Source organism: Sturnus vulgaris, chromosome 3 (genome assembly GCF_052056855.1).
Source record: "Sturnus vulgaris isolate bStuVul1 chromosome 3, bStuVul1.hap1, whole genome shotgun sequence".
NCBI lineage: Eukaryota > Metazoa > Chordata > Aves > Passeriformes > Sturnidae > Sturnus > Sturnus vulgaris.
This window is the reverse complement of record NC_142245.1, coordinates 107,175,571-107,247,659: the sequence shown is the minus strand read 5'-3', so window position 1 is coordinate 107,247,659 and position 72,089 is coordinate 107,175,571.

Here is a 72,089-nt window from a genome sequence, read left to right as displayed (position 1 = left end):
ACTGATACTACAATATATATTTATGTGAAAATTTATTGTCATATTAGAACCTCATGCTCTGTGGTATGATATTCTGCTGCAGTGATGCCAGTGGCCAACACACAGTAAAAGTGACTTCTATCTGAGCACAAACTGCATACGGTTTTACATAATTTTGTCAAAGTTTCTACAAAAATTAAAGCAAGTGCCCAGACTTCAAGTACTTGAAAACTGGCAGCAAAGACAGAGGATTCTGCTAAGTCTGAAGCCAGCTGTGGCTTCTAGTTCTGGGCCAGGTTGCCTTCATGGGCACAAGGAGACATTGCTCTGAGTAGCACTTGCTTTTTCTACTCTGAAAAGGTTGGTGGTCTGCTGAGTTTTTGCATATTGTTCTCTGACTAGGGTAACTTTAGTGGTGCATATACCTCTCCTTTATAGCATATATACACTCAAAGAGATGGGAAAATATGTCCTGTAGTCTAGCCCATTATTAATATGTCTGCTTCTTTGAAAGGTCAACCTGTTTTAACAATCAATTCTGTGCAAGAGATGTTTTTTGAAATCTTCTGATTTTGATTCTCTTAACCCCCCTGAAAAGTAATAGAGGTATAAATATTAAACATTCCATTTCCTTTACAGCTTGGATTGATTGGGGGTGGAATTCTGAGGGCCAATGTGATTCATTCCACAAAACCAAAGAAAATCACTCTGTGATAGAATAATAGAGTACAACAGGACAGATTAGAACACATTTCATCACAGGTACCAGTCCAAAACCTAAATTGCTATGGTGTTAGGATTCAGACACTGGCTCTGCCTGCCTAGGGAAGAGCTGTGGATTTGTCCTCAGAGATCACGATTTCTTCTCCTTACTTTAACCTTTTTCTGTTAGACTTTCAACTGGTATCTTATACTTGACCTTGGTTTTGCATCTGAGCTCCACATAAACAAAATTCCTCAGTGGAGGTCTTTTAGGCTCAAAAATGTGTTGTGTGGGTTTGATTGTGAACCAGGAGCTAATACTGAAAAGAGTGCTTCCTAGAGTGATTGCAAACCTGAATGCTGAGTTGATTCATTCTTTGATAAATTTTTTCCTTTTCTTTTTGGTCAAAAAAAGGGAACAGTGCATTTTTCAGCAAGTACTAATACTTTTTGATCTTTTTTGTGCTTGTTTGCTGCAAAAAAAAAAAAAAATAAAAAGGCTTTGATGGCTTAGAGGCTTTGAGTGGAGAGTAATTTAACAGTATTTGTCCTATCAAGTTATGAGAGCCTCAGGATCAGGTTGCATGCCAGGGCAGCAGTGAAATTGCTCTAATGAATACACTTATTCATCTGTGGGCTTTATTGCACAACCAAATGGTAATTGTCTGACTTCTAGAAATTGTCTGACAGAGTTGTTTGAAAATGTGCTCTTCCCTCTTTTATTTCCAAATTCCTTGTCATGAACACTTTTTATTTTCAACTGTTTGTGTGACAAAGGCTGGGGAAAAGGCTGAGGTGCTTAATGCCTTCTTTACTTCAGTCTTTAACAGTAAGACCAGGTGTTCTTCAGGTACCCAGCCCTTGAGCTGGAAGACAGGGACAGGGAGCAGAATAAAGCTCCGTAATCCAAGGGGGAAGTGGTCAGCAGCCATCACCTAGACACAAACAAGTCTATTTATGGTCCCAGATGGGATTGACTCGATGGGAGCTGGTGGAAGAGCTCTCCAGGCTGCTCTCATTCATTTGCCATCAGTGCTGGTCAACTGGGCAGGGCCCACCTGCCTGGAGTTTAGCCAGTGGGATGCCCATCTACAAAAAGGGACACAGGCCTGTCAGCCTGACCTTGGTGCTGGGGAAGGTCAAGGAACACATCACATCTGAGCACGAGCCAGCATGTGCTGGTGGCCAGGTGGCCAAGAAACCCAATGGCATAGTGGCTTGTATTAGACAGAGTATAACCAATGGGGTTGGGGCAGTGATTGTCCTCTGTGTGACAGGGAAGATGTTATCACTCTCTACAACTGCTTGAAAAGAGATCTCAGCAAGGTAAGCATGTTCTCTTTTCCCAAGTAACATGATATAGGGTGAGAGGAAATAGCCTCAAGTGGTGCCAGGGGAGGTTTAAATTGGATATTAAAAAATATTTCTTAATGGAAAAGTTGTCAGACATTGGAAGACTCTGCCCAGGGAAATGGTTGTCACCATCCTTGGAGGTGTTTAAAGGATGTGTCAATGTGGGCATGGTTTAGTGGTAGACTTGGCAGTGTTGGGTTAATTGTTGAGCTCAGTGATCTTAAAGGTCTTTTCCAAAATAAACAAATCTATGATATCTTCCTAAATCTCTGTGGCCTAGAAATCTTTTCTTACTTTATGTGAGTACATTTTAAGTATTTATTTACTTGAGACATCTGACAGTAATGTACAATGATAAACAGATATTCTTTATATTGCAATTTGTTGTACCAAAGGAAAAAACAACCTTTGTAAATCTTGAATGGTTTCACATAATACAACTTATCTGTTAAAAAAAAATAAAAGATGTGACTAATAGTAGGCTGGGAAGAATTGAAAAGGACAGTTACACACAGAGCATTTTTCACTATTGCTCATTATGTGTGTTTATGTGACAAGGACATGTTTAAAACAAACAAAAGATGCTTCAAGGTGTTATTCTGCCAAGCTATATTCTTGTTAAAATTCATGAATGGTCACCTTCATCTAAACTAATGGGAAATACGAAATCACTCCAAATTTAGAGTACTTCTAAGGTTTATATATGTCTATATACATGAATGAAACAAAATATATAGTATCTCTGTCTCACATGCCCATAAAACACTCACAAATATTTATATGTACTTATGTAGATATACATGCATGCACAGGTTCATACAGAAGGTAATTTATCATCGTGAAAATCTTTTCAGTGTAGCCAAATCACTTTTTCTACAGAAGAATATGGTAAAATATGGCTATAAATGGTATGATACAACATTTCAAGGTTGGTGGCCCTTGACAGTTCTTCTCTCCAATTATTCTTATATCTGGAGAATAGTTTCCTCTTTTTAAAGACTTAGTGTCCCTGGCCAGCTTGTGAGGGAGGAAATTACATGTCGATAATGTGGTTTTGGGGCTGTGAGATGACTTGCTTAAAATTTGGATTAAAGTCACCTTTTTTTTCATGTTATTGCCCTATTGTTATTGTGAGGTGTTGCAATAATACTTTTAAATCACATGAAAATAAATGCTAAGATGGAAATGAAAGATTTCATATGTGTCTCTACCATTCTTTACCCTTCATTGCACCTACACAGTAATTAAAAGTATTTAAAGCTTATTAAAATGAGGATTGAACACAGTGATCTGAGAAAAGAAAGAAAGAGCTTCAGTCAGATTCTTTTTTGTGATTTCTCAGTGAATGTCTATAAGGTCTGTCCTTCCTAGAAATATAATGGAGAGGTACCTGGATTGCTCTGGGATTGGAAATATGATGTAGAGTCTTTTATTTCTGCATTGTCAGTACAATGCCAGTCTAAGTCTGTGACTAAAAGTTGTTACCATCTGATGGCTCTTCAATGGGCTATTGGAAATGAGTTTCATGGTTCCAGTTTCCAGCAGTGAGGCATCCACATCAGAAAAGCCATCATTGCACTTGGCAGTACTAATTGGCACCCTTGTCACCAGCCAAGGACTATAATGGGCTGATGGTAGTCCCTTCAGATCAGAGCTTAGGAACATTGCTGTTAAAGCTTTTATTCCTGCTCCCTGTGCAGCACATTTTTTGTGGACAGACAGAGACATTTCCAGAACTATCAGTCTGATATTTTTTCCCCACAAGTTCCTATACTCTAATAAAAAACATTTTGTCAGAAAATTTTTGCAGAGATTTACCTTGTTTTTGTGTTTTATTTTTAAATAATGCTTTTCAACAAAAATGTTAAGAGCGTATTAGGACTCCCTACATTATAAACTTGCATGTTAAGAGTTTTAGAGACTATAATTAAAATCATTCAACATCTTGGGTACCCATGTTAATTCCACAGTGTCACAGAATTTTGTCTTCTTAATGTATTCTTGCTGTATCCTTTTGAGATGAGAACACCTAGTCTCGTCTATTTAGAAAAGTGAAATAAGGGACGTGGACAGATCTTCTTCCAATTTCAAATGTGCTGGTTTGTAGAAATCTCTGTCCTCAGCTGCCCTCCTCCTAGAAGTTACTGACTCCTCTGCTGCTCTGGCAGAGCAGTTTGTATGAATGTCCCCATGTTGCTCCAGGGAAAATCAGACTAACTGTTTCAGACCACACGATTATTGTCCTAGAAGTAGCCTTGCAAATTTTGCCTGAAGGCGCTTGGAGAAATTTCATACAAGCTTTCACCAGTGTTTATATGAGCTCAGTAAATTCTTGTAGTGTGTAACAATGAGGTCCTAATTTCCTGTTTTGACAAAGATATGACCAAAAAAAAAAGTTTTTCCAGACTGGAGGCACAAGAAATCTTACTAGATCTTTAGGGCTAAAAAGTAACTTAGGTAAGTACTAGGCTAGCCAAATGACAGTAGCACTTAGCTGGGATATTTACCAGACCGATGGTTATAAAGGATTAATGCTGTTAACAGAATTCATTGCAGAACCAAAGTAAGGCCCAGTTCAGTAGGGCACATGTTTTCTTTAAGGATTTTAATATTTCTTTAAAGGCAATGAAATAGTTTACATATTAAATCTCAGGTTCTTGCTTTCACACTTTGATGAACACATCTTTATGGTAACAGCAACATTTAAAAAACTTTGAAAAGGGTTGAAGGAACTTGGGACATGGAGAGACAGAGAGCAAGAGAAAAGACAGGAAAGAAAGATGGAGATTAGAAAGAATGGAAAAAGAAAGACAAAGCCTTAAATTTCTGTTCTTTTAGTAGAGCCAAATGTTATTTAAGATTTTGCAACTTGTTTCAAAAATTACTTTTAACTTTTAGTATTTTGCCTGTGGTCAGATCTAGAAGCGCCAAAATACCACGAGAAAAGCTGTTTTAATGTTAATTTTATGGACAGAAGCAGAAGTGTGAAAAATCTCACCACAAGCAATCTTTCACATTACATTTCCTTCCGGTTTGAAGTTTCAAGCAGTTAGGATTAACATTTGATTTTGGATCCTAATCTCAATTGAACCTGAACCTTTTCAGGTACTGTCATCACTAATTAGGAGGCTTGAATCTATGTTTACATAATAATAAATAGCTTTTGAAAGCTGCCTCTAAGAGGATACGAGATCCAATGAACTTCCATTATATCAGTCCTTCAGGAAAGTATGATAAATTAAATGGTGGAAGTCAACACCGTGGACTCTGCTCAGGGTGAAAATTTTGTGGTTATAATTCTTTTATAAATCTTTTGAGTCTTGAGAGTTCTACACTCAAACTGCTCAGGTCTTTTTTCAGTGCTTATAACTGTAATAGGTGAACAATACCATGATCTTTGCAAATCTTCTTTTCCAGTAAATGACATTCATGAAGAATGAACCTGACAGTTTGTATTCTAATAATTATGATGCAGTAAAGACTAATTGTAGATTTTTCTTATTAAGCAGTCTATGTTATTAATGTGAATAGCAGCTGTGACAAAAATTTTGATTTATCTGCAAATTTATTTGAATAAAAGAAAGAAAGGGTAGCAAGTAACTTCTTGAAAGAGGAGGAGCTTTCTTGTATCCATGGTTTTACAAAATTGAGATGCTAGATATGTGCTTGAAAGTATTGTTTGTAAAGAAAACAAAATGTGTAATAATAGAAAGTACCTCAGTAAATCAAGAAGTCCCCTCTTGTACTTAACAAGGCTAAAGGAAAAAAATTAAAAAGAGGGGCTCTCTTTTTCCAAAAGAGAATAATTAAGATTATAATCTCTTTTCGTAACTAGTGATAATGTCTGAATTAGAAAATGCTAGAAATTGGTGTCTCCCTTTTAATAAGTAATATACAGCACAAATTACATGCCAGAATAACTATCTGTGTATCTAGACCTGTTTTTCCTCTAAGTTCATCAGTTGAAAGACTGATGATGATCAATCAAAAGATGATCACTCATCTTTTGTCATTTTGAATCAGGTTCACTGCTGTTGCTGCTCTGGGTGGGCAGTTGTGTCTATATGTGTATATATTTTGAATAAGTGTAATGTATGTATGGTGTAACTAGTAGTAGATTCTGAACTGTGGAACCAGTTTGACCTTGGGGTCAAACTTGGGCTGAGACAACCAGATAAATACCAGAGAAGAGAATGGCTATTGTTAGAGAAGACCTTAAACAGAGGCATAAAGGTGAATGTGGCTTGGAAATCTGCCTTTAGATTTTGGTCATTATTGGTGTTTGTTTTTCTGTTATGTTATTCTGACACTGACAGCAACGTGTGGGGTTTTTTTGTAAACCAGGCAGTCTGGCTTTAATTTTTGGTTATGATCTCTAGCTGAGTAGAGTTACTGCAAGATGATTGAAATGCCACAGATGTGAATAGACAGACTTATAGGAAAATAATAAAGCCAGATATATGGACTTCATGTTCTTTGAGGCATTTATTTTCTGAATGCTGTGTGCTTGCTCAGTCTTTATGTCTTTATGGAACAAGTATTTTACTGCAGAATGTGCTACCGAATTGTTGTGTATCTCTTCTCACATGAAAATCTCTGAAAACCACAGGACTTGTGTTTTTGATGAGATTCTGGAGAATGTGATAGGACTGGAGGATCTGGATGGATGACTCATTTCAGAGCCAAGGCATTGCCCTGTTACAGCCATAGCTACTGCATGTTCTCTTACTCTGTGGTTAATGCAAGACAATTCAGGACAGCTTAACTCTCAAGATTATTTACCTTGAGTGCTTCATTTTCACATTATTGCTAGAACAGCTTTTGTAAGAAGTGGATACTCTCAGCAAATTTCTGGTGAGTATTCACCAGAAAGACTTGACAAGATCTCCAGTAATGACACCCTTTGAGGCTCTTTCTTGAAATAAAATCAGATGTTGAAAGTCATGATCTACATGTTTAATATATATATGTGTCTCATATAGTGACTGACACAGAATGATGCAAATCCATCCATGATTAGTAAAAAATCTTGTAAGCAATGGCATGGAATAGATTTGGCTCCAGAAGGTGGAAACCCCTTCGACGTCTTCAGCCAAAATGATCCCCTTCCTTTGGATACTGCTCTGGTTGTGAGGGTAGATGCAGCACATGTTCAGCAAAAATGAGTTATTTTTTCAGCAAAGGAATAAGTGTCATGATGTGATTTCCTTTTGTCCCAGATGAGCTGAAGATATGAAGGCACTAAACAGCTCTTCTGAGTGTTGAGCATCTGAAAATTGTAAAAGAGAAATTCAGAGCAGTATCTTTTCCCCTTATTTCTGGAACTCATGAAATTGCTCTGAAAAAGAAAAATATACTTTTATAGTAGACTAGATAGTGATAAGCAGAAAGTTTTTCAAGAAAATAGCCTATTGGGAAGAAAGACTTAGATAACTCCAAAAGGTATTTGTGGACCATCTTCTCTTTGCCAGGCAAACAGAATACTGCATCAAGGATGAAACACATTTTCAAAATAAAATATAACCACTTCTAGAGAATTCACTTCCTATCTCTCCATTTACCAAGGATTGTCGTCCTCCTTTATTTCACTTATAACTACCTCACCTCTTTTCTCCTTGTATTTGAACAGAAACATAAGCTGATAGATTTCCTTGAAGTATGTTCTGCAAGCACATCCTCTGGGGATACTGCATGGACCTGTCACATGCTGATGAGGTGACCCAGGTAGAAGGTGACTTTTTCTACTTTCTTAGCACAGTTCTGATGGGAGTAGTCACCTGTTCTGTCTCATCTGACACTGCTATGACACTGCAGCCCAAGTCAGGCACTGACCGTGCTTGCTATTGGACACTTGCCATCTCTTAGGACATCTTTTATTATTACAAGATACCACAAGTTTTCCTCCCCGTGTTCCAAGCTACATACACATAAAATTATTTCCTGAGTCCTTTCTGTATTTTATTAATATATATAATAATATATAATTTATCAGTGTTTCTCAACGTGTGCTCTGTGCACTACCATCTGTTTGTAAGACCTGAGTCTTTGTGGAGTCTTTGTGGAGACTTTGTTGAGTCTGAAAAATGGCTGTAGAACCTTACATTTTTGTCCCATATAAAAGTATTCCTACACAGGTGAGTGAGCAAGCAAACAAAACCACTAAATAATAATAATAATAATAATAATAATAATAATAATAATAGTGGTAGTAGTAGTAGTAGTAGTAAAAGAAGCTCAACAGGAAATACAAACAAGGATTCAGAAACTAGTCAACTAAAAATTAGACAAAAAAAACTATAAAAGAGGATGTATGAGTAGTTTTTTAAGTAATAAATGATGATTTAGTTTAGAAAGAAAAAGAGAAGCACTGATCTAGATGATACAGAGTGTAGTAAGCCATGTGATATAGATTCATGCAAGAAGAAATAATGATTTTTCTACACGTGATCTGTGGGTTCATGTGTCTATGGCTTTTCTCAGAGGTCTTAAAAGGTAGCTACTTAAAGGAAATATTCGGTAAACTTTCCACAGCCCAGGGTTTGACCAGTGCTGGAATTTGTTTAGAGATCTATACATTGAGCTATGCCTATTTGTGTGATGGCTCCAAAGCCATAAATTGACCTTTCTTCTCTCTTTTTCTTTTTTCTTTTTTTTTTTTTTTTTTTTCTTAATCATGTCCTACTGAGAAAGATAACTGTGACAGAAAGTGACTGTGGACTTGGGAAAACAAGGAAAGCATAAAATGCCAAACATTGACCCCAACTCTTGTGTACTGCTGAAAGATTGTGGTCAGTTGAAAAAAATTCCTCTGTTCTATCATTGTGTTTGTAGTTGCCTTTTGTTGCAGTTTTTGTTTTAATTTCATAGTGATTGCTGCTACCTTCCAAAAGCCTGGCACGGCTTCCTTGCCATTGGTACAGAATATCTGCTATTGTGCTTCATGTCCCACTAAAATATGAGCTTTTCCTGCAAGGATATTGGGAGTTTTGTTTATTTCAATAACTATCTCACAAGTTTTCCTTCCACCCAGTAAGAACAGTTCTGTCCCATGGGCTGTTCTCTCCTTTAAGCTGGTAACACCACATGTGTGCTCCATCTGCAGTGCTGCTGCCACACACAACTGGCTTGACTAAGGACAGGGACAGGAGGGCCTCCCAGCAACAGAATTAAGACACAACATGTTTATTTTTCTCCTCATTGCTCTGATTTTTATCTTCTCTTCCTTGGTGAACAGTTTCTTTACCTTCCTGTTAGCTGAAATTTCCCCCTCCATTTCTCTTGTAATACCACCCCAGGTTCGTGGAGGTCATTCAATCTGGAGAGCTAATTTTCTTTTTTTTTACTTTGGGAGCTTGCTTGCCAAGTTCTCAGAGCTCTGCAGGCAACTAAAGTACTTACAGGATTAAACACATTTATATAATAGATAGAAAAAATCACTCTTCTTACAGAGGGAGCTCTGGAAAAGGGAGAGGTATTTAAATGTTCCTGATGTAAATTTCTGTGTATATCTCTGTGTGTATGTAGACATTACTAAAACAGGTTTCCTGGAGAAGCTGTGGCTGCCCCATTCCTGGAAGGCCAGGCTGGATGGGGCTGGGAGCAAGCTGGGATAGTGGAAGGTGTCCCTGCCCATGGCAGGGGGTTGGAATGAGATGGTCTTTAAGGTTTTTTCCAAGTCAAGCCCTTCTATGACTCAATGATTCAACGATTTATAATATTTGTGTGCACTTTTATCTGTGTATGTCTGTCTACATACACTCTTGTAGCTGCTATTACAGTGTTGTTTCAGATGAAGCACTACTGATAACAACTCTAAACCTCACTTCATATACAGTAAATTATTTTAACACCCTGTGCTTACCTAGTACAGCAGATTGTACATTCATTACCTGATGACACATGAAACAAGACACTGATAACAAGACAATTGTCTCTACATTCACCTTTTTAAAATTTTTTTTAACCTTCTTTTGTTTTTCCTGGGGATTTACTGAGTTGTTGTGAGATTTGTATAAGATACATGATCCTTACTCTATCCAGGATAAACAGTGAGGAACTTCAAATAATCTCAAAAGCAAGAAGGAGTGGGAAGCAAAAACTAATAGTTACACAGGGCTGTAACAGGCAGGGACAAGCAGTAGGACTCCGCAATGTGTGTCGAAAATTGTATATAACTTGGGGCATGCATGGGTGCATATACACAGACAACACTATTATTGATGGGGCCATAATAATCATTACAAAGAATTTTCATAATAAAGTAAAAATTAGACGTTTGCTGCCATAATAGCCTTAAATGCAACAAAATCAAGCCAGCAAGACTGGATTTTAGTTATTCACCTGCTCTGTTGATAATATACCACTGCATAGAGTGATACTTCAAAAAGGGTTTTGTGTCATAAGTCTATTTTGGTCTGTTCTCACCATGGTGTCTCGTGTTGCCTTCTTATTAAGTCAATTTTTTTCTTTTTTAATCTCAGACTAAGTGTGATTTAAATATTCTTTACAGGTGTTATCTGAATTAAAAGAGATGACTATTGCTAGTAGCATGCTTTCTTCTTAATAGCATAATGCACACAGCTTCTTCTGCTCTCCATCCTTATGCTGCATGCTGTTTAACTGTGGCTTTTAAGGTTTCATCAGTTCCTACTGACATTTTACTGATAAATAGGTCATTCAGAAATTCAACTGCATCTTAGTTGGAAGGCTTATGAGGCTGAGAGGGTACTGAATCCTTTCCTTGCTTTTTCTTTCACCTCCCACAGCTGGTCTTAACAGCAGACAAACCCCACCCAGTAAGCTTTGATGAAGGGATTATAATTATTAAGGAATTCATAGAAGTAGCTTAAATTTCCCATGAATAAGGGAAAGCTGGATGTTCTCCCTATTTGAACTCAGAGTGAGCAATGGGCTGGGGTAACTATTCATCATCCCTGAAATTCAAGGCATTGCAAATGAAAGAACCTCACTTTCCTTAGCCATGTAGGCTGCAGCTGACCCTACACTTTCTGGAACTGCTCCACAAACAGTGGAAGCCAAACAAACTCGTGGTCAATGCATATACTGAAACTGCTGCCTTGAGCATGTGAGCTGAGGGAGGGATGATATTTCTCAAGGCATGATCTGATGTCCAAGTGGGTGGGAAGAGAGGTCACAGGAGGATTGTCACAACCTTGGTGCAATGCCTGCCTCACATCTTGCTCCTCTCTGTTATCTTCATTTTTGGAGCAGCAGTAATTATACCCCTTTGGAAGTCTCTCCTATAACAGCTGAGAGAGAATGTACAAGTCCACAGTGCCAGGGTGCCAATACCTCCTCCTTCTCAGAAAAGATGACAGTCCACAACTGGGCAAAACCACTACCAGAAGAATAGTTTACATTTGTGCAGATCACAGAATTGTTAAGGCTGGAAAAGACTTTGAGATCATCAAGCCCAACTGTTAACCTAACAATGCCATCTTCACCACTAAACCATGACCCCGGGGCCCCATCTGCATGTTTCCTGAACACTTCCAGGGATGATGATTGCACCACTTCCCTGGGCAGCCTGTTCCCCTGCCTGAATACACATTTAATGAAGAAATTTTTCCCAGTAACTAATCTAACCCTTCACTGGTGCAACTTGAGGCCATTTCCTCTTGTCCTGTCACTTGTTACCTGGGAAAAGGGATCATCTACTGATAAAACTTGGATCAGAGTAACAACACACAGAATTGAAGCTTATCTCTTGTCTCACTGGTCAAGAAAGTCCAATTTCTTTTGTTTTCTATTTCTTCCCATGATGTTACGAGATGTTTCTTGCCACTAAATAGTTCTTGTGGGATTGTCTAGACTACACTTTGGCAGTGTGCCACATTTTTTTGCCAACTGGGCCATAAATTGTATTGAAACCTTCTAACTTCTGATTTTTAATGACATTTAAAACTAGTTATTGGACTTCTGCTTTTTTGGGGAATCTATAAGTGTCTTTTTATGTGCAGACCTAAACTGATATGTACTCACTTGGATAAACATATGTATAGTCCAGCATATTGTAACTTTTAATCAACTACATTGATTGATTGCCCTTATTTATTCACTGATGTACATTGAATGATCTGATTTCTTAGATTTCTTTGTGGGGTGGTAGAGAGGGGAGGAAACAGGGGCTTTTTATTAGTATCAATTTTTCTGTGAAGCTATAAATGGTAAAATGCCAGGATTCAATGTGTTCTGGTGATATATTGGACACAATTAAATTGAACAATGACTTGCTTATAAATCAAAGCAAAGGAGGAATCATAAACCATTCCTAAGCAAGTGACCATAGAGATTTTGAGATGAAAGGAGGAGCACAGTTGTTTTTCCCACAATTGATACTCAATTATTTGTGCTCTGTCATGCATGGAAAACAAACAAATCTTTAAATCATTTCACTTTAATGTTTTCTTCCTTTAACAGCTTTAAAATTGATTTTTTAAAAAATTATTTTATTAAGTAGTGGTGTATATTTAGAAGGTAAAGCATACATTAAAAAAAAAACAATAGCAGCTTGAATTTTTTTAAAATACCCTAAGATAAAACCATAAAAAGTAAGGTGGGTTGTTTTCTTTTTTCTTTTCTTTCAGTTCCCTATCAAATAACAGGCAGAATAAGAGAAAATCACATTTATAACTTATTCAGCAGATTTGGTTCTCAGGGACAATATGTTCTAATGCATTTTAAAATCAGTTCTTTCCTCCCTCTCCTATAAGTGGGGCATTGTGCTGTGATATAGCACAATAAACTGGTAAAATAACTGAAGGACTCTTTCCTAGAAATAGTCTGTTTTAAAGGCAGGATATTATTGAATTGTGTCTTTTGCTACTACATAGACTTTGTAAACGTTAATGTGGATAATGTTCACAAAGTAACACATCTGCTTGTTTTATCAATTCCCTGCTTTATTAATTCAAGTCTTTTTAACATAGTTGAAAAGAACAAGCACAGATTTGCGATAAAAGCGTCAAAAATGTCAGTCAGAGGACCTGGGCTCTATTCCTGATCCTACTGAAGATTTACTGCAGAAATATTACCCAAGCCACTATCTTCAAAGTTCACAGACATTAAGTTTGGATCACTTTTATGATCATCTCATCCAATTCTTCTATACAACATAGGCAAATAACTTTTTCAGGATTTCTACTTCAAGTCTATATTGTACTTGAGATGGATAAAATTAGACACTTAAATCTCAGGCAGAAGGGGCCAAGGATTTGAATCCTCTTTGCCAAAGTGATGAACATCTTCCATTTTCTTCTTGAAGTTAAAGACAGCTGTGCATGCTCAATACCTCTAAAAATAAGGCCACCTTGAACAACCTTTACCATCTTTCAGTAAGTTTATTTATATTTCTCTACCTCTCATCAGTGTTATGAATTGACTGCTATTTGTAAGGCACTTGAAGGGAGGTGTTATAGAAATTGAAAATACAGCCATACCTCCTTTGCATTGACTTGAATGTGCTCTGAGAGAGAGACGGAGAGAGATACAAATAGAAAAGAGAAAGAGAAAGAGAAAGAGAAAGAGAAAGAGAAAGAAAGAGAAAGAGAAAGAGAAAGAGAAAGAGAAAGAGAAAGAGAAAGAGAAAGAGAAAGAGAAAGAGAAAGAGAAAGAAAGAGAAAGAGAAAGAGAAAGAGAAAGAGAAAGAGAAAGAGAAAGAGAAAGAGAAAGAGAAAGAGAAAGAGAAAGAGAAAGAGAAAGAGAAAGAGAAAGAGAAAGAGAAAGAGAAAGAGAAAGAGAAAGAGAAAGATCTTCCTAGAAATGGAGGCAGTGCATGTATAAGGCTCCTGGTCATGTACTTATCTGTAAGAACAAAATATTTAGAGGTATCAATGTCATATACAGAGGAAACCAAGATTTTCTGGGGAGCAGAAAGATAATAGGTTAATAAGAAATCAGAAAGGTAAAATAAACTAAATAAACTTGAAAATGGGAAGGCCACTGCTGAAATGGCTTCATGGTGGGCACATTTTTTTCTTTTGAGCAGAAGCAAAGCAAAAGAAAATACTTGGATGATTTAAAATGCAGTGTTGAAACAGTCTTGCTTCTTGCATAGGTCTTCTGAATGGGATTTGGTTCTGTGTGAAATTAAATGCATTGCATTTCTAACACCCGGGACATATTAGAAAGTGATCTGCATTGCCTTGGGAATTTTTAGCCCACGCACAATTTGAGTGTGTTATCATAACAATTAAAATGCAAGCATACTTTCTCAAATAAATACTTAATTTAATCTTCCTTCAGGACGAAAGCATTTATATATATATATAACATATATGTATATATGTATATAAATATTAAGGGTTTTTTTTTTCTTTGTTTCGAGGAGATCATATGAAAAATATCTTTCCTTAACGATGCACTACAAGTAAATCCCCACAGAAAACATGCCAGAATTGTCAGGCATTGCTTGGCATATCTTTAGTACAGAGCAGGACACATAACAAGATTTACCCACTGCCTTGGAGACAGAGAAGGGGTTGTCACGAGGACAGTTCTTCAGAGTTTTTACAAAAATGCATGGCTCCATCTGTCTTCCCTCTTTTCCTTGGCTACGAGAACAGCCTAGCAATTTCAATAACCCAACAAGGGACCTCATGCACCAGGAGAAGTGAGGAACAGATTTTTCAATTTGGCACCATTCTGATTTATTTTTTTTTTAAATGGCAGTTGAAATAATTATCCGCAACTACAGGCAGCTGATGGATAGCATGTTTAATCTATGGATCCAGCTTCACGCTCTGCACTGTGTACTGAGGATAAACAGGGATGTTATGAGTGAGAGAGTTGTATGAAATAGTTCAAATACAAATCAAAGCTAGAATGGTTTGTCTTTTTACTGGCTTCACAGAAAGGAAACCACTGGAGCTGTTTTACAGGCATCACCTGATTTCACAGGGTCTAAAAGTGTAAATAATAAGGTGCTGAAATGCTCATATTTAAAGCCATACTCACAATCATACATAAAATATAAACATGTACACACAATCAAAACATATGCATATAATCGAAGGCCAGCAATATTTTAGCATAAATGTATAGAAAAACTCTGCTTACTCACTGGCTAGGACATATCCCACTGTAAATTTCAATACTCACTGTGATATTTTTTTCTGATGGAGAAAAATGGGAAGTTTCAGTACACTGAATTTGCTCAGCCAGATAATTATTTTAGCATAGTTTTGTAGCCCAGTGGATTGTTTTTAGAGGATTTAACATGTTTCAAGATCCATCACTTTTCAATATTCAGATATTGAAGTATTTTATAGACTGTTTAATGGGATAGGTGATATGGGAAGCATCCCCAAGCTTCAAATCACAGGTGGTTTGTTTGAGATTTATTTATTAGACTAATGTAAGGAATCTTCTTTCCCTCTCCAACTGATCCCACTGCTCAGTTTTTGGTTTTTTTTTCTACTTCAGAGATGGTGTTTCATAGTCATAGGTTTAAAGGACAGATTTCCCCAATGGCTACAATTTTCTGACAGTGAGCTTCCTGGTAGTTTTGCAATTACTTTACAGAAACTGTGGGTTTTTAAAACAACTCTTTGAGTACAGGGCAGAAGATGCAGTTGCACACATTTTGGCTAAATTTTGGCCTCCAGGTATATTTCCTTTATATTGTTCTGCTGCTGTTATTACAATTTCAGCTATAGCAATACCTAGAAGATCTAGACTTGGACCAGACAAAAACCTAGCAGGTATTGTGCTATGAGCTGTACAAACACAGAACAAAATTAAGTCTTTATCTCAAGGCTTATAGGACATGTATCAGATGAGAAGTGTAAAGGATGAGTGAGCAGAAGAGTATAATAAAAAATATTATTTATCATCACAGGGTCTTGGTATATCAAAATCTTAATTCTTGCAACTGTTTTCATAGGGACCAGGGGAAAGGAGAGCTAGAAGCATAGATTTAAAGGAAGGTAATGAAGCAACTCTGTTCTAGGGAATTCCTCTTATGCATGAAAATAATAGAAATCATGCTTAAAATCCAGCCCCAGCAGATGATTGCGACTGGTTTTATAAACTGATCAAAATAGACATTGTGTCACTTTAAGATGATGGACGAGTTGACTTTGAAAATGGAACTAATTAGCTGTTATTGGATGCAATATTGAAGGAGGGTACAAAAAAAAAGTGATGAAGAAGAAGGGAGTGACTAATGCATGGACAAATCTGAGGGGCTGTGAAAATGATCTTTACCTCAGCCTTAACAACTGTTTGCTGTGGGACAAAGCTGTTTGCAGCAAGACAAAAGAAGGACTTTGCAGGAGTTGAATTTTAGAAGGGGAGTATCTTAGCCCCATGGGTGGAGGGGAAACCTGAGGCTTGGCTCTGGTACTGAGAGAGCACCTGGAAGACCCAGAGAGGTGCCTCACTGGATTCAAGCCTGCACTGCAGGGCAAACAGAACTGTGTATGAGCACTGGGCATGGCCATTGCTGCTGAGGAAAACCAGCTCGGACCCCTCCCTGCGAGCACAGCAGGGTTTGTGTCACAGAAAGGTGAGAGCCACCCTGGGGATGGTGGGTGCCCGCCAAGGGCTCTGGCAGTCTGGCTGCATTAGCTTTTTAAAGCCTTCACATCTGTGCCCCTGGCAGCACGGCTTTTAATTATCCTTTTAAGCTCTGCCTCTATCCACTTTAGTCAGGAGAGCACAAGAGGAGATTTTCTTTCTACCTCTTCAGTGTCACCATAGGTTGCTTTGCTTTTTCTTTCCCTTGAATATACTGATCTCTGAGACACTTCATAATTATCCCATTCCAACCTTAGCTGATCCTTTTTTCACCTCTGCCTTTTGGTGACTGATTTTATTTTTTTGAATTTTATAAAAGGTTCTTTTTAATTACGTTTTTTTGTTGCATTTTAATAATGGTTTTATTGCCCCTTGCAGCACCTTGAGCATAGTATAAATATTATTATAGCCTTTCAATGTTTAAAGGATCTGTTATGATAAAATATGTCATTACTAAATGTGTCAGGAGCAGTCACATTTTTTTTTCTCACATGGTCTTTGGTTGTTGTTTTGTAGCAAATATGCTTAACAGCCCTCAGCTTAACTTTTCAGTGTAAAGAACTAAGATATAACCAGTTTCTGTTGTTTTTAAGAAGAAAGAAAATTCACAGCCTCTGGTTCAGTTGCTCAGCTAATGTAAAATGGCACAGTATTATTAAAATCAATGAGACCTGGACCAGGTTGGTCTAGCCAGGCTATTGAGTGATACTAATATATCATACAGTACGTTACATTTCTAGAGTAATAATATAGCTATAAATTTCCAACATCCTCCCAAATTTTAGGCTGATTCACTTACAAATTACAGTGCTGGGTGAAGGGCATCAAAAACAACAGTCCTGGTGCTTCTTTCTGTGTAAGTGCATATTATTTTTCCCTGGGTGAAATTCTGGCAAATTTTAATCTTTGTTGGATGCAGCAGGGCTTCAAGCCATGTTTTCAGATATGTGAGGGTTTTTTAGAATAGTCAGAGTTATTCTTTCAATTCAAACATGGAAGAACCGATGACAGAGCTTTGATTTGATAGTTGAGAGCATCTGGACAGAGTGTGATGTGTACATGTCATCTCATGAAAGGTCACACTAAGTGTAACACAACTTTATTCAAGAGCAGAAAATTGGTAGGGGGTCTGTGTGGCCTCAACAACTTGACTGTATAGTCCTACATCACAGGATCAGGGCCTCACTAAATCCTGTGTGTGAAAAATTCCTTCGAGAAGATAAAATAAGGGCCATCACAATGGAAGCATTTTGATCAACAGCACAAAAAGTAGCTGCCTGCACAGAATCACATGAACATCTGAGACCACAGCATGGCAATAGCAACTCCCTGCTGCACAAAAGACAAATTACAAGCATGTTTTCTGGAAAATATGTCCCTGGTGTTGGGCAGGTTTTTTTAATGCTTCCATTTGGATTTTTGTTCTTTTAAATTTCATTATCATATGGAAAATATTGCAGATTTTAACAGATTGATTTTAAAGAAAGATTCTGCTCAGTTACTTCCTTGGAGATGACTGGGGCTTTAAAATTATTGCATGGATTAAAATGTCAAGCAGTTTGGAAAACTGAAATCATTGTCCCTTACTGTAAGGCTGTGCAGGATGAGTGCCCAAGAAAGGACTCTGAATAGGTCAAGGCGAAGAGATGTCAGGGCAACCTCATCTGTATGTAAACAGGCAGAGACTGGATGAGATCCCAGGATTAAAGAAAGTGTTTAAAGGTTAGTGTTCCTAACATTAGTAGCAGGGAGTCATTAACCAGATTACAGAGATCCTGGAAATGTGGAATTTCTCTACTATTGGAAGATTATTTTTTTTTTTTAAGGAAAAGACTTTGCAGCCACCAGTCACAAAGTCCTTCATGAAGTGACATTTAGGGGAAAGAGACAATTTTTCAGGTCAGTCAAGCCTTTCTTTCCCCGTCAAGAAGACTATGTTTTGCTACTATTTTTGCTGGAATTTCTGCATTATTATATAATATATTATAATATTATTATATATTGCATAATTTCAAAATAAATCATAGAAGCATGGAAGATGTTGAGTTGGAAGGCACATATCAGGGTCATGAAGTCTAACTCCTGGTCCTGTCCAGGTCACCTCAAGAATCTCACCATGTGCTTGAGAGCATTGCCCAAACTCTTTCAGAACTCAGACTAGCTTGGTGCTGTGACCACTTCCCTGGGGAGCCTGTTCCAATGCTCAATCACCCTCTGGATGAAAACCCCATGAAACATATGTTAAGAGCAGAAAAACAATTCTATTTAAAACTTGAAAGCCAAAATATTACATTTCAACACTGTTAAACTATATTCCAAATAATATTATTGGAAAATACACTTTTTGTTCTGAAATTAAAAGCAAAAAATGAAAAAAAAACAGAGTCCAAAGAATGGACATTTTCTTAAGAGTTATAGCACTGAGGTATTTTTCATCTGGTTTTAGTTGCTGAAATTTGACTGTCTTTTGTATTGAAATGAAGAGTTTCCATAACTCTTTGTACACTACTTCTTGCCTTTCACCGGTTTTCCAAGAATTCACCATCAGCCAGGTCTATGTACATGCTGCACTCTGTCTCTGATGAGGTTTGTTTTATTGAAAGAAAAGAGAAAATAACTCATGGGTGAATACAGTTCTTCAGTAATATCACTTGTAATGACAAATGTCATAATTTGCCTCAGTTCCTGTGCACTATTCTTCCCCTCTTACTAAGAATCTTTTTATCTAAGGAATATCCATGATAATTTAAAAATACAGTTTCAGATGGCATAAAAACTTAAATGCTTTTTGAAATTAAAATTAAAAGCATTTAGCAAGTAATCATAACTACATTCCAGTTAACAATTATATAAGATAATCAAACATCATGGTCTAAAACTCTGGCAGTGGGAAGCAAAAGAGGATTTTCTTGCTTTTGCATTTTACATAATTATCTATCTTTGTTACAGATGGATTTTTAAAACCTCTTCTCCATTTAAAATATCAAATACTAGTTGCAGGGTAGCAGAGGGGTGGCTAATCCTGTGTGCTTTCATGTGGCTGTAAACCATAGGACACATGGTGAATCAATGGGAGAGATGATTGAAGAGCAATTCACAGACGGGAGATGACAATGGCTCATCATGGATCCTATTTTGGGAATTGGTGGGGCTATGCATATAGCCTTTCAAGGTCACCCAGAGATATCAGCTTCATTAGCCCCTTCTGGCTGGCTACTTGCTGTTAGCAGGAGAGGCTGATTGCACCCACGGTCCCTGTGCCAGCACGGCCCATTGCTCCTCTGCCCAAAATGTGATTTAGCCCTGGCAAGGAAACCTCACTTGAGCAGCTCGAGAGGTGCATATGGCTCGAGAGCCACATGTTGCTCACTCCTGGCCTAAGCCAATGAGACACAACACTGGTTTGATTGTCTTAACATTCCCTCATTACCATGTGTCTGCAGATTGATTTTTAGCACACTTTTGATGGAAATTATTTCACTCAGAAAAATCAACAGTTGTTCAGAGAAAATCCCATATGAGAAGACTTGATTTCTTCTTTGTATGCTAAAGATCATGGGCTCTTTAGGGCAAGGTAGGTTCTAACAGCTATTAGTATAACTGAGCCCAGTGCCTGGTGGCTTTAGCAAGGAGGGGATGAACACATGCCCAAAACTTTAATGGTTTTTCTTTCTTTTCTTTTTTTTTCTTTTTTTTTTATTTTTATTTTTATTTTTCTTTCTTTCTTTTTTCTTTTTTTCTTTTTTCTTTTTCTTCTTTTTTTTTTAATTTTTCTTTTTTCTTTTGTTTACTTTTTTCTTTTTTTTCCTTCTTCTTCTTTTTTTATTTTTTATTTCAGTAGGAGTTTAAAATAGAATGGTTCCCTCATGTATCTAATTCATCAAGGGTACTTTGGAAATCTTCTCAGTGATAGGGGATAACCCACACAGAATAACTTTATCCTTCACTTGAAGCCATTTGTTCATGTAATTGTGTTATCAGCTCATTGACCAGTAGACAATGGATATGCAAATGTGTGCTCTTAAATTGTAATGAAAAAAAGTATAATTCACCTAAAAATAATTTGAAAATCACATACTCTGAGTACAGTCTGTTGCTGTGGAGACTTGAGAGTGCTTGACTGTCTCTGCTCTGCTGTTAAACCAAACCTGTGTACTCCATGACTGAATTACTCTCGTGTCTTTGGTTTCCAGAGGGACAGAGCTAAATGCTGCTTGCCTAAGAAATGCTCAGCTGAACAGTAAAGCATGGAAGCTCAAGCTGCAGTGAACAGTCACTCAGTCTTTCCTTTTGCGTGACAATCACCAGCTGAGTGGAGCAGTGATAATCTCTTTTGGTAACACTGTACTGCTATTGCATCAGGAAGACTGACATGAGGGATGTACACAGGAGTCTCTGATATTCCAGTGGGCATGTGAATACACCACAATAGGTACAACTCTCTTGGCTACCCAGGGTGAGAGGCAGAAGGCACAGTGTCACTTGTAAGGGCTGGACTGTCCTGTTACTCATAAAATCCACTGGCATCGCTGCTTCCAACTCCAGCATTGCTAATAACTCATTGCTCTTCAAAGAGATGATTCAAGTGTTAAGAGTTAAAGCTGCAGGACACATTTTTAGTCGGTGTTAACTGGCCAGATGCCCATCAAGAGATGTCTGCTATTATAAGTTTGTTGGTAGGATGGTTCTGTATGGTCTGCTCTGGTCTTCAAATTCTATAAATGACTTTTGATGGAACAACTTAGTTAGGAAAGCTAATTAAAGAGCACATGGCTTTCACTGGTGACATGCACCTGTCCTTAGATGTTGAGAAATTTTAAGCCTGTTCTCTATTTAGATGGGAAAATAACCTTGACAAAAGCAGGAAACTAATTTTGGCACCCTTGGTGACCTGACAGATAGGAAGGAAGTTCCTGATACACACCACTCAGATCTCACTCTTGGGTCGTCTGCTTTGTTGTATCCAAAGGAAATAAATATCTGCGCTTGAACAGTTTGGGGCAAAACTGTTCAGAAGTCTACTTTTGAAACAATGACTAAAAGGAAAAATCAAAAATAAAAAAGGTAAGTGAGCAAAGAATGAGCTGCCAGATTTAAGTCACAGCCATGAACTCCTGCAAGGAGCAGAAGTGCTTCTTTTCATCTCAGGAGCAGCCATATGCCTAATTGTACAGTCAGCACAGCAGAGCATTAGATCTGCTTGTAGCAGGCATGCCAAGCTTTGTGCTTTGCCTGGAGTGAACTATGCTGTTTACCAAATGAACACATATATTCACACTCATATATATTCTGAGTTGGAAATACTGGCCATTGCAGGCAGTGGAGGTGAGGAGTAGCTGTGGAACAGCACAGAAGGTGGTCAGTGAGTAATGTGGACACTGTTCTGAGCAGAGGGAGGGATATACAGAGAGTGTGAGAATGCCTGGTACAGGTAAATGTTTATGTCTGGGAAATATCTGAGAACAAGCTGGGCAGAAGAACTTCACAGAATGGGTGACTGGGCATTGGAATTGACTGCCCAGGGAGGCAGTGGAGTCACCATCCCTGGGGATATTTAAGGAAAGATTGGATGTGGCACTCAGTGCCATGGTCTGGTTGACAAGGTGGTGTTGGTTCATGGGTTGGACTTGTTCTCAAAGGTCTTTTCCAGCCTCTTTGGTTCTGTGATTCTATGATTACTGCATGAAATGGTTAAAACTTGCTGAAAGGAGTCTCAGGCAAGTGTGCAGAACCTGCTGAATGTTGAAGAAACAGCTGGAAAATATCTCTGTCACCTTTCAGCTCTTTCACTTTTTCTGTTGCTTCGTGCTGATATCTACTCCTCCCTCCTTACTGTAAAGTACAAAGGGACAGGTTCCTTGTTTCTTTTTCAATAGGTGTTGTAAGAGCCCCTAATGGCCAGAAACCTTAATTGCAAGCAATTATTGAAGATAAAATGTATAAAAACAACAACAACAAGTTATAAATTACATAAGATATATGCTTCCTAGCAAGGTTTTAGGGCAAAATTTTACTGTTGACATTTTCTTCTTTAAAGTTCTAGTTCTTTAAGTTGTATAACTTTAAATATCTGTCATGCAGTAGGCACTCTCCTTAATTGACTATTATTTTTAATTAAATTCTGAAATCCTGGCTGGGAATCAACACATGTTTTTGAATTTTCAGGCTTTTTTTTTAGGGTTCTTAAGTAAGATCTCAGCATTGTAAATTTTGACAGGTCTTTTTAAAAATCCCAGTGTGGATAGTGTTATCTCAGCCAAATTAATTCCTAGAGTAATTCAGTTTGATTCATTAAGGACTTAGCCCTTGTGAGATTTTTTTGGCATGTCCATTGCCTTAGAGACATAACTGTAGAATTTAGTGTATGTAAACTTTTGATCACCTACAAATTAAATTTTATCCTTACCAGTGACATTGTTGTTTTCCAAGCATTTGATGATTTGTGTAATAATGCCACTTGAGACAGATGGGAATTTCATGTATGTGACTTTAAAGAAGTTGTGTCTTTTTCACTTTCATCTCTGGAGCAACAATTTTCCATCCCTGAACAAGGAATACATTCTAACTTCACCTGCTGATGTTTTTTGAAACATTAGATGCTAGATTTTTTTTTTTTTTTTTAATGAGCCCTTATTTGCTTTTCTCTCTCTTCTTCATGGGGCCAGGGGCAAGGAGAGAAGGTGAAAATCAGCTCTGCTGAGGGATGGGTAGGCAAGAGCCTGTCCTACTAAACTCAATGGGAGAGTTGCTATTGATGTGAATAGGTCTCTCTCTGATGCACACAGCTCTCCTGCAACATTCAGCAGGCATCCCAGCAAGTCAGTACAAGCTTTGGGCAGAAATGCATAATAGGGAGAGAGTGCATTTTTAAAATATTCCTTTCTTTTTAACTCTTTTAAAATTACATTGCTTATAGAAGGCAGCAGACAGAAAATACAGTCTGTTCTGTGTCTGTGAATAACTACTGACATTCCTGCTAGAAGCACTCACACAACAGAAAAGCAAGAATGTCCTGATAAAAACTCTTTAATTTCCCTTTCCTCTCTTTTTTCCTCAGAGTACCTTTATGTTTTTTGATGGAAGCTAACTGAAATTAAATATTGAAAAGAGTTAAAAAATCGGTAACTTCTTTTCTCAAACTCAGAAAAAAAGTTTTCAATTTTGTGGAAGATGATTTTGACCATCTAGCTTGATCTCCTGCAAAGTACAGGTCATGGCATTGTCAACCCTGTAAAGATATCTGTAACCTGTGCTGGACTAAGGTGGAACTCCCAGAAATACATCTTGATTTCATTTGGAGACATCAGACAATGTAGGATCCACTGCCTTGTTTGACAGCTTATTTCATTATTCATATTGTTAGAAAGTGGTGCTTTGTTGTTAATAATAGCAGACACATTGCTTTGAAAATAGGTACTGTTTATATACTATGCTACGTGACTATCTTCCCTCCCAGTCTGAAGCCTTAATTTGAAAATATCTGTGCCATGGATAATCCATTCAGGACAGGATTTATGGAGATCCTGTGGGCTGCCAGTTTCTGTTAATTAGCATGAGTTAGAAGCCAGAGAAAACCACGGGATCTGCCTGTCCAGCTGCTGGAATAGAGCATATCCTTTTCTTCACACTGATGCTGAGCTTCTGCACTCCTGGAGACTGTCATTATCAAGTTACAAAAAGCTTCCACCCTCATAGCCTGAAATCTTGTGAAAATGGTTCTTTTGGCATATTTGCAGCCTGGTGAAAAAGCTTTCTTGTGTCACTTCCTGCTGATCTGCACTGCTCGGGAAAGAGGGTAAAAATGAAGTTATGGTTGGGCCAGAAACAATGGAGTTTGGAATGACAGCATCTACCTGATTCCTAGAACCAGTATTTAGGAGCTCCAATGGGGAAAATATATTTTGGAAAGTAACTGAGAAAAAAATGTTTTATAGGCAGCTGTGCATGTCCAAAGGGAACAATTGGCTTCTGCAAATCAGTGAAGAAATTATTTTTTCAGGCTATAGTTAAGAAGAAAAAGGGGTAGAGAAAAACTTTTTCCACAGCTGAAAAGCAGTCCACTTTTCATGTGGCTGTTTGGAGTATATGGGAAAACGATTATTTTCATTAAAAAAACCCAAAACAACAAACCAGTAAGCAATGCCGATACACTATTAAAGTGATGTAGTAATGAAGTGGGAAAAGACTTCATTCTGAACTAAATTATGAAGACTCACCTCACCACTGCAGAGGTGATGGAGATGCCAGGCAATGTGAACAAGGCCTCTTGTTTGGCACAGTGCAGCATGCAGGACCTGCTCTGTATGTGCTGTGCTTGAGGTACCTTAGACACAAACTGGAGAGGAAGGCTGCTCAGCCTCCTTTCCCTGTGCTTTTCTGTGGAGGGCAGATGAGGCGATAACATTTAATCCATTAAGTGTGTGGTGTGGAGGAGGACCCCATCCTCCCAAAGCAAAGATGGAAGATGGCTTTGATCCATTTGCCTAAAACATTAAAACTCCTGCAGCATCTCAGGTACAGCCTGTAAGCTCTGTGCTGCCATACAGTATCACTTCCAGCCTGTTTTCTAGTATGTTTGTGAACTCCTTCCCTGCTAAAACCTAAACTAACCAATGAAATTTTTGGGTGGAAGGTGAGTGATGCATAGCTTCTCACTGTTGCTGCAAATATACTCACGTTTGTCTCTCTGCTGGCAGGAGTTAGCTCTTGCTTCCATCCACAGTTAGATGAAGCTCCCCTTTCCTGTCCTGGTGCTTCCCTCGTTGCTTCATGGTTGCTGTTGGCAGGTGATGTGGAACCTACAAGTGCAGCCTAGTGTGGTGGCAAAATACTCACTAGCAATGGAAGCTATTTTTTCCATGGTATGATTTACACTCTTTGTTTTTGATCGTTTCTCCTGGTGTCACCTTGGTCCATGAACATGTGGGTGACCCCTTCATCATGGCCTTTGAGATAGTGATGAGACTTACTTAATCATCAGTTCCTTAATAAAACTGTCTTAATAAAGCTTCTTATAATAAGCAGTCTTAATAAAACTGCTCTGTAGTGATATACGTATGTGCAAGACATAATCAGGGCTCTTTCAATGTGCACTGTCATTGCCAAAGACTTCAGCAGAATACCCTTGTGATGTCTGGGATCATGCTCACCACTCATGGCACCTGCCAGTGATATTTCAGCAGCTCCTGCTGATGAGACAGAAATCAGGTCCAAGACAGTTAATAACAGGGCCACTGTAGCCACAAGGGAGTGGGCACGGCAGAAGAGGCAGACCTACAAAAATAAATCAGACTATTCAGTGGGTGAGCAGGAACTGGATAGCTCAGGGGTTGGTATCAGTCAAGCATCTATCAGTTAATAACAGCTAAAGTAACCTACAATTTCTTTTTCTGCATTTGCCACTAAACCAGCCTTCGCTTTTGTTACATCTCTTCATTAGACCCTTTCTGTGTTCTGCAAGTCTTTTCATATTTGGTCAATACCTCAGTGGTTTTTAAAGGTTATCTCTGATAACTGTCAGTGAGTTATCAAACCTCATGGTAGTTTAACTGGGAAGAAAAGGCAAGTGAATTGTAGCAGTGAGGCACAGAACAGTATGGACAGATAGAAGATGAGGTGAATGAAACACCAATGGCTCACAGTCCCTAGGGCAGTACTTGGACTTGCACATCCTAAACACTGGCACACATCCCTTCTTCACCAAGTCTGGCATTGCAGGTGGTTTGCATTGTCCCTAACTACAGTCCATTGATGCCTTCCCTTCTGAGGTCTTGAAAGGTGGTCCCCCACTCTCTACAGAACTGCATCTCCTATTGCAGGTGGGAACGTGGTTCTGAGCCACTGTTGGACATGCAGCCTGGGAGATGGCTGGTACTCCTTGCATGGTCTGGACTGAGTTGCTCCTGCTGCTGCTGCTGATTGTAAAAGGGAAAATCATCAACCATCTCTCCACACTGGGATTGTCATAATCATTCTTGAAAAAATGCCTGAAATACAGCAAAATAATCTTTATCCTCTTTGCTCCCTATCACTAGATTTAATGAGATTTAATATTTCTGTCACTACCTCTTGCAGAACAGAACAAGTAAGCAGCATAATGCTATCTAAGCATGATGCAAACAGAACACATTTATTTATTTCTGTTCATTAATTAGACTGCTGTAATGCAGCCAGTTTCTCCTCCAGTTTTTCAATAGCAGTAGGTTTTCATTCATCTAATAATGATTTTATGACTTGCAAAATGGCACAGAGTAAAATTTCACATGATGAACGTGTCTGCCTGTCTTCTTTGGTGGCTTGAGTTTCTGGACACACAGGAATAGAGAGAGCCCAGTGGAAAAATAAACTTGAATTATTGGTTCTTGGCTGTAAACACGGAGCTGGGAGCTTATTCTATCTGACTTTGTGTGCCGGCATCATTCTTTCTGGTGCCCACTGGATAGTGAAATCAAAGCAAAACCTCAGCAACCCAGAGAAAAGAGAATGAATAGAAACAGAAGAGCTGTTAACACTTCTTTGCATATTTTAAGGGTAAATGGCCTTTGTCTGACTTCTTATGTATTACAGTTGCATTTTAGCCAAGTATTTCACGATTGAACTCAGGTTTGAGCCCCAATTCAAAGCACATTTTCCACAAAGGAAGCAACAGGTGTAAATCTGGTACCCTTCACAGTTTGTTCCAATGGCTAATCACACTCACTGTGCTTAATTTCTCATTTGAATTCATCTGGCTTCAGCTCCCATCCACTGATTCCTGTTATGACTCTATGCTAGATTGGTTTAATTTTACTTCCCACACCCTGTTCCTTTCAGATTTATTGGCCAAGTTTTTCTAAAAATAGAATAAAAGCAAAAACAGTTGGCAGAGGGGGAGAGAGAGGGATGGGGAAAAGGGAGGGAGGGAGGAAGGAAGGAAGGAAGGAAGGAAGGAAGGAAGGAAGGAAGGAAGGAAGGAAGGAAGGAAGGAAGGAAGGAAGGAAGGAAGGAAGGAAGGAAGGAAGGAAGGAAGGAAGGAAGGAAGGAAGGAAGGATTCCAGGTTTCCAGGATTCCAGGAAGGAAGGAAGGATTCCAGGTAGGAAGGAAGGAAGGAAGGAAGGAAGGAAGGAAGGAAGGAAGGAAGGAAGGAAGGAAGGAAGGAAGGAAGGAAGGAAGGAAGGAAGGAAGGAAGGAAGGAAGGAAGGAAGGAAGGAAGGAAGGAAGGAAGGAAGGAAGGAAGGAAGGAAGGAAGGAAGGAAGGAAGGAAGGAAGGAAGGAAGGAAGGAAGGAAGGAAGGAAGGGACTCTGTTTTCTTGAAGTAGAATTTGTTGAACCATCATGATAGTATTCAGGGCAGTCAAACCTAGAGTTACTGACATGAGTCAAGATTAATAATGCCATAGAGAGACTCATAAGTGTCTGTCACATCTGTCACATCTGCCATCTTTGCCTTAGGGTGCCATTCTAGCACAGGACGTTTGGCTTCTAGGCACTCGTAAGGTCAAAGTATTAAAAAAGTAATGATGATAACTTTAAAGACTTTTAAGATTGGCTCATTATATCCTTGCTTTCATGAGTATTTTTCAAAGCCTTGGAATTTTTTCCTGAACATTGTATATTTTTAAAACAGGGCTTTTTGCAGGGCAGATTAAGAAGAACTTATGAAGTTTTAAACAACTATCAGTCCCAAGTCCTGTTCACTGCCCTTCTTTCCCCTGCTCTGAGAGGTGTCCAACATGATGTGTCATCCTTGTGAAATCAGGGCTCAATACAGCCCGTAGAACACAGCTGTTCTCCCAGACCTTGTCTCCAACTCTTTGTGGATTTAACCATCTTCTCTTGATCTCTGGTCTGAGGGCAGTGGTGAAAGGGCCTGAAGAAGAGCCCTTTAGTACCTCTGTTGGTAACAATTTTAGTTGTTCAGGTAGTGGAAGAGACTGTGAGATAAGCTGTGTATTTTGCTGCTGTCATGTACATAAGCAACCATATGCACTTGAAACAAGAGTCCAATGACAATGGCTCTGTTTTCTTTGAAAGCTTTTAATGAGCTCCATATGTCTAGCAATCTGCAGCACAAATTCGAGGCACAAATTAAAATGTGGCTTTTTATCTCAAGGACTTGTTGGCTTATTACTATAGGCCATGTTCTGACACTGGGAGGTGGATGTCTCTGGATAGTGTGACTGGTTCCTGATCTGAAGCCTATAGCAAGCCAAGCTTTGTAGAGATAGGTAACAGCTTTTATTAAACCAACTGTTGGAAAAAGTAGAGGAGGTGTCAGGAGCACAGACTTTGCTGCCAAAACTTGACTATTTTTTCCCCTGTTTGTACTAGTTTCCTTAATAAGGCCTCTCTTTCCAAAATTTTCTAGTCCTATACCTTCAGATTATTATGGCTTCATTAATAAGGGTTTTGTGTAAAGAGCTGAGAAGGTCACATTGTCATTCCTATAATGGTGTAAACATCTAGTCTTGCATAAAAATAGACCAAGTGCCATTACTAGAGATAAACTTAGACCAATGACTTTTTTCTCTGTGCATTTTTACAAGACTACATTTGGAACCAAATTTTGTTTCCTGAGCTCGTGTCCAATTACAACAAGGAGGAATTCTGTTTTGCATATCTTAAAGCACTATCATGAGCAGCCACAAGCTGTGTGTGATTGCTAGCTTAGAGTAGGTTATTTTAGCAATGCACCAATTTCACCAATCTACCTGGAATTTGATACAACATTTACTGGCAAAGTCTTCCCTACTGGCTACAGAGGTTCGTTGTTTCTTCAGCCACATTCAGTCACAGCATCCCAATCTCAAGCTTTGGGATATATTAAAGGGATGTCAGCTCTCTTTGTGAAACTGTCTTCACAACACTGCTATAATACAGGTTTGTCATCCTCATAGCCTAGCCAAAGGCACAAACAATGAGAACTTAGCCAAGGATGTCCATCAGTCTAGAATAATCTTTATTTCCTTCAGACACAAAAGAAGCCATAGGTATTAAAGTAATTGGCTTAAATTCTTGCAGTGGTAGTGGCCAGAGATTTTTTCCAGTATTTTTCATGGCAGAGAAACTAATGAAATTTGGCTATTTTGCTTGGGAATTTAGCTTCAGCCAAAGGCTATGTGACCTCTCCTGCTTCTTGTTGATAGGGTGAAATAACCTCAATTTGCTTTATAGAAGAAATTGCCTTGAGATTATCTAATGAAGGTATTATTATCATTATTATGAAGTGAACGGGAAAAGTGTTTGGATAATTGGCAGAAGAGAAAATGAGAACAGTGAACAGTTACAACTCTGAGGCCCCTTGGCAACAGATACCTTCTTAAGTGTATGTGAAACAGGCAGCTCCCTTGATCAGCACAGACCTCTCTGCTGGAGAGGCAGCTTCCTCTACAAGTGTAATTGTGAATTTAAATGCACGGAACCAAGAAACAGAAATAACAAGGTTCTTGATTTCCACTCCTCCCACTAACTAATATGCATTTACTGCTAATTAACTTAGAGGTATAGACCACATTCCCTGGCAGGAATTTGTCTCCTTCTATTTGTTAGGATGAATAGCAAGGGAAACAGTTTTCCCATTTGAATTAATGCATCCCTATTTTATTTTGCTGTGTTGTGGGGGATTTTTTAGATTTTTTTTTTAAAGAGCCTACCACTTTTTTTTTTTTTTTTTTTTTTTTTTGGCTAGAAAATTTGTTCAGGTTCTTCTATGGAGGAATTATCTTTCTGCTGCTCCACTGAAACACAGGAGTAAAAGGTGAAGCAAATATTTTAGGATAAATGCTTAAAGCAGCCTCAAGCCCTGTCTGTGCAACTGTCCCTCCACTCTCAGCTGAGTAATTGCATCAGGCAGGTGAGAGCCTTTAGTGCTGCTCTGCCAGGGATGGTGTCTGGTGTGAGGTCAGCTAACATCCCAGGGTGCTGAGGTTGAGTCCTTGCTGCCACTAAGAAGCTCCATGTGTGACAAATTGTGGATGCACACGCAGTGCTTTTTGTTTTACTAATTTTTTAAAAATTTCTATTTGTTCATTTAGTCTGACTTTTAAATGTGGGGCTCAGGTGCCATTTTTGGGCCATAATGTATTCCACCTGGCCTCTGGCTGTTGTGCCAGGAACTTATAGAGCTCCCCATGGTGCCAGGTCATGTCAGCCAGCCTGGTGCAGATCTACCCAGCACCATTCCAAGACCAAGAAGGAACCAGAGGCACCCATTTAGATAATGGATTTTCTTTCTCTGGGTGTTTTTCTGGCATCAGATATTTATCCTCCCCAAAATACTCCTGTTCACTCATTGGCATAAGGACTAGGTTTTCTTTAGAAAATAGAAAAAGCAACCTGATCTCAGTATTTCTTCTGATAGGGAAATATATGTTTTTATTCTTGGTAGGGGCATTGTTTATAAATAGGGGATGGGGACCTGGCAGGCAAACTCATTATACATTCTTTCCTCCTCCTTTCATGTTCTTGTGATTTTTATTGTTTTCAGAAAGCCTTTGTTGTCCAAAGTTACTCATTATGCTCCTAGCCAAAGCCTTGGAATGAAGGACAGTAAATTTTGAGTCTTCTAATGAGATAGGAAGCATGATAGAATGTGTAGGGACTGTGGTGCTGCATGGTAGCTGCTGAAATGACTGCTAGGGAAGGCAATTTTCTACTTCATGTCCCTTTTCTCAGTTCCTACTCATTTATATAGGCTGTAAGTTCTTGGCATGTTCCTATGAATCTACACAATGCCTTATACAATATCACTTCAGTAGGTCCTGTAGAGTCTCTTGTCAGAACATATAATATATGCTTGCAAACAAATGGTAATAAATTCTAATAGCAGTTAGTGCCGCATGAGCGTATCACAGAGGCACTGATTGTTCTTTCATTACACTGAGAAAAAGAAACATTCAGTCAATCAACACAGTGAGTTCAAGGCCTGGCTATCAGCACTAATAATGTCACTTGTTGCCAAACATAAGCAGAAACCTGTCAGAGGAGGAAAGGGTGAATAGCTACAACCCACCTCTAAAGCAACCCAACGTGACACAGCCCACATCATTTTTCCATGTGAGATTTTCAGAGTGCTTTTATTTATTTATTTATTTATTGGTCCCTGAGGATAAACCACTGTTAAAATAAACCACAAAAGCCACAACCCTCGTAGCTCTCATTTGCCTCCTGCAGTCTCATCACAGGAATAAAGTATGAGAGCGTGAAGCACCTCTCTAGTCAAGCTGAAAGAGAAGGAGCTGACAAGCCAGGGAAATGTTCTCCTGTAACCTTGAACTTGTATTCACTTCCCTCTGAAAACAAGATGTCTCAAGGCAGACAGAGGTGGAGGTGAAGTACTTCACGACATCAATACCATGTTATAAATACCTCAGAACTGTGGTAGCCTGAAGGTTTTGTGGGCTCCATGGAATTTAAAATCAACCTACCACAGAGGGGTTTTTTTAGCAGTGAAAAAAAAAATATCCAAGTTCAGCTTGTTGCAATTATAAATCGCTGGAAAAAGAGGGCTGAACAAAGGAATAACTGCTGTTCAGTGATTCAGTACTTCAGCTGACAGAGAGCTGAGCCAATAATCTGGGTGATACTCTGAAGATCTAGGGTAGGACTGAGGAGCTACACACTCAATTCTTGGCACATCCACAAACTCTATAATACTGGACAAGCCAGTAAGTCTGATTTGTTCCTCAGTATATCCTTTCTGAAATGGACACACTCCTTCTGTACTTTACAACATAGTTTTGGGAATAAAAATCTTTAACCTGCTAGGAATGATTTGCACAGACAGAGTCTCACTGCTCATGACACTCAGGCATCCTGTCAGTTATTGGATAGAGGGAAAGGAGATACGACCCCAGAACTTGGACTCTCCATTCCTTTACATGCTCAGCACATTATAAATTGTCTGGAAAAACAGGGTAATTTTGGAAATCTTGTGAAGAGTCTGTGTGTAAAGGTAAATATATTTTCTCTAAGAAGCTGAGTCTCTTGATAATTTTTTCTTCAGCTTGTCAGACCATCCTGAGAGGAAAAGGGTTAAAATAAATAGAAATAAACACATAATTCCTCAATTTTGCTGTTATAAAAAAGAACACAGAGAGACATATAGATAAATAGATTTCATGAGAGTTCAGAAAACACAGACTTGGGTGAGAGCCATAAAAGGTAAGGAGGTAGCAAAAAATCTGAAAAACGTCCATATCTCTGGTGGTGTGAGGAGCAGATGGGCTCCAGCAGCTTTGCTGCTTGGTTTCATTGCTGCTGGTGTACACAGAGCTGTTCCCCCAGTAGGGTTAATAATTGAAGTACAAGAGAAGAATAAAGTGGGATGGGTTCTAACAGAAAATATCAGGAAGGAATAGTGAAATAAAAATCTTTTTGCACCTCACACCACAGTGGAGTTCATTACTGGCTTTTTTTTCCAAGCAAGAGCAATGAAGATTACAAGGCTTGTTGGGGAAGAATGAAAAAAGACACAAAAAGGGTTTTGGAGACAAGTTTTGGAGACAAGTTTTATCTGGAAATGACATCATAAATCTTAGACACAACATTGGAAATGAGAAGAATGGGAGGACAAAATTTTTTTTTACTGTGTAATTTATTCAAATCTCTGTCAAAAGAATAAGACAGAAATGTTGAAGGCAATAGTATCTTATTTTAAGATAAAGGAAATAGTACTCTGAATGTTCTTAGCTTTTTCCAAAACTACTTTAAAAATTAGGTGAATTGAATCTTACCTATGGGACAAGACAGCAAAGTACAGTACTCATCCAGCCATTTAGCTATAATGTCCTTTTATATGTTCATAAATTCCTCCTGCTTTTATCACCATGACCTCAAAGGATGTTTCTTCAAATGTTATCAGATGGTCTAACTTTAGAAGAAATGCTTTCCAAACATAGGTCACAACCAGCATTTTCACGAGGGAAATGTAGTGAACAAGTCACTTCTCTTGCCTGCTGAGGCTTTGTAGAATCCAGGAATGGGCAGCAGAGTATTATCAGTGGCTGGTTGCCTTAGGGCCATTCTCAAAGTATCTGGAACTGATCTAAAAGCGAAACTTTGATTTTAGGAAATTCATATATACTTTATTTTCTGGGGAAAGAAAGCCAAGGGTAAGAATAAAAATTGATACAGTGCCTTTTGTCTATATTTAGCTTATTTAATAAAGTCCTCTGAAAAATATGGGTTGGTGTCTGTCTGCTGTTCCTATGCCAGTGCTGCACAGAAGGCATGTGATGGGGAGATTGAGACAGGTGTCTAACACAGACCTGCTGCAGATGAAAAGTGGTTAATAAGCAGGGTGCTAACACACATCGTTCAGATCCATGTAATCAGAGCAGACACGTTATCGAAACCAGGATGAAGCTAAAGGCTTCACTTTTCTAGGCATGAAAAACAAGGGAAAAAAAAGAGATGTGTGAATGAGGATGTATGCACAAAATCAAAATATGTGCACCCCCCTGTTGACATGAAAGAGACTAATTAATTATCTAACTTGTCACATCCCCAGCTTGTCTGCATTCTGTCTCGCATGCACATTCTCACTCCATCAGAGGTTGTTTTTTTCTGGGGATATAAAGCAAAATTTAAATTAAACACCTATAATGCTATGTCTGATATTAGTGATCACATAATTTTAAACACAGCGAGAGAAGGTAAGAAGGAAATATCGATTCAGAGGAGAAAAAAACCCACGACAGAAAACCAAACCTATAGAAGGAAAACTCAGGGAGATGAATAAAGTCTCACAAAAACACACAGATGGAAACAGGGAAACAGGGAAAACAAATAGGTGACATGAATGTGTACAGACACATGCACATATTCACAAATCTCTTCTTGGGTAAATAGTGCTTTACAGACAGATCTAATATTTCTGGTAAACAACTACTCTCTACCAATTCTCTTTCTCTAAACTTCTAGACTATTATTCCTGAAATAAACAGAGCATCAGGCAGCTATCCTGCCTGGTTATTCATCTTGAACAATCAGCTGAAAATCAGTCACTTCTAAAAATGTACAGGCAAACCTTTCCTTTTATTTTAGCTCTGGAATGTTATTCTGATGTAGCTTTTTTCCTTATTTCATCAAATTTCTGTATTAATTTCTGTATCCTCTCCTTATTTCATATCTTGCTCACTGTTTACTATGCTTTGTTGGAACTGTGAACAGCATCAGCACAAACATAAGGTATAGCCCAACAGCTTATATATCCTAATGGCTAATATGCAAGGATTTGCTACTTTGAGATCAAATGAAACTGAGACAGAAATCAACCCAGGATTTGCTTTGTGAAATCCCAAACTTCCTTCTTCAACCCTTAGTTTTCACTCACTTCAGAACAAAGAATATTTCTGTTTAGGTCAGAGAAGAAGAGCATTTGTGCACATTAAAATGAATACATTTTATACAGTTTTTAAAGGGAGAAACAGAAATCGCAGTGCAAACTCCAAGGAACTTAAATTGCAATTTTCATACTAAAATAAAAATACTGTAGTGTAAAACAAGTACTTTTAAAAATAATAAAAAATAAAAAAGACCACCATGGAAAACTGAGATATCTTAATATAAAATAAAAAGCAAAATATTTTCACAATAAGCATTTTTTAACTATTTTAAAATGAGCTCTGACGTTTCATATGCCTTAAAAAGCAATTGTGACCAGTCAAACACTGAACAATTAATTTTGCTTCATAATTCCCGTCTCAAGCCAAACAATCTGAAGTAAAATATGTGTCATGGAAAAATATTGATATTTTTTAAGGTTTCCGGAGGCATGAGGTCTACAATAGCATAGGATCTGACAGTTATTTACTTGAATAATTAGGAATGAGCACCTTTATTTCCACTTTGAATTTCCTGTTCTCCATCTTCCAGTCCCTGATTCTGATTATACCTGTCTGTGAGATTAAACATCTCAGCTAGGTTTGGAAGTTGTCTTCTCTTGTAAACATTCTCCCCATTTTGATATACATGACTATGTCTGAAAATATCCTCTTTATCATCAAAAACGGATGAAATATGATATAGCTCAAAGGCAAAACCAGATGTCTCAGTGACAATTTTTCATACTGTCTCCAGCTGAAGAAAATAACACAATTAAAAAAAAAATAAAAAAGGAGAGAGAGAAAGTAAGGAGGTAAAAAGTTAGCCAAGAGTAAAGGAAATTGGAAAGAAACTTGTAAGCATATCCAATAAAAAGGAAAAAAAATCCTCAAACACAGGCATTGATGCTCATTCCAGCATCTCTGCATGCTGCCCTGGCTGTCTCTTGCTGGCTGGCTGCCTTTTCCCTGCAGCATTCCAGGGGATGTTCAGCCCAGACTGAGAAGGGTGGTGGTGCCATGAGGCAACTTCTGGCAGCCCCAAAGCCAACTCAAACTGCTGCCTCTCTTGCTCCAAGATTGCTCCTGACAATAAATTTTATTCTATGCCAGTGTGATCCTTCAGGTTGACTTCTTTCTTTCAAAAGCAACTTTGAAATTCCCCATTGAATGTCTAGCCAAGACTTATTTATTTACCATGATGGGGGTTGGCAAACACACTGCAGAGATTGCTGTCCATTTTATCCGTGTTCTTTCACATTTTCATCCTAACAGGGATTGTTGCTCAGGCCATTTGCCAGGATATTTGGTTGCAGGGAGTGAGCAGGCACCTGCATGTGGCCAGGTGTCATCTGCAGCCTGGCTGAGCACAGGTGGTCCACGGGCCTTTAGCCATGTTAAAATACAGTTACAGTAGATATTTCTGTCTAGAGAATACTGATGTGTAGTCCAAGAGTATTAGTGGAGAATAATTAGGACAGAATTTGGCTTTCCTAATATCAGATGACAAAAAATTGTTTGGTTGTGGCTAGGCAGGACATATTTTATAGCTAATGGAGAAGAATCAGCATTACTGGAAGCTGATCAGCCTCAAGCCTCCAAGACAGCAATTTTAAGATGGGAAATATTTATTTCTGTCAACTCTGAAAGAAACCTACAAGTACTTGTTTTGATTTGACCAAAAGCTGTCAAATATCTTAATTTCTGATCAGTACTATAAGCTTGTGAGCAAAGGTATTTAAATTGTCTTCTGTTAGGTTCTTTTTCCATCACCGGATTTGTTAACATTCTTTTTTAATGAATTCTCAAGTTTTCTAGCTCTATTGAAAGAATCACTCTCAAAGACAGGGAAACAAGAAGGATTAGTAGGTTTGATCATGAGTAGGAATATCCTTGGAGGGAATATTTACCACAGGGAAAAAAAAAAAAAGATGGGACTTAGGAAGTAAGTATTAATCATAAGGTGATTGGACTGAAAAAGGGAGCCAAGTTTTTTCTGGGAATAGCAGGTCTCAGATGTGAGCTTCACCATAGATCCAAACCAGGGATGGGGGTCATAGCATTGTCTCATTATCAGTAATAAATTTGCAAGATATGATGATTTTCACTAATTTTTCTGGGAAATTGTTGCATCTGTTGAAAAGGTGATTTTAAAGTGTATGTACTTTGCATATAATCAAGGTTTAGAAACAGTTTGAAATATGTTCTATATGCCACATTGCAGTTTGTTTTGGAGAAGCCAAAAAAGAAAAAGGTAGATCCTTGGGCATACTCTGACACAGAGGCACACGTGCACAGAAAAACAGAGACTTGTTATGAGGCAGAGGGCCCGTGCTTTTGAAACAATCATCAGCCTGGCTTTACTTTTGCATCAGAGCAAGAGAACAAAAGGCAGGGGGATCATAACAGTACACTAATCTGATCTTATTCTGGCTCTTTCTCTACAAAAAAGAGACTGTTTCATAGCATCTGAGAGGCATGTTTTTTTCATATCTATCTAAGTACTCTTTATCCCAAGCCATGTGGTTCAATTCAGCTTGAGATGAGAAGTCAGCCAAAGAGGGGACAGTAGCATGAAAGGGATTCATGCTTGGGAGGACAGCCTGCTTCAGCTTTAATTGCAAGACACACACACACACAGATTTCAACAGCTTGGGTACCAAACAGTCATCAAATGTTGTCTGTGCTGCAGGTGGTTTTTTTGTTTATTTGTTTTTCCTGCCTCTGGATTATGAAAATGCTCTTTACAACTCATCTGAAACATAATCCCTGCTTTCCTGCTTATTCAAAGTAAAAAAAACCTCAAACCACAGCAAAGCACAGCACACTGCTTTCACTGATTGTATGAGACATATAGACACTTGGAAAAGTGTTGGATCCTACTTTATAGCAAAGCCCTGCAAACCAACAGACCAAAACCAAGTCCACTCTGAAAAAGCAGAGAAATGTCCAGGCTTTTCTCTTGGATGCAAAGGATCCTACTGCTCCATCCACCTCCTTCAGAAAGGTGAAGAAGGGATGGGCTGTCCAAACAGACATCCCTCCTCTGGAACAACTGAAGGATACAGACATCTAACCTGAAAAAAGTGTTCTGTTTCAAACTTGCCTGGAGTTGTCCCACTCCTAAAGAATTCCAGAGCTTTCCTTTGAAGGACTGCTTCTTTAGTGCCTTGGATATTGCATCTCCAGAAGACACCAACCCTTCTCCAAATCAATAAATGCAAAACCCAGCAGCTGACTGTGTGTGCTGCACTGCAATTCCAGCTTAGCCTGGCTGTTTGCAGGCTGTCACTGCTGCCTTGCAATGGGTGAACATCTAAGCCCACAGGGATTGGCATCTGAGGATCAGCTCCTCTTTCAGACAATCACTCTCTCTGTAGATGGAGATCTCTGGATTAACCATTCCTACTTTTATTTTAGCAGTACGTACCACATGGGGTGGTAGTGGCATCCTCAGTAACAAATTTGAGTAGGGAGAAGGTGCTTTTTTCTCCCTCCAGGAGAGGCAGGCTCCCTCCAGGTTACCAGGCAGGCTGCATAGGGGCAAACCCCATATTTTTGCAAAGCAATCATTGTGCAGAAGGAAGTGAGCTTTTGTGTAGAAAGGGGACTGGAAGAGTCCAGAGCCCTGCAATGGCATTTATATTATCTTCAGGTTTGGTTTTATAACAGACTACTAGCAGCTTTGAGAAAAAAAGAGATTATAAACACTGCACTTAATTGTTATAATGGAGGCTGAGAAATTTTTGCCACCTCTAGAAAAGCATCATTCTCTTCAGAAAGGATGAATTTGTTTCATCTTAAACTGCCTAATGAGATGAATGAATATCAGACAACAATAATTTCTTTTAAATACAGGAAGTCTAGAATAAACTAAAACAGGGAAATATCTATTCCTCTATTTTTTGTTGTTTTGTTCTGTTGTTGTTGGTTTTTTGTTTATTTTGGTGGGGTTTTTTTGTTTTTGTTTTTGTTGCTTTTTTTTCCTTTGTACAGTAGCATTTTTAGTGTTCATCAACGTTGCCCCTAAGGCAGAAACAGAGTCATGCATGATCAATTTGTCTTACAAGTCTTCCAAAAATAGTTCCCTCTCTCCATTTAGCACTGTCAAGGTTTGTTCTTATTTGCCATTTCAGACAAGATTTAGAGCTTCCATGCTTTGATTCTTGGGATGAAGGAGGATTAAAGTTTTCTTTGCTTGTTTGTAATGAGGCAAATTGTAACTCTAATTATGTAACCAATTTGCTGCAGTTAACTCTTGAAAAGAACAGCCATGGTCCTGGCAAAGGTTCGTTTTGCACTGATGAGGTTTGTAGCCAGTGCAGAAAGTGCAAGTTGAAAGGCAATAGGCTCTGGGTGCCTAAAATTGAGGTGGTTTTGAAAAATCCAATGATAATCATTGAGTGGCTGGAAAAATAGTGCAGATAGCAGTGACCACTTAAAGCTAATGCAAGGAAATCCAAATCTCTTCATGTGTTTTCCTTCACATTAATCCTGTTCTGAGATCAGAGGAATTTCATTAAAAGATCCAAGCTAGTTAAGATCTAGCCTCCAAGAAATTAATTCATAAATTTTAAGGGAAAAGAGACCTGCATTACACAGAAGGCAGACATGCACACTTCACTTTTTATTGGAACCAATAACTTAATGCCAAATTCATAATTTCTTAAAAGATAACTTTTCTTCTTCAAAGGACTCCTAAATATGGAAAGTTCACTGGTAAATTGCCCCAATTTTTACTTTTATTCTTACTGAAAATGAGCAACTTACTTTTCCTTGCTTGTTGCTTTCTTCAGCCTCCAGACTTAGGGTTTTCTTTTCTTTAAGGGTACATTAAAAGGACAAACATGTTTCTGGTATCTTCTTAGGTCAGTATGTTTTCATTGAGGTCCAGTTGTTTCTCTATACTCTCTGAAGAATTCACTAAATAAATTCACTAAATACATTCATTAAATAAATATAGGCTGCACTTTTTGCTCAGCTTCTCATTAGAAGAGTATTTTTTTCAGGCCGTGGGAGAGAATTTTGGACAGAAGAGAGCAACTGGCAGGTCTTGGCACTTCTTTGGATTAATATTGTGGTCAGTTTATGTCCATATACCTGTCATGACCTTTTTGAAAATCTCTGTTCTTTCAAGGTGTGGTCCCACAGCTGACATGAGCACCCTTTTCAATCCAGGTGGATTAGGCTTTGCTGTAATAGAGTACAGGTCCTTTGACCTCAGCAGACTTATAACTTTATTGACTCAGTGCTGATGGCTGAATAAGACTCTTAGTCAATACTCATCTTTTATTATTATCAATGAAGCTTCTTGCAATTATATATTCTTTCTGTTCATTGACCAAAACTATTTGTGAAAAATGTATTATGAGAGCTGTAAATAATTTGTGCTACCTCAGTGGGCCAGGCACATACGTGTGTTTCTGTATCTGTGAGCACTTCCCAAATTTACATTATTTTGCTATTGCTGTTTGAGTTTCTATGTGCAGAATTGAGTGCTTTGTTAAAGTACTTTACAATGTGGAATGAACTTCTTGACTAGTGGGAAAAAAGACAATGGCAAAGTTAGGTTTGCTACTAGCTAAAAGAAACTGTTCTTTAATTCAAGTGGTTGGATGGTGGTAAATATTCCAGTGCTGAAAGTGAAAGGCTTTTGGAGCATTGTTGGGTCACTCTTGAGAGTACAGAAAAAGAATAAAAGATTTCAGAGACCAGTGCAATTGCTTACATTTCTTCTGCTTGTTGGCAGCTTAAAACTGCAAAAATTAAAGTCACTGTTGCATCTTTACAGAGTTCCAGTGTGCTTCAGAAATTCTTCCCTGAGACAGCCAAAATAATTGCATAAATATATTTCAGTCCAAAATAAAACCCACAGTTCCACATTGGAGTTATTTCTTCTTGTTGAGGCTTCATAGACAGTAATTTTACTGACAAAAAGACTTTAGCTGTTTGAGTTGGGGGAGTCGTGACTCTTATTCTGAGATCCAGAGCCTCTTCTTTCTTGCCTTAGAGACGCTGTAGGGCACAAAAACAGATATAAATGAAAAATCTATTCCCTCAAAAAGGAAAAAAAACAAAAAAGAGAAAAAAAGAAAGGGAAGCATTAGAGATTCAAAGTAGTTTATCAAGGAAGAGTTGGGCAACTTTGCCTGTAGGTTTGTGGTCTAAATAAGCATTTTCTGGAAGGAAGCGTAGGGGAGTTGAAGAAAAAGAAGATGAAATATTTCCGTATTAGGCTGGAAAAACTCCTATTAGTACCCAGAAAGCTTCACTCATTTAAGAAAACTTGGTAGGGTCAGAAAAAACAAGCCAAAAAGATAGGAGTCTAAAGTGTCATCTGCATTAAATAAACACACTGACATTTAGGAACGTGAGTCAAGTGATTCCCCACTGCAGCTCTTGTGGTCCTGGGATTTTCTTCCTCAGGTTTTTGGGATTCAGAAAAAAAAAAGGCATCCTTAAACTAATTTTTCCTGTGCTTGTTGTACTACACTGAATTCAGCTGAAATTGTGGACATGATATTGCAATGTGCCATGTTATAACAGATTAATTGATCATGAGGTCTTCAGGTAAGTGGGAATCTTGAGATTCAAACATTTAGTTCTAGATTATTTCTAACATTGACTGAAGATGTGTTTAAACACCCTTGAGACTATCAAATCAACCGTTTTTCAGCCTACTTTGTAATCCTCTAATTTTAATTTCTTGCTTGCAAAGTGTCCCTTCTCCTACTATACAGAGTGGATCTCCCTTGGCATGTGCCACAGTACTCTCCTGGACTTTGGAAATGATGGGTTCAGAAAACTTCCAACATCAAGCCTTCTCCTTTCTGCTCAGGTGTTTCTTACTGAAAAGCCATGATGATAAGCTAAAGGGGTTTCCTTGTGAATTTTGTCCCCATCTTCCTTTGAAAAAAACAGTAGGCTTGAGCTATATTTCACAGAGGTGTGCTGTGGTAGGCTCCACACCTGTGTTCAACTTTCTGGATCTGGACCATGCCTCTTAAATGTCCAGAAAATAACCTGTAGAGGAATGGGATAAATCTATGGAAATCATTGACAGCTGCAAATGTAAGTCTGAAAGCAGGATGGAAGGCATATAAGAAAATCATCCCAAATTCATTGGTGGTCTTTGTGAGAGCAGTTCCTCCGTATTGCTGTGCCTGTTTATACCAGCAGTGTATTTGTCCTGCTCTGTGCACTGAATAGGACAACAGAGATTAGCGTTTAGAATAGAGTGAAAACCTTTCCAGCTCTCCCTGAATGACTGTGTTGATTTTGGAGCTCCTGTAAAGTCTACTGCTCTGTTATGTTCCCAGATACTGTTGTTGGTTTTTTTACTGGTACTAAGTGGTTGTCTATGTCAGCTCAAGTTACAAAAACAAGTGGGATCTTTTCTGGCAGATTTTTTGGATACAGTCTGTGATTGATGCAAAGTACTAAACCACAAAGGACATATGAAATGGTGAATGTGAATTCTCACTATTTCTTTATAAGGAATGGTTTTCTCCCCATAGAAACCTTGCCATGCAAAAGAGTGAATAACAACCAAGATTTGCCTTCCAGTGGGTGAAATGGAACACCTGTAGCACTGCAAAGGTGAGCAAGCAGTGCATCAGTATGATGCTTTCAGAGTTGTTGATGGAAAACGGGAAATAGTGATTATTTGTTTGTCATTGGTTCTTTCCTTTATGGATGCTGGTCACTGGGACAATATTTACTAGCTGGCTGTCTTGAACCTACTATGTTTCACCTAAAGCTTTTTCAGACACCTTTACAGTCTGTGTTTTCTTGGCTGCTAATATTCCCCTTTAGCAGAGTTTCTGTGTTATTTGTCCTACTGCTGAAATGAATTACTTGCTATGGCATTGCTCCTCAAAACTGACAGCATATTGGTTGTGAATAGCCCAGCCCTGGAGGTGTTCAGGGTCAGATTGGATGAGGCTTCGAGTAACCTGTTCTAGTGAAAGATGTTCTTGCCAGTGGCAGGGAGAATGGACGAGATGATATTTAAAAGGTCCCTTCCAACCCAAATTGTTCCACTATTCTATGATTCTTTGGTATGTCTGCAAGACAACAATAAGAGAGAGCTCATGAATGTGCTGTCTCACATGATTACTGCTTATAGGGTGTCTGCAAAACTGGCTGTAGCTAAAGCTCAAATTATTAATGCTGTATGAATGGAGCTCAGTTTCTCCTGGGTAGATGTCATCTTACCAGGGTGCGCTTGTCTCACTCTTATTGCTATTGAAGAACAAGTGCAGTTTTGGCCTGATCTATGGATCTAGATTTGTTCCTGTCACTGAATTGGAAACTACACCTCAATTATGTCTCTCTCCCATGGGAGAGCTCCTCAATTCATGCTGTTTAAGGTTTTTGAGAAATTTTGTGGTACCTACGATGGGTGGGTCTGATCATGTTGTGAGCAGCACTGAGCTGATAATGTAGATATAACAAAGCACTGCTGTTGGGAAGTGAAAGCTGAACAAGGCTAAATATCCCTGCTGAAATTGCACCTCATTTGTAACAGTTTATCTCTAATGAATTTCAAGAATTACATTGGAGTTGGAAAGTAATGGCTGTTATCAGTCCACAAACACATCTAAAACCTAGAAATGTTGACAGTGGATACATTTCTTTCAGGCACTGCCTTTTGGCAGCAGATCAGATTATCTGTGTGAGCCACACAAATCACACGCTTTCCCAGGTGGGCATTAGCAGAACCATCTGGCAATTAGAAGTCTCCGGGGCAGTCAATCCAACTTTGAGCTGGATTAACTCGGAAGTTTCAAACACTGTCATTGCTTTGTGATAGTCAGAGAGGTTTTTGGCCCTTGTGAATAAGACAGCCATTTGATCAGAGACAGAAAGGATTATTCAGTTATTTATCTTCAGCCCTGTTCAGCTTTCTATGAGGTCAGTCTAAATAATCTCTCTTAGAGCACATATATAGAAGAAATGTATATGCATGGCTCAAATCCAGCCAATTTTGGGGATGAGTAAGTTGGCTGGGCATGCAGAGAAGATCTGTAGCAATCTTGGAGCTTTATGTGGTGTGGCAGACTGTGGGTAATTTTGGACAGAGAGTGCCCGGTGCTGTTATTTTACAGAAACCGTTTAGCTTTTGCTGTATTTCAGCAGTGACAAAAGCTCCCACAGCCTCACCATAGGCCCTCTTGATAACAACTGAAAAAATCTGTATCTTCCAAATACGTTATATCATTAGATGAAGTGGACAAAAACAAAACAAGTATGTTTATGACTTAGCCTGAGGAGATAATTAACTTCTGAGTGCTGAGATCCTTGATTGCATTCCTAGCATGATCTTAATTGGAAGTCTGATCTTGTAAAAGGTTGTAGTGTTTGGAGGATATCTGAAATGGTTCACTGAGAAATTGTTTGTTCATAAATTTGAAAGTTAATCCAGACAAATACCTTTTACTTTGCCTTTGTTGTAATTGTTGTGGTTGATGATGATGATAAAACTAATCTATTACAGCGGCAGCAAAAGCACCAGACTATTCAAAGAGAACATGTATCAAAATGAATTGAGCCACTTCAGGGAATTTCAAAAGAAAGAAGTTTTACAAAAAGGGCTGAATACATACCAGATGATAATACTTAGAAATCTGTATTGCTGTTCCAGAGTGTGGTACTTTGCTGAGTACTGACCTCTTGTGTGTTCTCAGCAAGAACGATCACGATCGTTCACAATCTAAGTTTTTGCATGGAACTATGTTATGTTGCACATGCACTACTGTAGGTTTCCAGTATAGATGAAAACTAGAAACTCTTTTGTTATACTGTCAAAAATCTCTGCCCTTTACCCACCTCAGTTATAGGCACTTGGCTAACAGGAGTCCCAATTCTCTGTGATCAGTGAGGGTTACAAATTACATCCCTCTTTCTGGAAAGGGATGAATCCATAGAGTGTCAGAGAACATCTCCATCTCATTCAGAGGTTGGGCATAGCAGAACACTGTCCTTGGTGCTTCCTAAAGTCAGCATGAAAAATGAACTGCAGGCAATTTAACATGTCTAATTTAAATTTGACAGGGGAGACTTTATTGTGGACTTTGAATACATAAAGGGGGGCTAAAAGTAACATGGAAACAGACTTTTTAGTAAGGTCTATAGCAATAAGACAAGGGGTAAGGATTTTAAACTAAAAGAGGGTGGATTCAGTGTAGATGTAAGGAAGAATTTTTTTATAATGAAGGTGGTGAAACAGTGGCACAGGCTGCCCAGATAGGTGATAAAGGTCTCACCCCTGGATACACTCAAGGTAAGGCTGATTGGAGCTTTGAGCAATCTGTTTTAGTTGGATACACTCAAGGTAAGGCTGATTGGAGCTTTGAGCAATCTGTTTTAGTTGAAGATGTCCCTGAATATTGCAGAGAGGTTGAACTAGATGATTTTGTAAAGGTCCTTTCAACCCAAAGCATTCTATGTTTCAAAATACATAAGATGAAGAATATAAATAAGTATCTAAAGAGGTATTTGAATGTGTGCATACCCCTCTCTCTTGACCAATTTAGACTAAAAAATTGACTTTGAGATGTTTGAAAATTTTTGTGAAATTAGGATAACATAACATGAAAAAATTATTTGGTAATTCCTCTTGATCCCTGAGGAAAAATGGCAGCAGAAATATGGGCAAGTTTCACATTACCTGTGCCCAGGAACCTGGATCATCAAGCCCACTTGACACAGCAGTCTGCAGTGAGAGTGTCTGCTCCCATTATCTTGCAGAAATCACAGAATATGCTGAGTTGGAAGGGACCCACAAGGATCATCCAGTCCAACTTCTGGCCCTGCATAGGACACCCCAAGAATCCCACAATGTGCCTGAGAGCTGTGTCCAAATACTTCTTGAACACTGGACTTGGTGCTGTGCCAGTGCCCACCCACCCTCTGGGTGAAAAACCTTTTCCTAATATCCAGCCTTACCCTCCCCTGACTCAGCTTCAGGACATTCTCTTGGGTCCTGTCACTGTCACCACAGAGAAGAGATCCATGTCTGCCCCTTCAGCTGTCCCTCATGAGGAAGTTAAAACTGCAATGAGGTCTCCTCTCAGGCTCCTCCAGGATGAGCAGAGCAGAAAGATTACACTGAGCTTTCAGAGGAAAGAAATTAGCACCACTGATAGACAACTAACTGGAAGGATGGAAGCTATTGGAGCAGAAAATAAACTGTGGAGCTCTCAAGGGAACAAAGATGCTGTGAAGGTTAGCTCAACATTGTATTGTTTTATAGAAATCTTAAAACTGAAAGATTTGTGCATCTCTCTGAATGGAGCAAGTACTGTCATGAGGATGTGCTACAAGTCAGGGTCCCCACACAGTTAAATGAGATGGGGTACAGTAGTCGACTTAGCTAAATTGGAAAAGAACACATGTAAAGCTAACTGTAGTATCAATAAACAGAAAAGATCATCTGTGGTTTTTTATGTGATTGGTTCGGAATGATTGTTGTCCAGAAAACAAAGAAATACAAGAGATTGGAACACATGCAAAATAGAATAGAGGGATAAAACAACTAAGTTTCAGATAAGAGCTGAAGAAATTATTTTATAGGCAAAAATACCCACACAAATAAAATTAGATGATGGATACAGAAAGTACCCTGTGCCCTGCAAACATGAGAGATACAGAGAATAGTAAATGTTTTAAAATGTTGCAGAACTGTGCATTCAGGAGTAAGAAATATCCTTTGAGAAGAGTCTCTAATGAATATACAAGTTTAACCTTCACTTGCTGCTGCTGCTGCTGCCATCCAGGCTGATGGGGTGAGGGAAATGCTGTTGGCTGGAAAATACCTTAGGGAAAGAAAAAGGTGGAAAGACATTGTTTTTTAATCTATTTATTTTCCTACCTCTCTTTGTTAAATTCAAGGCCACAGCCTAGACTTTAAATAAAATAGCTTTGTTTCCAGTGATGATATTGGGATTTATTAAATTCCTGTTTTGCTGCGGTGGATAGTATTTATACAATTTTCCTCAAGGAAGTTAAAAATAGCTTTCTGCTCCTTTGGGTTGCACGGGCTGCTTTTGCCTATGCTGTTAACTTGGCTTGTATTTTTTAAACACAAGTAAGTAAAAAAACAAATAGAAAAGGGAAAGTTGGGCCTCTCTGTCTCATGCTATTTTTTTTGGTAATTGGACATGAAATAAAAGCAAGTCAAATTGGCAGATAGCATTGTGTTCTGGGTGGTGTGAAGTGCCAGAAACAGTGTTTTGCCTGCACACAACTTGTTTTTTAATAGTCCTTTTTATTTTTCACTCATAACAACAGAAGTGAACTATTAAAAATCAAATGTTGAGATGAATTGAACTAAACAAAAACATGCTGAAGGCGACAGGCAGGGTTTAACACTCTGCAACTTTTATCTCTCTGGTGTCTCTCTTTGATGGTTGACATGGCAAAAGAATTCTCACAACATTTCTGAATCCTGATCACTTTGCTAATAACAGCAAGACTGCCACTGCATCTTTTTTACTCTTGAATCCCTCTAGATATGATTCCTTGCTCACCCACTTGATATTCACATGGCACTGTTCAGCAAAGATTTAATGAAGAAAATGAAGGAATTTCTATGGAATCAGCAGATGATGATGTATTATTATTGTTGTTGTTATTATTATTATTACTCGTTTGATTGTCAGTGGTACCAAGGGAAACCAATCAAGAATCAGTGCTTTGACCTAAGATGTGGCAGATAGATCCTCAGTGGGGTATAGTACCACATAAATTAATGGAACTAGAATGGCTTAAACCAATTAAGATTCTATATTTCCAACAAGCCCCCAGCAGTGGTGTGAGGTGTGGACAAGTAAACGAAAAATTGAGCATGTTTCTATAGCCATTAACACAGTCTTTGCTCCACGGACTCCCTAGACAGTATCAGTCCAAAAGATTGCAGGGACTTATAGAGGAATAATGAAGTCAGGGCTAAAGAGATTTCAGATGTGCTAGTAATATTCTTAAAGGTTTTGTCAGTTTTCTCTCTGTGGGGAAAAGGTCTTTTGTGAAGGCACTGAGCTGAGGCTCAAAAGATTTGCACTCCGTTCCTAGTTCATCGTGGACTTCCTTTTTGATCTTGGAAAATAACCTGTTTTGCTCATGTGAAAGTAGGAATGCTAATAATAAGCCTTTGCATGTCCTGCAGGACTAGGTAATATGACCACTGTGGACTATGGCATCCTACATCTGTGTAAAAACAGAAAAGGATTGCACTTAGCAGCAATCTTCATTGACTGCTGTAACACAAATCATCATCAGAAAATTAAAATCACAGAATAACAGAATATCATTAAAAAGAGTATTTATCTGATACTTATTTTATATCCATTCAATCCAACAAAAGCAAACTTTTGCTCCTGTGTCTGAACTTTTATAAAAGTAGAAGTGAAATCATGGCCAAAGCTAAAAGGGTTTTATGATACAAGGGGAGACAATATTTTCAAGTTTCTAAAAAATCAGTTGTTTTCTGGTTTTTTTTTAAGTGCTAATGATTAAAAGGGCAATAATGTGCAACTTTGAAAGCCTGTACTAGAACCTTACAAGCCTTTTACATAAGGAAAATCAGATTTTCCTGTTTCATATTGTCATTGTGGTAGTATATAGGCGTATAGGTATGGTCCGCAGCCTTTACATAAAATCTTCCCTGCCCTACTCCTGTTTGAGCCTTGTATGTCTATTTACAATGGAGTAAGTTTGCAAGTTTTTGTACTCCTATCTCTCCACTGAAGATCTGCTTCTATTTCTAGGCAGGAAAAGCAAATCGAGGGCTGTATCTTTACTGGAAAGTTAAACAGGACAAAGCACAAACCTGAGAGCTTGTAAATGATCACCCACCTGTTAAACTGTGAACAAATTGAAAGCCCTGAGAGGGGTGGTCAGGCATTGGAACAGGCTGCCCTGTTCCACCCAGGGAAGTGGCAGAATCGCCACACCTGGAAGTGTTCAAAAAGTGTGTGCAGGTCTCACCTGGGGACATGGTTTAGTGGTGAACATGGCAGTGCTGGGTTAATGTCTTATTTGACCTCAGTGATTCTATGATTCAAAAATCCATGACATGGAATAAACTGGTGTCTTGTAGCATGCCAGCAAACTGCCTAAGTGCAGCGAGTGGCTAGAACAAGTCAAGAATCATTCCCATTATCTACTTTGGGGGTAATCTCTTCCTTCCTGGTCAGGGTTGGGATGTTTAGCTGTTTCAAAGTGAGCTGTGCCACACTGCATCTCAGTGTTAGAGCACTGTCGTTAGTCTGTTTCGTTTACTGATACAGAAACAGTAAGGTGTTTGTTAGTGTTTGGGGAGAAGAAACTCCTGAAAGATTTGAGTAGGGAAATTGACATCTGAGCATCTGTCAACTGGTAATGAAGTCAGATTAAATATTTGTGTAATAGAGTCATAAAACATAACTGTGGGAGTGACATGGGTCCACTTCTTCATCAAAATCAAGTACAGTAAAATTATAGACAGATGTTTCCTTAGGTGCTTCCAGATGGTTTTAAATGTCTTCAATGATGAAGAAAGTACAGACTTCCTGAGTAATCCATCCTAGAGCTAAATTAACCTTTGAGATGGACATTTTTTTCCTTGTAATTAGCAGTTAATAATTGTTTTCATTCTTCATGTGAAGAAGAAAGTTCTTGGTGTTTAAAAGATCAGCAGACTGCTGCCAGTCATGTGAAGATTCAGGATCCCTTCCTTTTTGTTCTTTCTTCCTAGGGTAAGATTTCAGAAGAATAAGGGAACAGGAAAGTGAAAGACTTACAATAAGGAATTGGAAGAATGGCAGCTTGTTATTTGTAGTAGGAACCATGTATTATATAAGATAAAAATAAAACTTGGACAAGGCTATATTCTGGGGTCCTAGTGGCATCATAAAATACTCTTGTTTTTTGCTTTTATGGCTTATTTTGATGTCAGCAGAGTTCTGAGATATTTATGTAGCCTTGAAATTCAAAACCTTCTTCTCTTTAAAGCATTTGGTTTTTAAAGGGATGCATTTGTAATTTCTAAAAAAAAAATCTCTCCATTGTGAAGTATCAATTATTCGTAAGTGCTTGGATTAATTTATTGGATTTTATGGGTAAAAGAAATGGAAATTGTTTTTTACATTAAAAATTAATATTTTACATCCAGCTGTGTCTGGCTGGGCAATAAATCAGCTCCTTACAATTACTTATTTGTCAGTCAGCATGTTAGTTCAAAAAGCAAGGAGCTTGCCTGTGGATCCTTCTCTACTTGAAAGCAGAGAGAGTTCAGGTCAAATCAATTTGAGCCACGGTAATTAAGAACAAGATTGAAGATCCTTCTCTTCTTCTGTAGTAAGCATCTGGAGTTAATTTTTAGAATGGATCCACTTCTAGGAAGTAGTGGAGAATATTGAAGGTAGACAACACTACTTAGGAAGATCTTTTTTTAAATGCTTAAGAGAGTTATATATGAACCAAATACTTAGACTTTCCTCTGAATAAATCTGAGTGCTTCATACTTGCTAAGCAGGGAAACATTTGCTTTTTCAGCTTGTCTATTTACAGCTGCATATCCCATAACCTTCAAAGGATGTATTTACAGAGTCTCTCTACATAGGAGCAAATTAAACAAGGCTGGGGTAAGGCAGTGCCCCATGATCATCATGATCATGTCAATTGCTGGTGGTATCTGTTGATTTCTTGGTCACTACTCTACCTGACAACATCTAATCATGTTTCAGGAGTTGTACCTGGGACCATCCTCAATACAAACTTTCTGGACCCTTATTTTGGCAGGTAAAAAAGTTCATCACTGTTAAAGAAACATTCTGCATCCTTTAAACCCAGGGTCAGAAATGGACATGAGCTCTTTTCAGTGGTTATTTGAGTTGATGCCAGCAGAATGAAAACCTAATAGAAAACTACTATCTTTATCAAAAGTGATGAATGAGGTAAAAAATTGCATTAAAATAAAGTAAAAAAAAAACAACCCAAGAACAAAAACTCATAGCTACTGATGTAAATAAAAAGCTTCCCTCAAACATTTCTTTAGGGTCTTTTGTTTTGGCAAGGCAACAGAAAATCTTGTTTAATTTTGATAGAATGTAAGTTTTTAAAGTTTTCCTTGGTCATCAAGATGAAAAATTAACTGTAACCGGAGCTCTAGTTGTACAGTGTTCCTAGTGAAGAATTCTGTCGTGACAGGGAAACTAAGTCATGATATCCAAGAAAGATAATTAGTTGCACACTCCTCGCACGTGCAATATCATATTCAATTAGAAGTAAATTAAATAACTGTGGAAATAAGGTCACATGAACTCCTACTATACAAAAGAATCTCTGAGCTTTGGAAGTTGCAGAAGGTGAAGAGGAAGCCCAGACCTCTGCCTTCCCAGACAGCCTCATGTATTAGCAGTGCTCCCTTTTCCTGTGCTGGGATCCTGCTGTAGAAGTGCACGGGGAGCATGGGGCTGGGGACTGAGGCACACACACAGGCCTGATGCTGAAACCAGGGGTGCATTAGAAAGCACATTTTTAACCAGCAGCACTACAGAAACTCCCACATCAACTCACTCTATGTCCCACATCCTGTGTCTGAGCTTGTCTATGACGAGTGAAGCTATTCTGTGTCTCTACACCCAACCCTCTCGTGTAGCCATTTGTCTCACAAAGTAGCATTTCTCTAACTAAAACTAGAAGTAATATTTGGCACATAATGAAGTTTTACTGCATATATAAAACCTATGCATTTCTGAGTGTTAGTTTCTGGCACATTTGATCTCATATTTATGTGTACACAGATAGTCATTTACTGAGCCTGGTGTAATGAGGAAAAAGCTGGCTGGTGAAACCACATCATTCCATCACCCACCTGTAAAATATAGCTAACTTGAATGCATTTGAATGATTATATATGAGCTGAGTGAATGATTTGTGAAGTTGTGGATAAATAGTCCAAAACAAGGTGGTTACAATAAATTGGCAGTGGTTATCTCAAGGTCATGTTAAAGCTGTGCTGTCCAAATGATAGCATTAGGTAGCAATGATCTAATTAAAAATTGTACACCAAGGTATAAAGAGACAGTACAAGAGCAAACAAGTAGCAGAGTCTAGATTTATTTACCATGCAATGGTAACAATCACAGCGTGATGTTGAGGTGCCCAGCACAAGGAATTAGGGTTCATAAATAAAAAGCAACCTCTGCAAGGCTGTGTATTTCAGTATAAGCAACAAAGCAATGGCAAGTGTGTTTCAGAACATGCAACCACAGGCTGAAGACATGGTGATGATGATGATGAAGAGCCATAGTTCTTTGAGAGTTCCTTATCAGTTTACAGAGTAATGTTCTGCAATGCATTGGTTTGTGAGACAAAAGACAAATGACTGAATCAAAGTGAATTTCATCAGGGCAAAAGGAGTGTGCAGTGGGATCCCAGCAAGTGTAGGCAGCAGGAACAAGGCAGCAAAAACCACTGTGTCAACCATGCTGGGAGCAGGAATCAGTCTCCCTTGGCCCTGTCTCACAAGATCATGGCTCATGCAAGCAACCACAGTACAGCGAGAAGGGAAGACAGCTCTGCAGTGGAAGTGGTAAAGGGCATAATCTCATTGACTTCAGCAGAGATCAGATGATTTTCAGCAATCTAGCTAAAGAATCTCTGGATACATTGCCAGTGGACAGCAAATTAAATGGAATTAAGAAGATATTAAATTACAAGGGGTTTTTTGTTTCTTTGGTTTTTGATTGTATCTGATTGGAAACCATGTTATTCAACCCTGAGAAGCTATTTCCTATTTTTAATCTGTCTGAGAATAAAACCACAGAGACAAAAGAGAAGAAAAGGACTATTTTCTTCTTGATATAACTGTACAACTTTCATTGCCATTTTAGTGCTGCATTCTGTCCTGCATGCATATGATCATGCATAATATGACTTTCCATAAGATGCCAGACTTTCAAATTTTCTGATTTGGCATGTTACCTCAAACTACAGTATAATTATTTTCCTCTTCAATGGGCACTGAATACAGATTAGGGCTGACTAGCACGAGCTTAATCAGCACTTTTATTTTTATTCTGGATTCTTTTTTGTAATAAAACCAAATATTACGTCTAACTTTTTTTTTTTTCCCTTTGGCTGTGATTTCCTTTTCTCCATTAGCCCTAAATAATGTTTTTGTCATTGCACTGAACAATTGAGCTATTTCTCTCAAATACTGCATTTGTCATTGAACTGAACAATTGAGCCATTTCTTCCAATATCCTACAGATTTTTTTGTTGGCTCAAGAATAATTATTTCACAAAGTACCTGTGGGGTACTTTTGTTCCCCACAGGTCTAATCATCCAAACCATCTGAAACTAGCTGGATCTGAACACTTTTTCTTCATTACTTCTCTCTACTTCCAAGGAAGTAAGTGTGACTCTATGGCCTTGTATTTTTGTGCATTTTTTGATGTGTTACACATGGTTTGTTGGGGTTTTTTTTAAGAGGTTCTATATCAGATTTTCTTCTTCAAATTAGACTGAAAAAAGCCAATTTGGAGAAATTATTTCATAGATACTTTATTAAGACTTTTAAAATTTGTTCTTTTTGTATTGAAGAAACTATTTCCATTTAAACACTAGGCTAAACTGTGGGAAGCTAGAGTTCTGATAGGATTTTTCCATATGTCTTTAGATTTGATTGCCTTGGAAAATCATCGGATTATCAACACTGGAAAACAATATTTGTATAGAGGTTTCCTTGTGTTTTGAGTGTTCTCTGGGACTGAACATGTTTTCACGTTGACACAGCCAACTTGAACAAGAGGGATGCAAGACAAAACAGGTTAGTGCTTTCTGTGCCCTCTTTAAATCTCCTTTTGCCTAAGGCTGTGAGACAGGAAAAGTTTGAGCCTTTTTGACATGCATTAAGAGCCTGACTTCCAGTTCAACTAATTCTTCCCTCAATCCTCTCTCACAAGTGATTGATAACATGGTCTAATACTTAAGCTTTCTTTAGCAAGGTGAGTGGGTTTAAAAGAAAGCTTAAAAATATTGTAAATTGAAATTCACAATTTTTGGAACTAGGAATTTTACTATTTTACTTTTTTTTATTTTATTTTTTGTATTTTTACTTTATTTTACTATTTAAATTCCCCAAGAGTATACAAAAGTGTAAGGAAAAATAAAATCAGAAGCTGGAGGCAAGAACTGTAGTTTTTGAGCATTTAGAGCATGAAAGAAGTTGATAATATTTAAAACCAGCTACAGAAAACAGTTTCTAAAGGGAAGTTAGCAGTGGGAACTAAAGGAGATAGTGGTGGTAGCCAGGAAAGATGCCTGAAGGCCATAGCAGGATAGGGGCTGCTGTCTGGGTAATTATAGCTCATCTCAATAGAAGCCCTGCATTAAGAAGTAAAGGAAGAAAAGGCACTGGGAGTGGCAAAGAGACAGCAAGACCTGAAGGATGAAAGGGTCCTGTAGTTCACTGGCAAATGCAACATTCATTACTTCAATATTCCTATCTGAGTGCAGGCGGGCTCAAAATCTTGTGGTAAGGTGGCAGAGGTGACCTGAATATACTGAGGTGCTACCCAGCTGAGAGGCAAAGTGTGCTAAATGTAGCTATTCCTCATCTCTGTGTCCTCCTTCAAGAACTTTTCATATTAAGGGTTGGATGCTACATGCATGCTTAGAGTCATCTTTGTCTCTGGATACTACACAAGTATTTGAAAGTACTTTAAAGCAGTATATTTAACGATGGACGATACCACTCGGGAGCCTAAGTGAAACTTCAAACTGCCTGAGCTAATTGGATTTCTATTATTTGAGATAATCTTATTGGGATGCTTGGAAATGAGTTTTATTCTTCATTAAAAGGACAAAGGGCTGCGTCTTTAAAGGGCAACACTAATGTATGCACAGAGGGCAAAAAATAATGTTCTCTAAGGCTTTCTATGGGCTCCTGCCAGTTGTGAGTAATGTTGGTGCAGGTATTAGGAAAACATAAGGCAATGTGATGATGAAGAGAGAAGACTGGAGATTAAAAGAAAAGTGGTTTGAAAGCTCTACTCATACCACTGTATGAAGAATAATACATAATGTGGGTGTAATAAAAATGATAATGCGTTCTGTCATTTGAGGTAATTAGACTTTGATCCTGGAAGATGTTTCTTGTGGCTGAAGCACTGTATTTGGTTAGAGTTCTGCTGCATTTATATTTTATATTTAGATTGGATGTTAGGAAAAATTTCGTCACTGAAGGTGTTGTCAAGTATTGTAACAGGCTGCCCAGGGCAGTGGGGGAGTTGCTGTCCTTGAAGTATTTAAACAATGTATAGATGTGGTGTTTTGGGAATAGCTTCAAACAGAAAGAGGGTAGGTTTATAATAGATACTAGGAAGAAATTCTTTACTGTGAGGATGGCGAGGTGATGGACAAGTTTGCCCAGAGAAGCTGTGAATGCCATACCCCAAGCATGGATGGGGCTTTGAGCAACCTTGTTCATGGCAGTGAGGTTGGAACTAGGTGGTCTATAAGATCCCTTCCAACCCAAGTTGATTTTATGATGTTGATTTTATGAGTTGATGTATGATTTTATGTTTTAGTGGTGGCCTTTGCAGTGCTGGGTTAATGGTTGGACTCAATGATCTTAAAGGTCCTTTCCAACCTAAATGATTCTATGATTTCTTGTATTTTCAGAACTGAATTGTTTCCTGTTGCCTAGTTTGAGATGAAAGGGGCCCAGGCTGAGGAGACATTGATGTTGTGATGTTCTCATGGGACACAGTGACAAAGTCCAGGTAAGGTGCCCTGATGATTCCCAGGTGTGTGGAGATCTGGAGGGAGATCTGGAGGGAGCCCACTGGTTTACCATGCAGGAATACTCAAGCACAGAGGAAAGGGGCCGGGGTTCATTTAGAAACAACTTCTAATGCCCAGCACAAAGTTGCTGCTGGAAATCATGGCAGTTCCAGAAGAAAAGTGTAACATTGTTCTGCTCTCTTCCATTTGCAAGGCTTTTGATGCAAAAATACCAACTCTGCAAGGCTGTCTGCAGAAAAGAAAGTGAAGTAGATGCAGAAACCTACAGGAGGTCTAACTTCTGTGCAAATGTTTGTCAAAATAATTTTCTATAAGCAAAGAATCCTTTCCATGACTTTTCAGAGGCTATTTTTCTCCACAGTAAGATCTGTCAGTTTGCTCATCTGTATTTTAAGTGCTTCCCAAGTATCTCCAGCAGAAGGAAACAGGATACCGTGACCCTGAGTATCAGAAGATCAGTAACTTGATTCTCATCAAAGAAAACAAAAGTAGGGAGCATGTGATCTACCCTCACCATCTGAACAAAGCAGCAGCTCACAAATAACCCAGTAGTACTATGTGCAGAGAGAGAGCTCCTCGGTGAATAACTGTGAATAGCAAATGCAGGAGATTTTGGTCAGCCTGTGGGAAATGCCTGAAAAGAAAGAGTGGGTACCTTTAATAGCCAAGGTATTTGCTAACACGCCTTGTTTTGTTTCTCTTTCTGTCAGATGCCACATTCAGCTGTGTCTGAGCTGCTGACACCACTGGGCTCTCTATCCCTCTGCTGAGATCCATGGGGTATAATTTGCCTATTTGGCTTGATATAGTGGTGTCTTAGACAACATATAGACAACTGGTCGTGGTAGGTGATGAATACAGGCGAGTAGAATTTCGGTCTGCAGGTTCAATATAACTAATGAAGTGTTACTAAAGCGTTTTAAGAGAAACTGGCTCCTGCATTTACAATGTGCTGTAATGATTTACTTAGAAGTCTCCCTTTAGACTCAGTATACAAGTTACAAATGATGCAAAATGTTGCTGATCGGAGATATTGACAATCGCTCATTGGTATTGACATATGCAAGATTCTCCACCGGGTGCCAGTGCAATTATGAACTAACTTTAAAACTTGATTTTGGTCAAAGGCTAAAAGAAGACGTTATTTCTCATCTCATTTCAAAGTTTCTCCTATCTTACTCTTCAGTTGTTTCCTCCAACAGATCAAAGAAATAATGATAATAATAATAATGATAATGATTGTAATGATAATGATGATAATAATAATAATAAAAATTTTGCCCCAGTAAAACTTCCTTCTTTTTGACGGGATATTTAGAAATAGACTCAGATTTTACATTTAAATATGTTCTTCAAAAGAGCCTAAGTGATAGCGGAAAATATTTTCACCAGCTTTCTCACTGAATCTGTGGTTTCTGACTGAGCCAGATGGATATCTACCTAAGTCCCAGTGTCCCATGTTTCTTTTGACTAGGAATATCTGAATATAACACGGAAACTTGAAAATAAGAGTTATTCAGTATGTTGGAGAAGTTTCTGAAATAAATTAGTAGAAACTGTCTCTCTAATTAACTAAGACCAAAAAAATTACTTCATGCAAACAATGGGTCAGAGAATCACAGTGAAAGCATCTCTGAAATGTACTGAATTATAAAATCATTAAGGTTGGAAACAAACTCCAAGATGATTGAGTACAACTGTTAAGAAGGTAAATTAGGGAAAGCAGGACTGGTTAAAAAATTTAGTCAAGCTGCACCTTTCACCTCTGATCTTGCTTGTAAATCAGGGTGCAAACTGACCAAATTTTGCTGCTGAGATCTATTTCTTTTTTGTTTCATAGGAGTATCAAACAGGAACTCTATCAGCTGAGGTGCATTATTCTTGACATAGCCTGAAAGAAAGTATTTGCTCCTTGAGATGGTGTGACACACAGCATGCAGGCTTCTGCTTCAGAAACTCTGTTGCTCATTATAGAAATGTTAACTTTACTCTCCACTCTGGCAGCTCCGCGCCGGCAGAAGAAAATAATACATCCAACAAGTTATCCTAACGCCTATGGACTAGCACCAATAAACAAATCTCAGTCTCCTTGTGCTTGAAGCAGCTGCTGGTGATTACCCTCCTCCCGTGGAGACAGAAACACATCTGGTGTCTGCAGAGCTGCACAGAAGCAGGGAGGAGAGGAGCCAAAGCCGCCGTCCCAGGTGCACACAGCAGCATCAGCTCAGGTGGCTGCTGCACCTGAGAGCCAGGGCTCAGGCAGGCAGTGGGGCAGCGTGCTTCTTAGGAGGAAGAGGAAAATGTAAAGGGCACTTTTTGCCTCCTTCGCCTTTCCCCACTGCCACTGGAATTTGGCTTTGCCTTAGGTTTTCTATGTTCCCATTCTTCCACGTTCCTCATGATCATGTTAAAAAGACGACCAAGATGGCCTAAATTATCATGTTTGTAATCTTTGGGGAAAATTTCCCTGTGTGAAGAAGGAAAGTACAAAATCCTACTACTCAGCTGTTTCTCTAATGGATTATTTGTGACCTGTAGAAATATAGCTTTGGAGTTTTCTTTCTGCCTGAAATGTCATTGTTTCAATATTATTCACCAGAAAAAATACATCAGACCAGAAGCCCAGATTCTGTAGGCATGAGGTGAGTTTTAAAGAACTTTAAGATTAGGAAAAGAAGAAAATGTAAAATGTACAAAGCTCGTATGTGCATTGCTTCATTTGTTTTCAGCTTTATGTGGCAAGATTAAGGCTTAAAACATTTGGCAAAATATGAAAATGAAAGGTGAAATTCTCACATACTGTCCCATATTGATGCTAAGTTTCATGAGAAAAGTAGAAAAATACTAAATATTGTTAAAGAATTGGCAACATGTTTGCCTACTGCAGTTTATGATGGAACATGTCTATATATTTGAATTGTTTTCTCTCTTACACTTATTAATTAAAAATAAGTTTTAAAATTGCCTCTTCTTTACAACTGAGTTGTACCATATTATAAGATATTCTGACTGGAGCCAAATACGTTGATGCAAAATCGATACAGGCTGGATGCTGGCAAAGCTGCTGCAATCTGGTATCAGCTATCATCAGGGTGAACCCACTTGACTTTACATCTTCATATTTATCTATTTTCTTCACTTCTTCCTTTCCGTTCCTCCTCTCCTGTCAGCATACTTTGCTTGGCAGTTTTGCAACTTTTATTTTTGTAGCTGTCTCTTCTATGCCTCGCTGCTATTCCCATTAGGAAAACCTTTTCCTTCTAATTTATTTTTTTTCACTTGGGTGTGGAAAGACTTGATTTTATTAGATCAACATTTGTTATCATGCCAAAAACATGGAGCAAGTCAGCAAGAAAGATTCTTCTGCAGTTAATACCAACTGTGAGAGTGATGAGGGGCATTGAATAACTTCAAATGCGGGAAAGGGAGGAATACTGGTATGTCTGAGATTGTGACTAAATACGGTGCTGAACACTACTAAATTAAATTCTGGAATTTTCCTATGCTATTTGAATTCCAAAGTGAGACTGGGTGATAATGTATATTGTTATGGCATATCCCACAGAATAATTTTTTTTTTCATCATGATTTACTTTTGTTCCAGTAGGTCCCATTTTAGTTTCTCTTTTTCTTTTCTCTTTTCTCTTTCTCTTTCTCTTTCTCTTTCTCTTTCTCTTTCTCTTTCTCTTTCTCTTTCTCTTTCTCTTTCTCTTTCTCTTTCTCTTTCTCTTTCTCTTTCTCTTTCTCTTTCTCTTTCTCTTTCTCTCTTCTCTTCCCCTTCCTCTCTTTCTTTTCTTTCTCATATTATTTCTCTATTAATGATGACATGGGGCACAAATATCTGTCAGCATAGGAGAGGAAGAGCTACCTCTCTCTCTAAGGCTGGTGTGTTGGTACCAACTTATTTTGCTTTATTTCTTTAAATGACTGTTTTCTCTCCAAGCGAATTGCCCAAACTCCCTCAGCTGAGAATGTGATAACTATTGAGGCTGAATGTTTGTAAAGGAGAGGAATACAGTAGGCTCATACATTTTCTGAAGAATTTTTATGAGAATCACTTTTTACAAAATTTCCCAATTGATTTCCTGTGTTATTACTCCTCTGGCTCCCAATAATGTTATTTAGACAGAGAAATATTCTGACAGCATATCTTCCCATTTATACTTTGCTTACAGCAGTGGCCTATAAATAGGCCATTATTGTCTGGAAAAAAAATTACAGAGAGTAAAACTTTTCCTTCATGTTGCTTAAAATATGCACTCTAAGTAATAGTTGTCCAACATCCATCTATTATAATTTAAGATTTTTCTACCATGCTAAGCATGCAGGGGTGGACTAATTTCTTTAATAAATGGGTAAGAATAATAAGCAGGTAATTTTATATCCACAGTGCAGTCCTGATTACTATGGAATATCTCTGTGTTTTCAAGGAAAGAGCTATGTGAATCATCAGTAGGAGCAAGCCTAGCAGACCCATTACCATGGCATGAGTGAGTTTTAGGTCAATGAGGTTAAAAAATTCTTGCTTCAGACAAACCCAAATGTTGCTAATTGGTTTAGACAAGGTAGCCAGTTGGTACTAATATGACCCCCAATAGATCTAATGTGGTAGTTCTGGGCCAAGTTCTGCCTGTCATGTCAGTGGAAAGTAGTCCCATTAGCTTCAGTCATAATGCATATGCAGGAGGCAAATGCATTAGTAAATTAATCAGAAGAGCTCCTTGGAGGAGGCAGCAGGTGGCAGATGCCTTGAGGGGCTGCTCTGGTTAGCAGTTTGCCCCACTTCTATTCATTGCTTTAGTATTCTACTGCACCAGGAAATATTGGAGCCAGGGACACCTGCTGGTGTAAAAAACCGACAAGATTTAGATAATTGGAATTTAGATAATGAAAAGGTCCCCTTCTTCTATTTGTGCATGTGGAGGAGTCCTGGCTGTTGTCATATTCAGGTTCTGAACCTGTCCTGCCTCCATGCGAAGTCTTTGGACACAGCAAATTTTAGTTCCAGGTTTGTCATCAGTGTAGAGGAAAACTTTTCTAGAATGCTACATTTATTTTTGTCATGAATTTGAGCAAATTGTTAGTGGAAATCCTTAATCTGCTCTAACATTCAATGATCGTTTTAGCTGTAGCTACATCATTTTTCAGCAGCAGCAAGAAGATTAGATAGGCCTGCTGGTTTTTGGAAATTAGCAGATTTACTTCAGTGTCAGAAAATCTCAGTATGTTCTATGGTGATTGACTAAGAGACTTTTAAATGGAACTCTGGATATTGATATTCAACATGTTGCATTCACTGAATGAATGGTAAAATTTCACTAAGATACCCCTCCCTACAGAATTATGTGATGGACTGCCAAAAGGATGTGTCTTCTGTGGGATCCTGCTAAATAAAACCAGTAAGGGCCTTGTTCTGCTCACTTACAAGTACACCTTTCCCTGAACTTATGCCTTGTTGCATAACTTGGAGCAGAACAGTAAGGCAAGGTTAGTCAACAGAAGGCAGTGAGAGGTGCAGGTACTGGGAAAAAGTACACTGAGAAAATTGAGAAGTGCTGTGCCAGGGAGCCAAGGAAATGTCTAAAGGGCTTAGGCACAAAGGAACTTTTGAAGGAGAGGAAAAATGACTGAGTAATAAGTGAGCAACGGCAGTGAACTCTGTTCACTCTCAAGCTGTATGAGGCTTGGAAAGAAGATGTTCAGAGGGAAAACAAAGATAAAGGCATTGATTGTTAAACACAGGGTTATGGTAGATGTTAAGAGGTGAAATGTCTGTATAAACTGATATTGTCACAATAACAACATTGTATAAACTTGCCATGAGCAAATTAAGTTGCATATTAAAGTGTTCCCAACCACCAATGCGATGCCTGAGCAGCCATCTCATAAAAGTAGTTGAAGCGAGAAACCATTTTCTGAGGGAACTTGATAACAGGATTATGTGATGAGGTTACAAGATAAGACTGGCAAAATGCAATTATCTAGATCCCTTCCAGACCTATTCCCCTGGGAAAAAAGAGGAAATAAAAAGCAGTGGCTTACACTGCACTGCAGGTGTACATGTGGTCTAGTTTATAACCTCAGTTTGCCAAGGCTGGATATTAATCCAACAACCCTGGAAGTGTTATAATGTTCTATTCTCCCCAATAGCCGTCACATAAGCACACAGATGTTCAACAGATTGTCAAAAGATATTGATTAATATGCAGTTGATGCCACTACCTGTCCCTCACTGTGACAATATTCCTACCTCCAAAACAGTTGTATGCTAAAAAAACATCAGCAATTCATAAATACTAAAAACCCAAGCAAGATGGCACTGATGCTGCTAGAGAGAAGACAGCATTCAGGAAATTTTTCAGCTCCTTGGCCTCTTCCAGGTTTTTGTTTGCGGATAGTTATCAGCAATTCATCAACTTGTCAATTTGCCCCATAATCTCTGAGTGCTCTGGTGAAGCTCTAGCCTAGCACAGGCAAAACCTTCTCTCCAGTTGCTAGGTAACTCCTGTGTCTGTTCATCTGTGGTGCCTGTTATCGGCTGTTCACATCTCTATTTACTTTTCATCTTGACCATAATAATGTGATCTAACTGGACACAGAGCCTGCAACATTTAAAAGACTTTACACAGTTACCAGTGCTGCATCTTTGTCAGCCTTCCTCACAAAACTGTGTGTGGCTCCACTCAAGTTAAGAGGGGGTTTAAGTCCTCAGCTTTGGTCGGTTCTGTGTATTTTAGGACTGCTTTGAAGTGAATGGAAACCATCCTATAAGAGATCTTATGATCTAGTGCAATGGATCACCTTGTAAACTGTATATTCAGCCACCTAATTCTGGGGAGGGAAATAAATAAGAACACAAATGGAAATAAAACCTTCCTTAGAAACTAAGGACCACAAACTCATAAGTACCTGCTAAAAGAAACAGTAAGGCAACATCAGTATTTTCAGAACTTTAGACAATCCTCAGCAAATCCAAATACTTTGCACACCTCCTTTGAGAGATAATGAAAAGACAGAAAAGAATATGCATAGCCATGCTTCTTACTGCATGAAGAATTCCAGTGAGAAAAGGGACATAAAGTTATGTGCAAACCAAAGAAATTGAAGAACAACTGACTTTATTTTGCTGAATTTCAGTAGATTCTAGCAGTCATTCTGTTCTTCTAACAGAAGAAAGCACCTATCACACGCAGCAGTGAAACATCTTACTCTTGAAATGATTGCTCTGACTACAAATCCAGGTATGATGTGAGGGTGCAAGAGACAGGTGGAGTTGAAGGTCAAGGCAAGTTGTCTACAACTGTAGGAGATGGACTAGGAAATGATCAGTGTATCAGCTCCCTACCAAGACCCCAAGGTTTGGGGGAAAAAGTTTTGACACATCTTTGCTCACATTATTGTCTGCCAGGGAAAGTTCAGCTACTATTGTTTTTTAAAGAGATGGATCTATATATGTCCAGCTGTCTATATCTCTGTCTCTCTATAAAGAGACATTTATCAACTAAAGACACACAGAATTTAATAAATTATTTATTAAGGAAGGAATAAGGAAGCAAACTCAGAATGCCCCTGGCTGGAGAGAAAAACAATCCTGCATCTCTTCAGTCACTAACAGATGACGCCTCTTTGCCTTACTTAGAGAGTGAAGGTACAGTATTTAAAATATTTCCTTCATAGAATTTCTTGGCAACCAGGAAAATATAATGTACTTCAGAAGGATTCATCAAAATACTTTTAAAATCAATGAATCCACTGATCTCAATATACAAATAATAGAGAAAAATTTCCAGGGGTTTCTTACAATGTGCTGAGTGATAATAAGATAGCACTCTTCAAGTGCTTCGTCAATTACTTACTATAGGCAATTGGCTGAATTTCCATCATAAACAGACAGCCTTCTCTATGGAAAATGCACAAGTACAAAGCTCTACATGGATAACACTTCAGGATGCTCTATATAGTCAAACCCTGTTGACTGTGCTAGAAATTTCCTATATCTTTTGATATTTAAATCTCCTCAACTTGCATTTTTCACACCACTTTGCCTGGAAACCTAGAATGTTCATAATTCTTGTTTAAGATATTATACATTTGAATATCTGGAACTTTTATTTACTATATTCAGACCTCACAGCACATTTGAAAATTATTTTCACACAATATTGTTTCCTTCATGATGAAAAAAAATGATGTGTTGGAGAATGATGTCTTTACTTTTAGACCATCCATCCACAAAATCCATGTTTGCTCTCTGACCAGATAGTATATGTAATATGATCTATTTTTATTTATGATATGCCAGATATACATGGAGCACTAGATATGCAATAGAACTCAAGGTATTTTATAATCTAGAGCCATGATTTTATCAGATGATTGACGCCTTCCTGGCTGTATCCACTAGTTCTACTGCAGTTGTACTTCAACCAGTAGTTTCTTCCACTGTCCATTCTTTCATCCATTTCTATCTACCTTATACACTGAATAAAATTTAAAACAAGTCTATGACAAATAAATCAACACCAGAGACACAAAAATCAGAATTAAATTGTACAAACAACCTTAAAAATACAGTTTCAGATTGATGGGGCATTGGGCTTTGTATCTTTGGCATACTATTAGTGCAGTGTTCTTTTATCCATGCACATGAACACATGTACAATGCAGCAGAGGGAAAACAAGGCACACCTTAGACAAGGAGACAATTTGGAAGGTTCTGGAGAAATACTGAATTTTTCTGTGCTTTGAATGAATAGCATATAAGCTTTAAGTAGACAATGTGATTGATAAATCACATTTAAACTATCTTGTGTAATTGCCCAGTTTAAATGTTGTTGTTCCAGAAATGTTGTTTCATCTAAGGCCCCTGTGAACTGCTTCTTAGAATCATGATTCCATTGCTGCTCTTCTTTCTCACATTCATTTATTCCACTTGACCCATTTGTAGCAAGAGGGCAAAGCAATGTTTGAGATTAAGTTATTCTTTTGGGAGATAGAGCCCCCAGAGGATGGGAAAGGAGAAGAGTTTAATTCTTCCATACTGTTGAATGCTTTAGTCATCAGAAAATTACATGGAAGAGTCTTTGCTTGGCTGACTTTGCGTTGAACTCAGTGCTCTGTAGGAGCAATAAGGATAATTTGTGCAGGATTAGGTGGTGCTTTTGAGTTGCATTACAATGCAGGCACCAGTACAGCTCAAACTGGGGAAAAGGTTGAAGATTAGATGTCTTGTGGAACATATAATCTAACAGAGATGGTAGTACCACAGCTGACAACAAGTTAGCAGAACTGTTCTCTAAAACTAATGTTCTTAAAATTAATTTAAGATTCTTATGATAGTGGAAGCTATGAAGAGAGACACAGGTGTTTTGTAGGGAAAAAAAAACAATAAACCATGAAAGAGGTTAAGGACTCATTCAAAGATTGAGGCATCCAGTCCAGAAGGATGAGAAAGAATATTTTAATTGAGAAAAATGAGACGGTATGCAGTTTTGTCTTATGAGAAAAAAAAAACAACAAAAAAGTAAGAATGAATTGCTTACACCTGTACTTTTATATTACTGAATGACATACTTTTAGATCTGTGAGAAGGAGTGGATTGCAGTCAGGCTAAACACAGGGTTCTAAGTAGTTAGTATTACAGGAAGAAAAGAGCTAAACAAGACCAATCTGGTGGATATCTTTCCTGCAAATACCTAAGAGGAAGTGCTGTTTTCTCTTGCATGAACCCACAACAGTGTTTGCCACAGCCAGCTTCATGGAAAAGGAATGCATTGTGAGCAATTAAATGCAAAAGCACTGTCTCTGTCTCATGAATTCCCTGAGATACAAATCACTGGAGGCCAGGAGAATTTTGGTGGTGTTACTGCATGTGTTTTGTGGCTGCTCTGCCATCTGCTTGTGTTCTCAAGTTAAACTGAACCATCTGAAATGGCGAAGTCTAAGCTACTCTCCTGGACTGTTTGCTTAAATGGTGAATACATTCTACTTAAATGGCGAATACATTCTCCAGAAGGACATTTATTCTACCTTAACATTTTATCAAGGAATAAAAGAGTAACTGGTACTGCCTGTCCTGCATTATTGACCTGGAAAAGAAGTAAATAGCTACTTTAGGTTGGACATTCAACTGCCAGGTAGATAAATTCAGGCAAAGTGATTCTTACTCTTAGTAGCTGGTGAATTTTTTTCACCAATCTAGTTTTTATCTTGACAGAAACAAGAGAAAAACCCTAAGCAAGACTCTTCCCTTTGACTTAGAATGATCAAATTCTGATGATGATGCCCTGCTACAAATCACTTTGCTTTTTGCACCCAGTTCATAGATAGACACTTCACTTATCTTCATCCAATACACATTGGCCACTTCTGTGGGTTTATCTGCTCAGTCTCCTGAGGATCAGCGTTGCAACTCCTTTTTTTTTTTTTTTTTTTTCTGCTCCACTGGCTGCCTTAAGAGCCTTAATGGATCTTTTATTAAAAATCACTCTCTTTTTTTTTCTTTTTTTTTTTTAATAATGGCTGAGCAAAGTTTAATTTAAAACATAGTACTCTTTGGGCAAAGGAGTCTTGGCAAACCAGTACTCCTTGCTGTTGTTAAATGTAGAAGTTTGAAAATTTGGATGGCAAGATTTTTACTGTTATTACTGTTATTGGATGAAAGATGATCCTTTTCCTTTTCATTGCAAGGAAATATTTTGGAATTTGAAAGGAAGAATAGTAAATTTACGAGTCTTATCCTTGAAAGAATCTCTGCAATTTTAACTGGAAACAAACCAGTGAGTAAGTAATGAGATTGATTCACTTTATCAATTCAGTTAGTTCATAATATACCTAAAGAGAAGACTTATAATGGAAATGAAGCTTTGACCTTTGTTCACCACAATGAAATATGTCATCTTATGTATATTCTCTAAATGATTAATTGACCTTACATCAAATTTCTTCTTTTCTCACCAGCCTCATATTTCTTCAACTGTGTGTTAAAATTTTTATGAAGATCATTCAGCAGTTATGCTTGAGTCTTGAACTGGTTGAAGAAAAATAGTGGCACATTTTTTGTGTTTGTCTTGCAGACAGTATCTGTGCTTTGTCAGTGCTGTTATCAGGTAAAATCTTCAAATTTTGAGTGTCAGTCTTGAATATTGATTTTTCATTATGTAATAAAATGGAATGGTGAGAATACTGTCATTTGCTGGGTTGCTGAAGATATTTGAATCAACATAATTCTTGAGCAGAATGTCTGATCTGTTCTTATCACACTGCCTTTCCTGTGATAAACACCAAAATATCCTAACACAAAATAGTGATGGTGTTTTAGTTAGTAGTTAAGAAATAGATAATCTGCAAGAAGAATGAGAGGCAGAATGCAAATATGCTTTTAGAAGGTACTTCATTTGGAGAGTGACTCCCTCCCAGATATTCTAGTGAATTTTCTAAGAACTTTGCACATCATTCTCAAAGCACAGACATTCATAGGGTCCTGGTGTTCAGAAGCAAACAAACTAGAGTCCATCAGCAGAGGAAGGTGAAGAAATATGACACACAAAAAAGGCCACATTTCTTCTTCTAAAAATATGAGTTTAAGTGTTACTTGAAGATATCGATTTGAAAATTTAGATTAAAACTTGGTTTAGGCCAGTTACCCTGGGCAGGCTGTGAGCCCAGGGTAAGAGCTGATTAATGTCCTCTGAGTGTTCCTTTCTTCTGTAACTTGCTTGAGATCTTAGTCAGGAGACAGATATGGATTCAGAGGGCAAGATAATTCCAAACCTTGTCCTCCTCCTTACAAGGCATAACAAGCCCATCCCACCAACTTCTTGTAGGTGACATAAGGTCCTAACTACTTGTCAGCCCTGCTCAGACTCTCTCCAGTTTCTCAACATCTTCTTGAACTGAGAGGGCCCAAGCCAGGACTAGCACTGTTGTCTGCCTTCCAGCCTTCCTCTTGATCCACACCTCAGACTTCCAAAACTTTCCTCCACAATCCTGGGCATAACAACAAGTCAAGCATTGTTGGTGGCACTGTCATGCCTTAGTTGCCACTGCTGCTCTCCCCTCCTGCCTCCCAAGACGTGAGTTTCAGGCGTTTGGCAGAGATGCACTGCAGAGTTTTCAAAGAGCTCTCACTGCCACAGTCTTGACTTGAACGTGTTGAGTTTATTATGTTTGATTTCTGAAAGGTTTCTGGAAGTTCTCCACTGGAGCTGTGCTGCTGAGCAAGGCTGAGATTCTGTTTTGGCACAAAAGCTTTTTAGTGATATACAATAATTCTGTTGAAGAAAATTTCCCCTCCTTTTGCGAAGTACAAAATAAATCTCTGTCCCATTGCATTTCATTAATTTATCTTTGCTACTATAGGGTTTAAATTGGTGCAGGATTGAGCAGTAGCAGTTCATCTTCTGCATTTCTCTCAATAAAACTGTGCTAAGAAAGAAACTGCTGAACTTTTGCAGTTTTTATATTTCCGCCAGCAAAGTACTAATTGTATCATCATTCCCACCAAAACAGCCTTGGTAACTATAATTATACAATGTTAGAGTATGAAAATACTATATATCACAAAACATTTTCCAGGAAATTAATTAGAAAAATTAAGTTAATTTTATAGTAACTGTGTGAAATGGGTGGAGTGAGAATGTATTAAAAAAAAAGTCATGGATAAAACCTGAAAGATTTTACATGACCTTATAGAGATTTAAGACTTTCTGTACTTGACAGCAAAGAAACATGAGATATTTGGTAAGCATATGACATTTTTTTGCAGATTAAAGTAACTTGAAATTTCTACCGTTCTGACATATTCTAATTCTGGCTTAAAAGTGGTAGTAGTACTGGGACACCAAGTCTGCCATCTCTTCGGGTTCAGTCTGAAATGTACCTGAATTGTCCTCATATCTGCCAGAATTCTTCAGACCATCTTAGTGGTCTATATGTTAAAACTGTACACACAAATATGCTGAAAATTTCCAAAAAGTTAGTTTTTCCTAGGATTAAAAATATGCAGTCTGATCAAAGATAAAAGGATATTGGCAAGAATATTTGTTAATAATCAACTAAAAGGGAGTATTAAAATGCTTTTGGAAATACAGTTGCTAATAGAGAGATTTCTCATAGTTGTGCTGTTTTCTACAAAGACAGAAAATCATCTTCAGTCCAGAAACATATTTCTGAAATACATAAATAGAAATTTATATTAATGTTAATTTATAATTAGTCCATAATTGCTCTGTTTTGATGATTGGTGACACCAACATTAATGTGGTAGTATAGTGGTTTTGCCTAGCAAAATTTTGATATCGTAAAGGTACAGGGATGCCTTCTGTGAATGGTTGGTGGAAACTTCCCCATGTCCAACAGAGCCAGTGCCAGGTGGCTCCAAGGGGGACGTGCCACTGGCAAAGGCCAAACCCTTCAGCAGTGGTGGAGGTGCCTCTGGAATGACAGATTTAAGGAGATAAAACAGGTATTGAACAGGAGCAATTGCAGCCAGAAGAGAGAGAAGTTTGAATGGGTGGGAGAAACAGCCCTGCAGACACCCAGCAAAGCTGAGGAGAGGGAGCTGCTCCAGTCCCAGGAGCTGAGAGTCCCCTGCAGCCTCTGGTGCAGCTCCTGGTGCAGCCTCTGGTGCAGCCCCTGGTGCAGCCTCTGGTGCAGCTGTGCCCCTGCAGCCCAGGGAGGCCCATGGGGGAGCAGAGATCCACCTGCAGCCCCTGGAAAACCCCACAAAAGAACAGGGGGATGTCCAAAGGAGGCTGTGATCCCATGGGAAGACTGTGCTGGAGCAGTTTTGCTGTCAGGACCTGTGACCCTGTGGGGTTACCCACGCTGGAGCAGCCTGCTCCTGCAGGATTGCACCCTATGGAAGTGTCCCAAGCTGGAGAAGTTTGTGAAGAACTGCAAAAGGAAAGGATTGTCTGGACTGGCTGGAGGAATCTGTAGAGGACTGTCTCCCACAGGATGGACCCACACTGGAGCAGGGGAAGAGTGAGAGGAGTCCTCCTGAAGGAGTAGCAAAGCCAGCGTGTGATGAACTGACCACAGCCCCCATTCCCCACCCCTCTGAGCTGCTGAGGGAGAGGCAGTAGAGAAAATGGAAGTGATGTTGAGCTTTGAAAGAAGAGAGGGGTGGGAAGGTGCTTTAAGATTCGGTTTTATTTCTCAGTGTTCTATTCTGATTTCATTGGTAATAAGTCAAATTAAAATCCCCAAGTCGAGTCAGTCTTGCCCCTGACAGTCACTGGTGTGTGATCTCTCCGTGCCCTTATCTCAACTCATGAGCTTTTAGTTGTATTTTCTCTGCCCAGCTGACGAGGGCAGTGATGAAGTGGCTTTGCTGGGCACCCGGTGTCCAGCCAAGGCCAGCCTCACACAGACAGCTAGAGGAAAAAAAAATCTTCTAATTCTTAAAAAAAGATTTTTGAGTATGAATCTATTCAGGCTGTCTTTAAATTAACAATGTCTTTGTTATGTGTATACTGAGTATATATGTTCATTAATTTAAATAATTTTATCTGGAACAGAACCCAATTTAATCAGAATACCCTGGTTTCTCATTTTTCAATATCTATTTTGTTAATAGTTGCTGAGATTAATCATTAGTATAGTATTATAATGAATTACATAACCAAAGATTCTATTAAGATTGGCAATGTTTATGAGAGTGTTAATAAGTTTCATTTTGTGTCAAGTCTGACCTACCTGGATATACTACTTTTTGTTTACCTTTTTATAAACGTGTAACATTTTACATTCATTTTTTCCATTTTATAAAGTTTTTAAATTTTAATGAAATATGACAAGAAGAAACGGGCCAAATATGCTCCTTAAGGTGACTCAGTTGTCTTGAGATAAATTTATTCTGGCTTCATTTATTTGTTCATATTAATGTACCTTGTATTTACAGTTTAGCTCTCTTGTTTACCGAGGACTTTTTTTCCTGTTTCCTGAGTTCCTGCTGTTGTCAGGGGATTGATCTCACCAACAGATAAAATTTTCTTTTTTAATGATAAATAGATGTGACATTTTACCTTGGAAGAGGCCTGAAACATTTTAAAGCTTTTGAACTCGTTTAGGTTGCTGAAAGCCCTCAGCTACCAATCAATGGGAGGTGAGAGTGACTATCTGAAAGCAAAAGGCTCTTTGAGGAGTGTTTGTCCTGCTATGCCCATATGTGTAAGTGGCTTACTTTATGTCCTGCATCTCAGAGTCACCTAGTGAACGACTGGAGATTAATTGAGGTGTCAAGGTCTTCAGTGAAAAACAGCTGATAGAGCCTCATTCTTTTCAGTTAAGTAGAACTGTTCCTACTCAGTGATATCTTCTCCTATGCATTTCTTCTCCTTATTAGAATAACTTTTGTGTCTTATCACTACCTATCATGTTTTCTAGATCTTATTCTGACCTTTAATTCTAATGCTGGATGCTATGTGACAGAGCCTTTAGAGGCTGGAGTAGTTTCAAAACTTCTCCACTGCCCAAGGACCAGATGGGAAAAAAAAAAAAAAAAAAAAAAAAAAAAAAAAAAAAAAAAAAAGAGAGCCTATAGCAAAAAGATCTGCTAGGAGTTAGAAGGGAAAATAACACAACACTATGAAATATCAGCATGCAGGTAGGCAACTGAAAAATGAAGAATGAATATGCAGGGTGGAGCACATACAGCTTTGCATGGCTTCCTCAGTGATCCATACTGAGTCATCTGGATGTAGACTCCCAGTCCTAGAAACAACCTGGATAGGAGTGGACATAAGCACAGCACAAGGTAGTGCCTTTCAAGACTCTCCTCAAAAATAAAGTTCACTACCTATCTGTATTTGCTGTATTTCAGCCTTTATGATGACACTTTTAAAAGTGCTACCTTAAGAAAGACTTTTTAACTGAGTGCTTTTGACATGCCATCAATGGGCATGTTCCCATAAAATAACACTTGTAGGAGTTAATGTAGTTTTAATGATACTTTATGTCATGTATATATATATATTCATATAATGTATACATGTGGGGAGACTGATGCCTTTTAACTCTGAGTGCACAATACACTTGGAATCACAGAATAATTTTGGTTGAAAAAGAACTTTAAGATCATTAAGTCCAACATTAAACCTAACACTGCCATGTTCCCCCCAAAATCTTGTCCCTAAATACCATAACTACAAGTCTGCTAAACACCATCAGGGCTGGTGACTCCACCTCCCTGAGCAGCCTGTTCCTTACCCAGGCACCTGTTGGCAATTGGGACACAGAGATCCCCTGCCTGATTTCCAGTTGCTGTTCCATGAGCCCCCCTCAAGTCCTGTATCCTTCTGCCAGCTCCATGTAGATGTCTCAGATACTGCTGAAGGATTCAAATATCTTTGAATGCCCTTATTTAAACAAGTGAATTGAACTCTGCATGAACACTTGCTCTCTACCCTGGACT